The 71,525-nt window shown below is 40.5% G+C and overlaps 4 protein-coding genes and 1 pseudogene across 4 annotated transcripts; 2 read left to right on the plus strand and 3 right to left on the minus strand.

The window, feature by feature from the left end:
• Positions 1-3,410: 3,410 nt before the first annotated feature.
• On the minus strand, positions 3,411-6,314 carry LOC113176359 (T-cell surface glycoprotein CD1e, membrane-associated). Its single transcript, XM_026380825.2, has 6 exons — positions 6,195-6,314; positions 5,585-5,881; positions 4,765-5,043; positions 4,252-4,530; positions 3,772-3,865; positions 3,411-3,666 (listed from the first exon to the last, which is right to left on the minus strand). The coding sequence occupies exons 1-6, from the start codon at positions 6,253-6,255 to the stop codon at positions 3,501-3,503; spliced, it is 1,176 nt and encodes a 391-aa protein (XP_026236610.2). The 5' UTR covers positions 6,256-6,314; the 3' UTR covers positions 3,411-3,500.
• Positions 6,315-17,053: 10,739 nt separating this feature from the next.
• LOC113176349 (T-cell surface glycoprotein CD1b-like) lies at positions 17,054-20,317 on the minus strand. The gene is made up of 6 exons (XM_026380817.2): positions 20,074-20,317; positions 19,550-19,816; positions 18,663-18,935; positions 18,195-18,473; positions 17,869-17,962; positions 17,054-17,075 (listed from the first exon to the last, which is right to left on the minus strand). Exons 1-6 carry the CDS (start codon positions 20,315-20,317, stop codon positions 17,054-17,056), a joined length of 1,179 nt encoding a protein of 392 aa, XP_026236602.2.
• An 11,388-nt stretch (positions 20,318-31,705) lies between these two features.
• LOC113176352 (T-cell surface glycoprotein CD1b-like) lies at positions 31,706-34,697 on the plus strand (annotated as a pseudogene).
• Positions 34,698-40,980: 6,283 nt separating this feature from the next.
• On the minus strand, positions 40,981-43,988 carry LOC113176361 (T-cell surface glycoprotein CD1b-like). Its single transcript, XM_026380827.2, has 6 exons — positions 43,928-43,988; positions 43,365-43,631; positions 42,461-42,733; positions 41,988-42,266; positions 41,664-41,757; positions 40,981-41,016 (listed from the first exon to the last, which is right to left on the minus strand). Exons 1-6 carry the CDS (start codon positions 43,986-43,988, stop codon positions 40,995-40,997), a joined length of 996 nt encoding a protein of 331 aa, XP_026236612.2. The 3' UTR covers positions 40,981-40,994.
• A 13,040-nt stretch (positions 43,989-57,028) lies between these two features.
• On the plus strand, positions 57,029-60,241 carry LOC113176360 (T-cell surface glycoprotein CD1b-like). The gene is made up of 6 exons (XM_026380826.2): positions 57,029-57,112; positions 57,393-57,659; positions 58,294-58,569; positions 58,763-59,041; positions 59,285-59,378; positions 60,019-60,241. Exons 1-6 carry the CDS (start codon positions 57,052-57,054, stop codon positions 60,035-60,037), a joined length of 996 nt encoding a protein of 331 aa, XP_026236611.1. The 5' UTR covers positions 57,029-57,051; the 3' UTR covers positions 60,038-60,241.
• The last annotated feature ends 11,284 nt before the right edge of the window (positions 60,242-71,525 follow it).

The following is a 71,525-nucleotide window of genomic DNA, read 5'->3' on the forward strand; positions in this document are numbered from 1 at the left end:
TATTTGTTGACCGTTCATATTTAAGAAGTGTCTGTTTAGCTCCTTTGCCCATTTATTGATTGTGTTGTTTGGTCTTTTGGCATTAAGCTTTTTGAGTTTTTTTGTATGGTGAAATTACTCAGTTTAAAGGCTTACATGGCAGGGTTAGCATAAAATGTTTCTGACAATATCCTGGATCAATATTGAAAAATTCCCCAAATCACGTTGACCTGGTGTTTCTTATGAAATGATTATATGTCCTCTGACTTTTTAAAAAACCCATCTGTGTCAGTTTTATGAGGATTGGGAATGCACATGAGTAAGTAGCCTTCATCCACCTCCCCAGGAAGCATGTCATGTGCTCCACTCAAACCTATGCCCACATCTCAACTAGAGCACCTTCTCACCAAAAGAACTAGACTGCATTAAGTTAGTGCGTTCAGAGACCTAGAGTTTCCTCGAAATCACAGCACACAACAGTCATCCTTCCCTAGGAGACTCCCTGGGATTTACCAAAGCACAGCAGAAAAAAACCCACAGTAGCATGTTATGGGCAACGAGGCTTTTCACTCTTAAGATAGAGGAGTCAGATTAGATGCTTTGGGATTGCCTTCCTCCTTCCTAAGTCTACATCTGTACATAAGATGCTGTCATATACAGAAAGATTATAACTGAAGGAAAGAGAGAACTTAGAGTGAGCATTTTTTCATCTTTGAACAATATGATTGATCTACCTCTAGCTTTTAGTGACACCAGCACTTTGGAAACTCATTGGTACCTGGAAATATATCACCCATCAGATAAAGATTGGTGTCACTAAAAGCTCTTCTTGAGAGTCAACAGTTGGTATCACTTTTCAATTGAAATATATACTTATTTTAATATACATATTCATTAGCCCAAAATGTCAATCTATAATCTAAGCAAGAGGCTACAATGTGATCAAGACATTTAGGATGTCTTGATGAAATTTAGGATGACATACTTCCTATGCTTTAAATGAAAAAGTCAATAAGTGCATAAAACCATGAGGTAATTACAACTAAATTAAATATTCAAAATAAACAGAATACAATGCAGTATGGAGAATTCTTGGAAATCTGGGAATGAAACCACCAATTGACCCGGCTGTCCCTCTCCTCTGTGTATACCCAAAGGACTTAAAAACAGCATACTACAGGGACACAGCCACATCGATGTTTATAGCAGCACAATTCACAATAGCTAAAATGTGGAACCAACCTAGATGCCCTTCAATAGATGAATGGATAAAAAATGTGGCATATGTACACAGTGAAATATTATTCAGCAATAAAAGATAATAAAATCATGGCATTTGCATGTAAATGGATGGAGTTAGAGAATATAATGCTAAGTGAAGTAAGCCGATTCCAAAAAAACAAATGCTGAATGTTTTCTTTAATATAAGGAGGCTGATTCATAGTGATATAGGGAGAGGGGGGAGCATGGGAGGAATAGACAAACTCTAGATATGGAAGAGGGGTGGAAGGAGAAGGGAGGGGCCATGGGGTAATTAATGATGGTGGAATGGGATGGTCATTATTATCCAAAGTACAAGTATGAATACACAAATTAGTGTGAATATACTGTGTATATCACCAGAGATATGAAAAAATGTGCTCTATATGTGTAGTAAAAATTGTAATGCCTTCTGCTGTCATATATTAAAAAATAAATAAATAAATATATAAAGATATTTGAAATAAACTAAGAAAAAATAAACAATATTTGAGTATGACTGAGGTGGAGTGTGTTACTTAGACTAATCGGCAAATTTCTTTCTATACAAGTGACACTTGAACTGAGAAGAAGCTTGATGTAATTGAGGGACAAAAAGAAATTGAGTGTCACAGAAACACAGGATGTGGTAGAGGAAAGATCAGGCATGGAACCATGAAAGTTAGCCTGTGTCAGATGGTGGCTTCAAAAATGATTGTGACTGGAATAATGGCAAAAATTATTTAAATGAGAAACATAGGAAAGATGTTTCACTAGATACCTTGTCTTAGAAATGAAAGGTCTGTTCTTGACCCTCTTTATTTTCAAAGAGGTCACCCTCACAGATTTAAACCATGGAGAGAACACTTGGATTCCAACATTTGCTGCTTCGAACAACCGCTCAGAATCCTGCCTTCCTCTCTGGCCTCAGCAAAGCCTCTAGATAAGCTAACCGAATGCGTCATACAGAGGGTGATGGACTCTCACCAGTGGAAGGCAGCCTCAGTGCCTCCTTCTTAGGTAAATACTCTGCCCTGAATAAGTGACTGTTGAACTTGAAAATGCTTCACATGCAGTTATAAGCTTACACTAAGAAGCCTCCACACTCTGTTCTATTATCTCATGCAAAGAAAGGAGTTGAATGGACGTCTGCATGAACTCTGTGCTCTAATAGTTTCTCGGATTCCAACAAGCTCATTCCAATGTATCTCAACTCAACTAGATAATTTAATAATTTATATAAAAAGAAGGGAAACAAACTATATGATGATGGTGATGAGGATGATGTTGGGATGATGATGAACCAAAATAAAGTAAGCACACAGCTAAACTGGCATCAAACCCATCTTTCCATCGTTGTCTTTCCTCTGACTCCACCCATTAAAATTGTCCTCCAATCACATGTTGTCTTCCTCATTGCTCAAAATGTACAATTTTCCCCCAGAATATGCGCATCAACAAAGACATAGACATTTTCTTGGAAGTAGGAATGATAATTTGAACCTGTCCTTGCTTGACAGGTGATATCCCACGTGACATGGTTTTATTTAAATATCCTGAAGATGCATTAACATTATTATGCAAATCACAGTAGAGTCTGAGGCATTCACCTGCCTCCTTTATCTCTGGTGAGAGGGAAAGAAGAACTGCTTTAGTGAGCACACAGTGAAATGATGCAGAGATTTCAGAGAAGAAATGGACTAAGACAATATTGGTTTATGTCAAAGTAAATATATTTTGGTCAGCATTGGTTAAAATATATTACATCCAGGCAGAAACAGAAACATCATTTATGAGGCTAGTGCCAAATGAAAATGCAATATTTCTTGGGGTATTTTGAAGCATTAAACCAAGACGGGTCCTTTCAGAGCAGGAAATCATGTGCTTACTAGTACATACACCTAAATCCTACTTTCAAGCATCTGAGAGGAAAGGGTAGAGTAAAAAACCCTAAAGGATGATTGATCAGAGCAGGAAGAGGTTGAGTGTGTTGAGGAAGACCAGTCCAATCTGAGGAGTACAGAAGAGCTTTCAAATGGGCAATCCTGGGAAACAACCATGAGAAGAAGGCATCTGAGTTCCATCTTGAAGGATCAATGGTGATGAACAAAGCAAAAAAAAAAAAAAAAAAAGATATTGCCAGAAGATGAAAAGCAAAGGGTTTCCAAAGGGATCCATATCTCTGCCACAATAAGTTGTTTGAATAATATCATATTTTCTTCAGAGGACAAGAAGCATATGTAAGAAGTAGATAAGGAGTTTACGTGCAAGGCAAACCAATGTCACCAGAGTTGGTTTAGACTTGTTTTCCACTTCAAAATTCTCTTTTTGATCCAGGACTCTGATGTCATGTGAAGCTGATGTGCTGGATTCCTGGGGTCCTGGGTTTTGGCTCCCAGGGGAAAGGCGGACTTGGATCTACCGGGAGACAGGATTTTCCAATTGGAGCTGTGAGAAAAGAAGAGGATCTTAAAGAAGGGGAATCACAGAGAAAGGGGGAAAGGGAAAAAAGATACACAGGATGAACAAATAAAGAATGAAAAAAAATCACACCTCTGCTTTTTACACCACAAGTGCAGTCCAAACAGCAGGACCAAGGTGAGGATGGCAGCCAAACACATCAGAAGCAGCAAGATGGTGTATCCACCTGGTTGGGATAAAACAAGCAGAGGGACCCGTGAAATGCTCCTGATCCCCCACAAGTTAGGCTTCGGTCATGGGGGCAGGGGGTTTCCTGGGGTTCTCACTGTGTTCTAGAGCCTGTATTTCAATCCCCCCCCCCAGTCTATGTCCATCATGTGCCCACCCCAGCCCTCTTCCACCAAATCAATCGTTTCTTTTTTCTTTAGTTACTCTAATTTCTGATTTCCAATTTCTTTAAATTTGCTTGCTATCACTCCTTCCCCTTCTTTATTTGGATTTTCCCACTTTTATCCTTCCCGCACTTAGGATTTCTACCTAGTTCCCCAGTTCCTCACTGAAAATCCCTAGGGCTATTTTCCGTGGTTCCCCGCTGGGTCTCAGTCCTCTCACCCCAGTGAATGATTATATCATGGCTTCCCAGACTGCTGTGCTTCACCCTGCAGGCCAGGCCAGCTGCCTCCCGAGCGGCCACATTCAGAGTCACCCGAAGATACCACGTGCCATCAGCATTAGGCAGGAGGTCACCTCGCTGAGTGCCCCGTTGCTCCTGGTCGCCCCGCATCCACATCACCCACACGGGCTTTGGGTAGAAGCCAGAGACGTGGCACACCAGCAGCAGACGGCCAGGCCCAGGACTGGGGCCACTGGACAGCCAGGCCTCAGGCTTCACTACACAGGGGGAAAGTGGGGAGAAATGGAAGTTTTGTGAGCACTTTGAGCTCGAGTTCAGGTATTGGGTGCCTTAGAAGTTTGAGTTACCACTTCTTTCATATATTCTTGGGAAAACAATCCTGAAGCCAGGCATCTCTCCCTGGGACCTCTTATTGCGTGTTTCAACAAGATGATGAGAAAGGGCGAATCCAAACAAAGGAGTAAGAGCAATAGGAGTAGGAGGGGACTCACCTTGCCTCTCTAGCTCTGACTTCCCTGCTGCAAGGACGCCTGCCAGAAATCGAGGGCAAGTGCCATCGAGGAGGCTCTGCACTATTTCCTTGATATCTTCGTAGAGATTGAGCACCCGGCAGACGTTCTGGGCCCGACTCCCTCCTCTTGGAGATGGCTGCCAGGAACCCCCTTGGAAGCTCAGGAAGTCTGATCCCTGGTATGCTCCATTAAAGAAGCTCTCTGAGGCCTGCCCAGCATGCAGTCTACAACCTGATGAAGTCTGGAGCTCAAGGGGGTCTGAGGATGGACAGAAAAGAGAATCAATATGAACATAAAAAAAAATCCAGAGAGCGATGGAATTCAAAGGAGCAAATTGCTGGGGAATCCTATAGGAAACTAGAATTGAGATGCAAAATGGGAAGCAGATGTGTGGGAAGAAAATTGGAAGCTAATAAATGTATATTGGAATAATCATATTGGAATAATTGATAGGGAAGGCATAGAAGACAGGAGACCGGTCTGGGAAATCTCATGGAGGAGTGGTGAGGTCAAGGTCAGGCCATGTGAACACTCAGTCCAATGACAGAGGGGCAGAACGTGAGGGTGTGTCCAGGGGTGGGAAGAGAGAAGCTCAGGCGGGCCCTGCTGTGCATATGGCAGGATGGGGGTGGTGAAGGGTGAAGCAGAGAAGTGAGTGTGAGCCAAAGGGAGGCAGGGAGCAAGGTCAGGAAGGGTTAAGATGGTAGAATCTGGTCCACCCCACCCCCCACCCCACCCCCGCCACTTTGATGATGGCCAGAGAGCCCAGACAGAAGTCGAGTTGGAACACCAAACTCACATTCAAACTGGAACTGACTAGAAAAGGCTTGCACGACCCTGATGAAACCGTGGAAGTACATCTGTAACAGTGACTGAAGACTCTTCACCTCCTCCTTGCTGCAGTTTCCAAGGGACCAGGGCTTCAGGTCCTTGAGGGAGCCTAAGACCTTGTCCCAGCCCAGAATTTCCAGGTCACCCAGCCAGCCAGAGGCCTGGGTGCTGGCCCAGCTGTGGTTGGCAAAGGAGGAGATGTGGACTAGGCGGAAGGAGAGGGGCTCTTCTGCTGCTGCATGATGTGGTCCTAGAGCCTGGGGAGCTGAAAGGGAGGAGAGTGGTCGGTGGAGAGAAGAGATAATGCAGGAAGAAGAGGAATTCAGGGTGGAAAGAAAGAATGCAGATAGTTACAGTTTTCAAATATCCCAATACCCTCTATTCCCTAATCCAGGCCCCTATTGCTAAAATCAGAGACAGAAACTGAGATGAGAAGCAAGAATTCTCTCCCAGGATGCAGTCTGGAGTGTAGACTCCAAGGGCAGATTGTAAGAGAATTGCCTCCTTCGGGCAGATTCTCCAAGGGCTTTCTCCCCTGTGCCTGACCACAAATATCTTTTCTCCTGAGCTCTTCTTACCAGTTGTGCTTTTCCCATGGCAGAGAAGTCCCTCGAAGAGGAGAAGGAGCAAGAGCAGCATTTGGAGCTTTGATGTCTTGGCCAGGAAGCTCTCTTCAGAAGTCAGATATATGCTGCCCTCCCCACACCTTCTCCTACTCTCCTCTGTCTCTCTGTGGCACAGACTAACCTCTGCCTCTACCCACTTCCCTATCAGAAAATCCTCTCTTGCCTTGCTCAGCCACAGCCTCCCATAAGGTCTCTCATTTCCCTCTCTCTCCCCCACTGTTGGCTTCCAAGTTTCTCCTCTCTTACCTGCATTCTCCTGACCTCTCCTATTGCACCAACTGCACAAATCCCGGAGTCTTGGATTTGGACAAAGTCTGTAGTCTGTCATATGGCTACAAAAGTCAATGGCATTTGGCCTTAGAGAAATCTAGTTCACCAGAGTTGTCATCTGCAAAAGGAAGTGGTGGAAGTCACTCAGATGGTGCACAATAACCTTCCTGCAATCTTCCCTTTGCTTATCTATCTGGGGTCTTCTCCTCATCATCACCTTTTCTCCCTTTTATTGGTTCTCTCTGTCTTTCTCTACCTGAGTATTATTTTTGCCTCTGTATGTTTATTTTTACTCTGTATGATTATAATCCACAAACTTCTTTCTTGGAATGACATGTTTGCTGGGGTAGTATCCTACTCTGAAAATAGGCACTGTGCTTGCAAGAGAAACTAAGATAGATGAACTTCCAAGAGAAACTCCTTTATTCTTTTTTTAAAAAATATTTTTAGTTGTATATGGACACAATGATTTATTTTATTTATTTAGTTTTTTTTTTTTTTTTTTTTATGTGGTGGTGGGGATCCAACCCAGGGCCTCACACATACTGGGCAAGTGCTCTACCATTGAGCTACAACCCCAGCCAGAGAAACTCCTTTATTCTTGCTGAAAGTTGAAAGAGCAAGTGCATCATGTTTCCAAAAGAGTGGGGCTTGTTGTGAATGACAGCTTCTTATTTCCGCAGAAAATTCAGGTTACTGTGACATATTTATTTTAAGTATCATCAGAAAAATTTGAACCATCCTACATATTTTTACTAACGATATCAAAAGGGGTATATGCCATACAACATGATAAAATCTATTAGGAAGCTGATGTTGCAACAGATGTAAATGTAGAGGGAAGTCAGTGCTAGAATTTAGGGAACAAAGAAAGAGTCAGTACAAGAGAAATGAGTAAACCTTGACTATGAAAGATTATTCATGCAACACTGGAGAATTGTGCTTTGTGTTTTTTTTTTTTTCATGAAAGTGAAAGATGCTAAACATAGAGTGATGTGGTAAAATGGCATTTAGGAAAACTGCCTAGATCCCAGTTGGATTAACTGGAGGATGCATCAGAGTGGTAACACGAAGATGGCAGAGGACCATCGTGATCGGAATAAAGGCAACAGAAGTGAGAAGTGAGAGGAGTGAAAATAGCAAAGATAATGCAGACTTAAGAATTGTGACTGGGATGAAATGATATGGGGCCACACAGCTAGAGAACACAGGTGTTATACGGACAAAATTCAGATGCACAGTTCAATGCGTATTGTGTTATTGTGGGTCGTGTTGGAATTCAGGCTGTACTTGGAGGAATTTAGATGATTCACGTTATGTGGGTTGTTGCAAGGGGTGTTATGAATTAGAACCTCCCAAGCCTGAGGTGGCACAGAAAAAAAGACTTTCCCCATCTCTTTCAAATTATATCTTAAACTTACTTTAAGAATGTCATCATCTATGCTTTGGGAAATAATCAAGTATCTTGAAATGTGTTCATTTATACATTCTTTGAATCATTATAAATGTTCATTGAGTGCTTACTATATGCCAGGCATTTTACTTAGAACTAAAAAATATAATGGTAGTTCAAATTAACAGTGGGGAGAATATATAGTCCTTGTGCTGGTACAGTTCAGCATGGAGAGAAGAAACCATAGAGAGGAATATAGGACCATAATTGTGTAAGCACCAAATCTGGAAGCATGCAGTACTTTTACAACAAATGATAAGAGAAATATACAATGGGGCTGTGGATGTGGCTCAAGCGGTAGCACGCTCGCCTAGCACGCATGCGTCCCGGGTTCGATCCTCAGCACCACATACAAAAAAAAGATGTTGTGTCTGCTGAAAACTAAACAATAAATATTTAAAAAATTCTCTCTCTCTCTCTCTCTTAACAAAAAAGAAAAGAAATAGACAAGATCAAGGAACAGTTTCCAGAACACAGTGACAGACCTGGGTCCAAGGGAATATTAAAAGTTAACTTGGAAAGAGAATCCATTACATGAAAAAACTATGCAATTATGGGGAATATCTTCCATCTGAGGAACTGAAAAAGTTGCAATTCACTTGTATTTCACAACAAAACTTCTCAACCATTAAAATGTACTTCTCTGTTTTAATCATGTCTTTTCTTGAGAAAATGGAAAAAAAAAATAAATTCAGACATGATCACCCACTGGATCTCAGAGCATACCCTAGCAACAGTTATATCATGTTCACATTCAAGTGACAAGTTCAGAAGACTGGTCATCTGATCTTGACCCAGTCTGCCCACAGTGGCCTGCCACATCTGCAATTTTCAAAATCAGTAGTAGGCATTTTAGATCTCATTATTCTATCAGTTCATTGCATTGTAAGTTTCCTTTGTGCTTGTCAACCATCATTTTCAGAGAGACAGCTTCTCCAGTAAACTCTGGGTGGTCCGGGTCTTCCTTCTGCCTGCTACATGTTAGGCGGAAGTGAGCTCAAGTAGAACACCTCACTTCTGCTACACCACCACCTGTTAGGCCCCTGAGGTCCCTTTGAACATCCAACGAGCCTCTTCTAAAGTTCTTTGATTCTGCACGACAGTGCATCTTCAGAGAAGTGGGAACATTCACAGTGCATGCTAAGACCATGCAGTTGGAAGAGTTGTTGCTGTAATTTTACTGTAGAAAATTTCCAGAATGATGGAATAAGGAGCTTGGCTGACCATCTCCACCTAAAACAGTGATAAAACTATAAAACTGTGATCACACTATTAAAAAACAATCACTTGAGGATCTGGAAAGGAATCAAAGGTATGCAACTAGTTGAGAAGTGCTGATTCTAGAAAACAATTGAGCCTAGGTAAGCACAGTTGTAAGCCCATCTCTTTCCCATATACAGTACCTTCATTGCTTTGTACCAGGGCAAGGAAAGAAAGAAAGAAAAAGCATCTTTGCTGGATGTGGCTAACTTGATTTAGAGTGCAGTAGGAGGAAAAACAAGAAACCCAACATTATTACCAAAAACAATAACAAACTCCATGGCAAACAAATGGGAAAAGTTTGCTTCCCAGTGGGCTTGAGGGTGTAGTATGAACGAGGTGAGCAGAATACTGTGAAAGAGGTGAGGAGAGTACCTGCAGACCAGCCAGAAAATCTTGAGAGGCATACTGTGAATAAGATTATCAATTGGACCTGAGTAGCCCCCACGTGTTCCTGGCAGTCTGGAAGAATGCCCACAGGTACACAGCTGCAAGCATGCTCAAAGAGATCATAAATGACCATCATTTGCTTTCTGCAGGTCCCTGCAGGAGTGTGAGGCTTGTGTACAGGCTAGAAGGAAACAGAAATAAAGTGGAGCAAAAAGGAAAAGTCAGCACTGACTTGCAAACTTCCAGAGCTTGCAGTAGACTTCCCAGCCTGAGGGAAAAATCCAATGGCAAAGGGCAGAAGCCTTAACAGCTCAAAATGCTTGAACAGAATCTTGGACCAAACACAGAGCCACACTATGCTGTGTTGACATAGAAGTGACCTGTAAGGAATTGGACTTAAGAAGAAAAAAAATAAAACAATTTTTATAACTCAGAAGAAGAAATAACAGCACCTGGTACCATTCTGAACAGGAGATGATACTATTGAAGAATCAGACTAAATACATGATCTGCAGATGCATTATTTTTTCAGCAATAAAAGATGCATGAAAATGAAGAGGCACATAATACTGTACATGGGGGCAGGGAAGAAGTCAACAGAAAAAGCATTTGATGTTGCTTAAATGTTGAGCTTAGCAGAAAGATCCCAAATCTCCTATGAAATATTATCACTGACCAAAGCCCATATTGAAGAATTAAAATAAAGTACAACAACAATGAGAAGAATAATGGAGAATACAATTAAAGAGAGAGAAATAATTTTTTAAAGGTAAATGGAAATTCTGGAGTCTAAAAGTACAATAAATTTCTGTTAGGTACAAGATAAATAAACAAAAAATTATATTTCTATATATATATATATATATATATATATAATAAGTCTTGCAAAAATGAAATGGGAAAGTGATTTTATTCACTAAATGATCAAAAAGAATAAAATATCTAAGAACAAATTTAACCAAGGAAATACAAAGTAGGTACATTGAAAACTATACAATAATGCCAAGAGAAATTAAATATCTAAATAAGTAGTGATATATTATTATATATTACTAATATGCAAAATAAAGATAAGAAATAAAATGAACCACATAATACTTAAATTAATTTTATGTATACATATATTATAAACAACTCATCTTGCATTTATGCAAATAAAGCTGATTTTCTGGGCTTTTTTTTTGCTTGATATCACTTTGAATAGATAAGGTTCAAAGGAAAATTCTATAGTATAATATTGGTGTGTTTATTTAGCATGATTTATCTACATAAACCACTTAATTTTTATTTTTAATTTCTATTCCTTAATATGTTCTAAAAGACAAAATTCATGCCCACACCATCTTTCTTACACCATTCACATTATTTACTCATTGATGATCCAGTAGCACCTGTCTTATTCTTAAATTTGATGTTAAATATTCCAAATTTTTGTAATTAATTTATTTCCAACTTGAATTTTGTTTTCTATACTTTGGCTGTAGTGACACCAAATGATATGATCAGCTCCCTTTTATTCCAGGTTGATAAAGTGTCCCCCCCATCAGTTAATACTTGATTATACTGAGGGCATTATTAACTAATAATGAAAAACCCAATGGTTAATTTTTTTCCTTTTAACCTCATAATATAAACAGTTACATTAATTGACTTTATCTTAAAAAGTAAAATGCCCATCCATGCCCATCCTTATAATTATTATGTAATAATCCTACATATTTATGGGGTATAGTGTGATATTTGAATAAATGTATGCAAAATATAATGATCAAAATCAAGATAATTAATATTTTTAACTCATTTCCGTTTCATTATGTTGTGAGACTTCAAGTTCCTCTCTTTTACTTCTTCATAAAATATGTAACGCCTATTGTGAACTAAAGTCACTCTATTTTCTATAGAACACTAAGACTTTATTCTCCTACCTAAGTTTTGGTGCCCAGTGTATGTCAGACAGGGATATTTTTAATTTCACGGTTGCCCTGCTTGGTTTCAGTCTTGCTCTGAGATGATCCCTACTTCTATTGTCTTATCTTCCCCTTTTAAAATAGAAACATTTGATTGGTGCCTGCCTCACATTGTATCCTGAAAGTGTGTAACTTTTTGAAAAAACAGGGGCTTACATTAAATTTGCCTTGAGTCTCAGAGGAGAGTTTGGACTTGGACTATTGAGCAATGTGAGAACAGTTAACTTAGGGACTCTTAGTGATAGAAAGAATGGATTTTGCTCTATGAGATGTATAAATCTTGGGGATCAGGGGCAAAAATATGATGGCTTTAATATGAATGTTGTCCCCCAAAAGACCATGTGTTAAAGGATCGGTCCCCCGGTTGGCTCAATTAGCTCAATTAGAAGGTGCTCTGAGTCTTCATGAGGTAGGGCTTTATAGGGGGTTCTTTATCAATTGGGGTATACCCCAAGGTTGATCAAGGGATCCATGCCCATCCTCCGTCTCTGCTCTCTTTTTCCCTCCCCACCCTCCTCTCTTTCTGCTTCCTGACCCATGATGTAAAATGTTTGCTATGACATGAACATTGCCTTAAGATACCCTCACAGTCTCACAGAAGCCAAAAAGCAAAGGAGCTGCCCAATTGTTAGCTGGAGCCCCAGAAATATGAACTAAATAACCTCTTTACCATATTTATAACTGTCTTAGGCATTTCACTTTAGTGGTAGAAAATTGAATGATACAGTAATCAAATTAAAAATGTTAAGCAGTTATTATCCATGTTGTTCTGTTTTTCAATAATGGTTATGTGTCCAGTCCACAAACAAACCAGACACCCCCCCTCACGTCTAAATCTTCAAAACAGACACCATTTAGCTCCATCAGGAACCCAACACAACTGCATGATGACTGCAATGTTTCTGCTAAGGACTTTTGGGATGGATTGCTACAACATACGACTCTTCTCCATCCACATTATCTACACTGTGATTTATTATATTCAATGGCTAAAGATTCTTTGCACTATTAGTGAAGTACACAGTAGGATGGTGTGGCCATTGCATAAACCTGGTTTCTCACTACCAGAAGTGTCACTGTTCTGATCAACTCTAGGCAAGGCAGGTGACACAATTCAACAGGTTCAAAAAGCTACCCAATGTAAAATATTTGAGTTACAAAGATAATACTAAATTTCATACTTTAAATTTTCCATCCTAGTCAATTCAACATAATGAATATTGATTTAAAATTTAAAATTTTCATTCTACCACTTCACTCCAGGATTTTTAAATAAGCATAGTTTTTTAGCTTAAATCATAGAGTGTATGCTCTCTTTCATGTGGTACCTACATCCCTTTTCTAACAGTGGGTAAAAAGCCCTAAGTTTCTATTTTCCCAAAATGTTACCCAAAAATAAGAATTGAAACAAGAATAAAATAAGAAGTAAGAAAAGATGAATCCTAACCAATTTTATTGACTTTTAAAATATCACTGGACTTTTACTTATGGGAATGGTGGATTATGTTATTTAGGCTAAGCTATTCTCCAGAGTACAACTACTTATAGGCTGAAAAATTCTACCTGATGACATCTGAGAGCTATTAACACAGTGAGGAATTACAGGGCCCCGAGCCAGGAAAGGAAAGAAGTCTTGCGAGGAGGCAGAGCCCAGGGTCTGGAGCCACATTTCCTTCACTTACAGACACCTACAAATTCTAAAGACACAAGAGGCTGAGCAGAACATTTCACAGGCTTGTGGGGCCAGGGAACAAAAGTTAGGATTCTGTGGGTGCAGAGGAAGAGAATTCCTGGTAAACACCACAGGCTTTGGTTTGAAATTCTAAAGCCTACATCGTCAATCTCTCTACCCCAGGATAAAGTAAATCATAAGTAGGAAAAAAGAAAATGGAGCATCTGTGGTTAAAATCCAGATTTGAATATTGCATTACTGATCTGATTCAGATCAACAAGCATTGCTAGTCCTGAACTCTAACTGTGAAGTGGAGTAATAAAAAGGATAAAAGAATCAAAGTCAAGATTACCACATTGTAGGCAAAATTTATTTTGAAAGTTAAATTTATGTGTGCTGTAAATTCAAATACACAACCATCATAGGACACAGGAAGTGGATAAATGATAATAAAATATTCCAAAGTAACTAAACTAGCAAAGTGGTAAAATATTAACTAATTTTAGGAAGTAAATAACATCGCATCGATGGAAATAATAACGTTGAGATGATGGAAAAAGACAAATAAAAACACTAACCCTGAGGAACCTGATCAGGCCCTACTCAGTCCTGAAAACATGACCTCACTGGCATGGAAACATTAAAATAAGAAACACCAGGAAGATGTAGCATTTGTAAATATTTAGGCAGATGATATGACATTCTCTGAATTATGAATCCAATGATATTATATAAAAAAGATATTAAAAGTGTATAATTTTGGTGAGAATTTTATTCACATACCTATGTGAATGATAGAAAAAGTAAATTGCTGAATATGTATTAGATGTGCACAACACAATTAATAAAAGTGACCTAACTGATGTATTTAGAATTCAATTTTTTAACACCAGAACCAGAATTCTCTTCCAATAAACATGGAAATGATGTTTATACAGAAAACAGTGTGAAAAAATTTCAAAAGAGTGAAAACACACAAAATATTTTTGCTGACACAATGGAATTCAGTCAAGACAATGCTATTCCTGGCAAATCCTCACCCTACCTGGAAATTTAGAAATACAATTGTACATGTCATAATGAATAATTAGAAAATATATTGAACTGACAAAGAATGCAGCATATCAAGCTGACTGACAAGCACTAAAGCCCTGTTTAATGGAATTTTTAGCCTTTAAATAAAGTAAATGTGGGAGAATGAGCTACCTATGAATTTCCACCAAGACATAAGAACAAGGAAAGCAAATTAAACCTGAAATATGTAGAAGAAAAACAATGAAAATAAATTGCACAATTTGGGTGACTTGTACAAAATATTTGAAACTTATCAAACCTAATAAAAAGTAAATTCTGAAAACACAATAAGAAGACCTAGAAAGATTCTTAAAAACTTGCCACAAAACAGTCTAGATGCCCTTTGACACACACACACACACAAACACACACACACAAACACACACATACAGTGAAATATTACTCAGCCTTAAAGAAGAATTAAATTATGGCATTCACAGGTAAATGGATGGAGTTGGAGAATATTATGCTAAGTGAAGTAAGCGAATCCCCCCAAAACAAATGCCAAATGTGTTCTCTGATAAGTGGATGCTGATCTATAATGGGGGAGGGAAGGAAAGAATGGGAAAACTTTAGATTAAGCAGAGGGAGGGAATGTGTTGGGGAGAAGATTGTGGAATGAGGTGGAGATTATTATCCCTATGTATGGATATGATTGCACAGAAGGTGGAACCCTACATCATGTTCAACCAGAGAAATGAAAAGTTTTGCTCCATTTGGGTAAAAAATAAAATTAAATTAATAAAAAGTATAACTGGCCACAAACCCCAGTTCGGGAAGCTGAGGTAGGAGGATCACAAGTTCGAAGCAAGCTTCAGCAATTTAATGAGGCCCTAAGTAATTTAGGGAGACCCAGACCCCAAAAGCAGGGGGAGGGTGCTGGGGATGTGCCTCTTGGTTTCAAACTCTGATAAAAAAAATGGTCACAAAATTTGATACTTTTCTATTAAAGAAACAAACAATCTCCCAACACATGACTGTCAGGAGTCCAGCAGGGATCCAGGGGTCCTGAAGGATGAGTGGCATCTGCAAAAGAAGAGACAGGATGACAGGTTGCAGGTTATGAGCAGCCTCCAGAGATCTGCCACCCCTGGAGGGCCCTTTACTTTTATACCTAAAACTAAAGGTGTTTTTTCAGGTAGTTAATGGATAGCCTCAAAGCCAAAAACTTCTTTGATTTACATGATTTTCAAGAGTTACAATCTTTTCTGACATATAATGATTAACTAAGATGTTGAGTACCTTGTTTAAGATATTTTCCTATAACCTTTGCCAATCATGATTAAGCTTTTACATTTTCACCTCAATCACTATGCAACTAGACTATGTCTCCTGACTTACTATTAATGTTTTAACTTTAAAGCATCCCTATAATTATATGTTAACTTTAAAGCATCCCTATAATTATATGTTAACTTTAAAGCATCCCTATGGTTATTGGAAAGCTTTCTTCTAAACTAAAGTCCCAATCAAACACACTTAAAATAGTGAAAGTTTATTACTTAAAAGGCTACTACTCTTAAGTGCCTCTAAAATATATCTATGTTAATTCTACATTAATTTCCAAGGTAATTTCCTTTTCTTCATTTGACCCATTTAACTCCTTTCTTACAGAGTTTCCTTGATCCTTGGTCAAAGCACACCAATTCTTATGTCTTTGTGATCTTTAACTAAAGGGCAGGCTCCTCACCTCAACCCATTTGCCATCGATATTAACTATGTGTTTCCCATTCTCATCATGAATTCCTGTGTAAGGCAAAGGGGGGTCTGCTGGTGGGGGGAGTGTATGTTGCACAGGTTGTGACTTTAGAATGGGGGGCTTCGTGTAAATTGTTAAGCTTTTCTCAGGAACCTTGATTTGCAATCTTTTCCCCATGAATTTCTTGAGAAATAATAACACTATTGTTTGTATCCTGATATTGAACACACCTTGGGGCATGTCTTAATTGTATCCTTAGTCTTATTCTGGGAATTTTCCTGCAACCAAAGGCAATACATACTTTTATTATTCACTGACGTATGCCCTACTCTCCATAACATGAGTATCATAGACAAAACACTTAACATTCTCCATGGTTCCAGTTCCCTACCTCAGCATCCGCCACCCTGTGACCCTGTCAGACAGTAGGTGCAGGAATGCCTTCACCACGTGTGAATTCACTCCACTACTGAATTCTGCTAAATCTACACAAAAAATGTAAATGAAAATAAGCACAAACAAAATGTCACTCACTCTGGAAAAAAACAAAGAACCATTTTTAATCTCATCTTGTGTAGTCAAAAAAAATCCAAAATCTGAACAGAACACTCTAAGAATTAAGTGAACATAAATGTAAAACCCAAAACAAAACATTTAAAAAACTGAAGCCATGTGCATATATTACATGCAAAACAGGTAAGTTAGGGACACATAATTTTGTTCTGCCATTTGAAGATCATTAAGTGTATGTCACATAAAAATATATAAAACTCTCAACAAATTCAGAATATGTTTCTGATGAATGATGAAATATGGGTGGGTACTACCTTTGATAGCATCTCAAAATAAATTCACAGTTCTTAATTGTTTTTCTGCTTGTATATAAATTATATATATGGGGAAATGCTTTGATCAACATCAATGCTAACTTGATGAAATGTATCAAGGTTGACTTCTGGGATGGCATCCTAAGTTTCTGAACTTCTGGGCACTTATTTCAGATGGGAGAGAAGACATGATGAGAGCTCACTGGATGTCCTGATACGACCTGTCAAGAAAGCCAGAGCAAAAAGCCAGTTGTATCTAAGACATGTGTGTGTGTCTTCACTTATAGGAGAACTATTCACCATAGCCAAAAGTGGAAATGGTCCAACATCCAGTAATGAATAAATGACTGAAAAAATGTGTTGTCTACACATGGAATGGAATGATCTGAAATATTATGCCTCCTAAAGAAAGAAGGAAATTCTGATAGGCTACAACAGAATTGAACACTTATTGCTAAGTGAGATAAACCAGTAACAAAATGACAAATACTGTATGTTTCAGATTGGAAGAGTTACACAGGGTGGTCAAATTCCAAGAGATGGAAAGTAGAAGGGCCACCAGCCAGCCAGCGGGGAGGAAGGGAACAGAGAAGTGGTTTTTCTTTTTTCTCTTTTTACACCTTTATTTTATTTCTTTATTTTTATGTAGTGGTGAGGATCGAACACAGCACCTCACATGGGTTGGTGAGCCCTCTACCACTGAGCCACAACCCCGGCCCAAGAGAAGTGTTTTCATGTGAAAAGTGAGTTTCAACTTTGTAAGATGAAAAAGGTTTGGGAGAAGGATGAAGGTGGTGGATACAAAGAATGGAAATGCATTTAACACACTCAAAAATGGTAAAGATGGTACATTTTGTGTGATCTTTTCCACAATTTTTAAAATTAATTCTAAGCAGGTAACAGGAGTGAAGAGGAAGTTCTGGTGGAAAGAAGGAGGTTTTGTGCTGCACATAGATGGCAGGAGAAAACAGTGGGAGCACCCACAGAGAAGGAAGACTAAGGAAATAAACTCACCTGCGCCTCCAGAACCACAATGCAAGCCCCAGAAAAATGAGCGCACAGGGCACTACGATTGCCAAAATGACCAAGCCAACAGAGAGGGGGTGTCCTGTGAATGGGGAGAGAGCACAGGGGATAATGTCCCTTCAAGTCCCGCACATTCACCCCTTCCCTTCCCTTGCGTATCTCCACAGCCTTCATTCTCTAAAGTCCCTTTGTCCACTCTTCTCTCCTGCTCCCTGTCCCCAGCCCCCACACCAACCATTCTCTTTCCCCCTCAACCTTCCAATCGCTCCCTCTGTGCTTGAGCACCACCTCCCCCATCTGCACCCCTTTCTCACCCCAGTGGAGGACGAGGTCCTGCCCTCCTAGGCTGCTGTGCTTCACTCTGCAGGCCAGGCCAGCTGTGTCCTCAGCTGCCACATCCAGGGTTGCTCTGAGATACCACGTCCCATCTGCATTGGGCAGGATGTCACCTCTCTGGGTGCCCAGCTGCTTCTGGTTACCTTGCATCCACATCACCCATATGTGTTTGGGGTAGAAGCCAGAGACGTGGCACACCAGCAGCAGACGGTCAGGCCCAGGACTGGGACCACTGGACAGCCAGGCCTCAGGCTTCACTGGGACAGGAAAGGGAAGGAAGGAAGGGTGTCACATTATGACACTAACCCAGAGCACAGGGACCCACACACCCATTTCTATCTCATTTGGAAATGAGAAGAGTGACCCATGAAGCCCCTCTTCTTCTCTGGGCACACCCCTACTCCTGGGCTGAAGAGGCAGGGACAGTGACACCCAGCAGGACCTACCTTGCCTCTGCAGGTCTGCCTTCCCTGCTTCCAGGACGCTCAGGAGATATTGGGGGCAGGTTTCTAACAGCAGCTTCTCCACTGTTTCGCAGATACCTTTGTACTTCGTGATGAATGTGCAGAATTTCTGTGCCCTGAGGTCACCTTTTGGGGAGGGCCAAGCTGAATTGAGGCTTATAAAATCCATTCCTTTTAAAGACCCCCTCAGGAAGCTCATGATGTTTTCCCCAGCGTGCAGCTCACAGCCTGCTAAGCCCTGGATCTCAAAAGGGTCTGTGCAGAAGGAAAACAGAAAAGTTACTGAGTAGCAAACATGAAAGAAAGGCATGTGGGGAGAACCCAGGATGTTAATTCCCTGGGAGGATAAAAATCTGGAAGGTGCCATGTGCAGCCTGAATAATTACAGCATGGAGAGACTTTCAGGAAGAAAGCACTGAGGGGAGGTATGGATACTGTGAACAGGGTATGAATCCGTGTATAGAGAGGGTATAGGAGAGGGGAGAGGCAGAAGGTAAGGAAGAGTGTCCTGCAGTCACCAGCACAGCTTTCAAAGGAAACCAGAGCTTCAACATGGAGAGGAGAAAGCTGAATGGATGGATAGGAAGAGGAGGCACACTTTATGTCTCTCAGGACAAAGAGGAAAGGAAGGAGCCAGTTTCACAGGAGACACACCTGGGGCTGGTCACAGAGCAGAGCATACCCATCAGACCAGGTGCACATGCAACAACATCTGGAGGTGTGGTGTCAGAGCCAGAGCGTACTCTAGAGAAGAGTGTGATTGCAGCTTAGTAAATAAGGCAGGAGGGGGAAGGACCTCAGGGAGCAGTGCCCTGGAGCAGGAGAGAATAAGTCAATAACAATCTTTCAGGTCTGAGGGCTGCACTTACATTTCAACTTGAACTCACTGACATGATCCTGCACTTCACTGGTGAATACAGAGAAGTAACTGCGGAAGATCTCCTCCACCATCTGAATGGCCTCATCACTGAAGTTGCCCTTGGCCCAGGGCTTTAGGAAGATGGCAGTGCCTGTGTCACTATCCCAGCCAAAAACCTGCACATCGTCCAACCAGCCTGAGCAGTGGTTCTGTGTCCAGGTGCTGTTGACAAAGGATGAGATTTGGATGACATGGAATGAGGTCGGCCCCTGGGAGGCTGTGAAGAAAGGAAGGAAAGAGAGTGAAGAGAAAGGGAGAGGCAGGAAGGAAAGAGAAATCACGTGTACTGACATGCATCATACCTGACACACCTGAGATCCCAAGACCTCAGGCTGCAGCCCCACCTCCAGCAGGTGGAACAGGGCTGGAGTCAGGAGGGGGCAGGACCTCAGAGTCCAGGTGCACCTGGGCAAGGCACCCTGCCTTCTATCAGAAACTCTGCGCCACTTTATGAGCTGCCCGAGCACTTCTTACCTTCCTGATTGTCACCACCTGGGAAGAAAATTGCTAGCAGTACAAGTAGCAGGACCAGCTTTGCACTGAGAGAGGACTCTTGACTTTCAGCTGATATTTGAACTCTCATTTCAGAAACTCTGTATGTCAGCACTCGGTAGTGACTTCCTCTCTTCCAACTGACAGATCTCTTCCTCATACCAAGTGCATAATGGAGAACTACAGTGCCTCCCACAGCCCTGGGGACTCCTACTCCACCTCCCATTTCCCCTGTACCCCTGACTCTAGATTTAGTCTCACCTCCAAAGTTTCTAGCTGCCCCTTAAGTCCTCAGGATCCTTGAGATGAAATCAGAAAAATCCCTATGTGATTCTGAAAGGTCCCTTCATCTCCCTAAGCCTTTATCTGTAAATTAAGGGAGTAACAATAGGCCATTTCTCAGCTGCCCCTGTGTTAGGAAGGGTCTTCCTGGTTGACCCAACCACTCTCCATTCCATGTGCCTGTATTCTCTGGTATTGTTGTTATTCCTTCCCAGGATTATTAGTGTCTCCTTTTTCTTGTGTCATCTCCCTTGTCTTGTTCCCCTAGTTCACATTCTTACTTCAATCTTGACCTCAACTTTGTCAAACTCTTTGAATTTCCCACTGTAACTGTAAAATCAGACAATCGACTGGAGTCCTGGGAGAAAAATCAATAGATGTAATCTAGATGACTAGAGAAAATGAAGAAAAATCTCACTCTTAGTTTACTTCCCCTATTTTATTTACCAACATAGAATACAAAGAAATGAACACAAAACCACTGATCTTGAAAGATTTCTTTCAGTTGAGTCAAGTAAAAATGTCATTAACGTCTATGATGGAAGTGGAAAGACGACAGGTGATACAGTATATAGAAACCCTGGACCAAAGCAAAACATAAAACACTGTGAGGCGAGGGAGGTTTTCTCTGTTACTCTGTCCTTAATGGTTTGTTGGTATTATTGTTTCCTTTTTGAACACTGGGAACTTCAGTGGTTGCTTTTGTTCTTTCTCTACAAGTGTATGTTACCCTATCCTCAGTCCTGGACCTGTACCTGAAGGCAGACAGACAAACACACTAGGTGTTGGAGGCAGAGCAGTAGCAAGGGAGAGGAGAAGGAAGAGAACATACTGAGAGAGAACTCATGTACCAAGAGGCTAAGTGCATTTGGAAGCCTTTGTTCTCTTGTATGCCACATCCTGTGTGTCGTCTTATGAGAAATGTTTGTTCAGACCATTTTCCCGGCTTTAATTGGATTATTGATGTTCTTGAATTTTCACGTTGGAATTTCATACATATTTTAGATATGAAGTCCCTTTCAGATGAACGGTTGGCAAATGTTTTCTCCTGCAGGATGTCTCTTCAAGTTATTTTCTTTGTTGTGTAGAAACTTCTTATTATGATAGAATCCTCTGTGTCAATTTTGGATTTTGTTGACTGAGCTTTTGGCTTCCCATGCAAAAAAATTATTGCCTGGACTAATGTCTTCATGGTTCCCCCCTCTATATTTGATTCTAGCTGTTTCATACTTTCAGGTATTATATCTAGGCTTTTGATGCATTTTGTGTGTTTCTTTTTATTAAGGTGTGAGATTTGAGTGAAGTTTTAATCTTCTATATATGGACCTCCATTTTCTCCAATACTGATTATCAAAGAGGTTGTCTTTTCTCAAGTGTGTGGTTTTGCTGCCTTTCATGAGACTCAGTTGACTGTAGATACACCTTTGTACTTCTGGGATCTCTATCCAACACATCTTGGTCGTGGCCCATGCAGGTGATGAATCTGGGTTTCCCTGCATGGAGTGGGCTGGCTGAGAAATATGGTGAAAAATCACACCACACAGAAAACTGTTTTAAAGAGCTGGGGCAGGATGGCTCTTCGACCTTAAGGGTTGAGCTTCCAGGCTGGAAAGAGAGAGCAAGAGCTGTGTTTGCTTTACTTTTATGGGGGAACTTCAAAGGTTGTCTACAGAATGTTCTTAGAAAATTAAGGTAGGAGTTGGGCTGTCCAGTTCCCAATGGGTCAGGCCCAGCTCCGGAGCTAGGAGATCAATCTTCCTACCCAGAGAAGACTGAAGTCACCTGCATTGCATAATCCATTCAGTAGGAGGGGTCACAAAATAGCTTGCAATGCCAGACCAAAATCTCCTCAGCTCAAGAGTGGCTTCCCACACCAACATACGGAGTATGTCCTTATTAAGATGACCTCTCTTAGATAAGTTCTCATTCTACTTTCAGTCCATTTGTCTGAAAAAAAATTGAGGGGCTTTAATGCATATGATCAAAGGATCATTTATATAAGAGGTTACATTAGGATTTGTTGTTTTAGATAGAATTCCATATCTGAGGATAATGCTAAATTGCCCAGACTTGGTTTAGAGAGAAATACAACTTGTTGGAAAGAGAAAAGGTTGTTAATGGCATTTTCCCCAGTGATCAACTGATCCACTTCTCTTAACATGTCCTATCATTTCCAAGGAATCTCTTTCACCAGGTCAGAACTCAGGGACAGTTACAAACCACAAACATTTTACTACAACATGAGTTAATTTCTACTTATTATCACTATAAAGAATAATAATAATAAATTCCCCACAATGGTTTGCCAGTCCTCTATTTTGCAACACTTGGGTCTATGTGCTTTACTTTCACAAGCCTGATCACAGATCAGACTGTCATGAGTTGTTCCAGACCCAGGGTTTGATGATCAGTTGTGTCTTTGTTGATTCTGCTGTGAGCCAGCTATGAGATCATTAGAACAAAGTCAGGGAAGAAGAGTGACAAATAAACCTACAGTCAAGATCACAGCAGTTTAAAAAGTTTTTATGTTTCATTCAATATTTTCAGGCACCCCAGTGTTCAGCTTACTCTTTATACTTCAGGTTCACTGTGTGAATAGGTTTTAAGAACCCAGAGTTAAGGTGTTGCACTTGGACGTGAGAGGCATTAGTATGAGTGCCTGCAAGGTCTGTGCACACTCAAGCAGAGTGACAAGCAAGAGGCACCAGGGACAGGCCCAGCGCTTGCCCGTCCAAGACACACTCACACCACTGTTGCTGCCACCATGCACATACCATCTAGGCTTTAAACTTGACTCAGGGAACCAACACATCTGCAAAGATGCGAACATGATATCAGCTAAAGAAACACTCGGCACTTTCTTTTCACGGATTACTACCTTCTGTTCCATGAGGACTCCTCTCTCCATGAATGACCCTTTTGCCAAACATAACCTGAGTAGGAAAAATATTTCAAAATTCACATTCTTAACTATCCTAATCAAGGGTGCCTAGGACACAGGGCCACACCAAACTTTTGCACTAATAAAATATCCTGTGAGAATAGAAATTAATAGGTAAAAATGGAACCCAGTTTTCTGAGTCCCCAATAAATAATATGTTGATAAATATCATAAAATACTGCCCCTAAAGCAAAGGAGATGATCATCTCCATTTATGTAGAAAGATCATTTAACAAAGTCACAAAGTTTATCTTGAAAGCAACTCTCTCAACAGTAAGACATAGAAAGGAATTTCCTCAACATAATAAAAGACAACTATGCAAATCTCACATAATGAATGTGGAAAAATTGAACACGTAACTCCAAGAAATCCACTACAAGACAAGGATGCCCCCACCTACCACTTCTATTGAGCATATCACTAGAAATCCTAGCAAAACCAATCAGGCAAAAAAAAAAAAAAAAAAAAAAAGAAAGAAAAGAAAAGAAATAAAAACACCTATTTGAAGGGAAAGGCTAAAATCATCACTGCTTTAACATGTGATCCTGTAGATAGAGGATCTCAAACATGTATAACAAATAAATGAATTCAGTGAAACTGCAGAATACAAAGCATAGAAAAAAATGAGCATTTCTATATACAAACAACAGTCTACACACAAAAAAAATGAAAAAATAAAATCTCATGTATCATAGTATTAAAACTAAAATATTTAGGAAAAAATTTAAACAGCATGTAAATGATATGTATGCTAAATACCATGAACGTTAACTAAGTAAAGAGGACTCAAGCAAATGGAAAGATATCCCTTGCTCATGGATTTAAAAATATTGTTCAAACTTCAATATTACGCAAAGTGATCTACAGATTCTAATTAATACCTATCAAGCAAATGACCTAGAATAGGCAAAAACAAACAATTGTGCAGAAAAAAATAGAGCCATCACCCCACCTGATTTTAAATGTTTGAGGAGATGGATATGTTTCACCTGATTATACCATGTTTGTATGCATTGAAACGTCACACGGTACTCCATTTTATGTAAAACATTTCTATTTTTAATGTATCAGTGAAAAAATGAATATAATTTAAATGAATAAATAAAGTAATATGGCAAAGCTCCATAATAATTGAAAGTGCAATTAGTATAAAAAAGGCACACACCAGAGGGACAGAATGAGGAGCCCAGAAATGAACTCAAACATATTTGTTAAACTAATTTTCAGCATGAGTGTCAAGACTATGTAATGGGGAAATGATAGTCTCTTTAATAAATGGTACTGAAAAAACTGCATTTTCACAGGCACAATAGTTAACTGGACACATATTTCACCATACACTAAAGTCAATTCTAAATTGATTAAAGATGTAATGCCTACAACCATGAAATTCTTAGAAGAAAAGATAAGGGAATTTGTGAATATCACCCCCAAAACTCAATTTCCAAGAGCAAAGATAAATGAACAAAACTATACAAACTCACAGAACTACAGAAACACCAATATCCAGACTTAAAAATGGACAAAGACATGAATGATATTTTTTTTCAAAGAGGACATAGAAATGGCCAGTAGATGTTTGAAAAGATGACCCCAAATCACTAGTCATCAGGGAAGTGAAAAATTGAAACTACAAGGAGACAGCACCTCATAACTTTTAGAGGGGATATTACCAGAAAGACAAGGGACAGTAAGCATTATTGAAGGTGTGCATAAATGAGAAGCCCTGTGTATGGCTGGCAGGAATATCTCTTGGTGCAGCCATTATGGAATGCAGTATGAGGTTCCTAGATAAATTTAAAAGAGAATTGGCATAGGACCAGCTTCCAACTATATACCTAAAGGAGATGAAATCAGTATCTTATAAAGTTATCTGCAGTCTCATATTCATTGCACAATTATTGACAGTAGCCAAGATACAGAAATAACAAAACAAACATAGAAACAACCAAAGTGTCCATCAACAAACGGCTAAAGAAAAGTGAGTTTGAATATTCTTCAGCTTTAAAAAAAGAAAAAGAAGAAGGAGGAGGAGGAGGATACCTTGCCATTTGCAAGCACATAGATACAAGAAGAGAATTAAAGAGCAATGGCTAGGGAAGTGGGGGAGGGAAGGAAAAGGGGAGATGTAGGTTTGATTAATTCTATATCAAATATGCAGAAAGAATAAGTGCCAAGATCATATATATAATCAGTATAGTTACATTATAATATAACAATAATATTGACTATACTAAATATTATTAATATTGTTGGAGTCAGAATATTTGCTAAAAGAGAAGATTTTTAGATACTCTTGCAACAAATCAATCAATAGTAACTCATTGTGAGATAATTGATTTGTCACTTTGCTATGTACCATATGAATTTTCATATGTATATATACACATCAAAGCAATGTGTTGTACACCTAAACTATACATGATGAAAAGTTTTTAATACAAAATAAATTTAATAATCCATTTTCATTCATTACAAAATCCTTGTTATTTTCTGACCTATGAAAACTTGGTCAGAGTCTGTGATTACTATGTGCAATGCCAATTTGAAACCATGTGGTAAGGAGTGATTATTGATTTTCAATGAATAATTTTATATATGCAAAGAGAGAAGAAGTAATATAAATAACTGACATTTTCCTGCATAGGTTTAAAAACATTCTCAACTCCTTATTGAAGGAAATTTCATATGTCATATACCTTTCATGAAATTTTCAACAGGTATATCTAAAACATAAACATTATTTTTTTAATGTGTCACAAAAATTACCTTATGATACCTAAAAATCAAAGTTTACTCACTATCATTAAATAGCTAATTACCACTCAAAATTCCCCCCCCATGAATTATATTTTTATAATTTATTGAATTAGAATAATAGTAAGGCCATAACTTGAATCTTTTTAACCTATCACTTTCTCCTCTCATTTTAAAATAGGATAATATGGTTTCAAAAACCAATTCCAAGAACTAGATTAGTTTGATTTTCTAGACCCTCTCAAAGAAAAAAGGAAAATACTATGGTTTTTGAAGGGTAAATATCATCCTCAAGTCATAGTTATGCTTTCAACTCATGATCAGAACAACTGGGTTCTACTCATCCATCTCACATCTACTTTTCTCCCACACAGAAAATCCTAGTTCCCACTGAATTTACCTAATAACATACCACTACATACTCACCACATCCCCCAAGTGCCCACGTCAGACTTAAAAACGTAAACACTACCACCAATGTCATTACTGAAAACTACTTATTTATTTATTTATTTTTTTGACCCTAGAGTAGATTTCCCTAGAAGGTAAAGTAAAATAGCCTACTTTAAATCTACTTCAGATAGCCCCTGGCTCTGTGGAATGTCATCAACTTGGGTAATGTTCTTGTTCAATTTATATTTTGCTTCAATTTTTACAAATTGATGCTTTGTTCAGTAATTTTGACAAAATTTACCCTTGGAGCAGTATTTCCAGAATAGCAGGGCAATGAACAGAATATCCTTTCCCCCCAGACTCAGCGATAATACAGGATAAAATTCTCAAAATAGAATACCTCGGCATCCGGAATGAGCGAGGGCGACAACAAATTGAGAAGAGCTCGCTCACAAACAAGGACCCCAGGCTCCTGGGAACAGTGGGGGCTGCACAACTTAACATGGGGAAGCGCCTGCCCTTGCCCTGGCCAGACAGTCAGCTGGGCTGAGGACCAGCAGTCCTGCTGCCATGGAAGGGTAGGCCCCTTTAGAAACTCCATAGACAGACTCCATGCCCAGAGAGCTTGGTGAGACAATAGCCACAGGTGGTTAAAAAGCCAAAGGTCAGCCTCCCAGCTGCGAGAGGCTGCAGAACTGGAGGCAGAGAAGGCCCAGGCAGGGCTGGGAGAGGAGACAGGCAGAGTGGACTCTGAGAGGTGCCCATTTGTTTGCAGGGGTCTGGAAGGCTGCACACAGGCTGAGGAAAGGCCAAAGAGGGCTGTGGGGCGCTACCCCTGAGCTATTTGAGCCTCTTCACTGGCCTTGGAGCCTAGGAGATTTCGAGCTGGGGATGCCAGCGATTTTGTGGCTCCTCCCACTAACTGGATTGTGTAATGCAAGTGACCTCTGTCTTCCCTGGGCCAGGAAGACTGATCTCCTTGCTCCAGAGTTGGGCGTGACCCATTGCTACTGGACAGTCCACCTCCTGTCTTAACTGGCTAAGAATATTCTGTAGAAAGCCTTTGAAGTTCCCCCAGATACATAAAGCAGGCACAGCTCTTGCTCTCTCTTTCCAGCGTGGAAGCTGGGTACTTAAGTTCGACGCGCTGTCCTGCCCCTGCCTTTTCAAAACTATTTTCTGTGTGGTGGGATTTTTCACCATATTTCTCAGTCAGCCCACTCCACATAAGGGGAACCCAGCTTCCCAGGCCTGCAATGGCCACGGCGAGGGAGAGACAGTTATCAGCCTCTCCTGGTTACACACAAGGACTTGAACAAAGAGAAAGCACAACCAGGACAGATTTGCCAACTGCTCAGGTGTTATGTGTGCCCCAACCACCAGCAAAAGGCAGAAGCTTAACTAGCTTAAGGTGCTAGGCACAGTCACCGGCCACTCATTGTCTACCAGGTAGGAAAGGGAGGGAAGGGGAAAGGGACTGAAGAAACAATTGTAAAAACAACAACAATAAAAAACACTGAGCAAAGACATCAGTGACGACAAACTGCATGGCTATAAGAATTTACAAATTTAATCCAGGCAGATAACCAAACAAAAATTTTTCTCATTACATATCTTACACTTAGAGCAGGATAATACAAAATAGAAAACACAAAAAAGCAAAAGAACCCAAACCAAAACAATGACTTGATTTAAAGAGACCTGTACTAGAAACAAACCAAAGTTTTTTTAAATGAGATGATGGATAATAAATATTCAATAAAATTCCATTCAACAATAAAAAGGAGCAGTTTTCCTGATATAATTAGCAGCATAGATCCCTTATATCCTAGTATAAATGGAAAACAAAGGTCCAATATAAAATATGCCTTCAGTGTATTCCCACCTTAAGTAGCTCAGGAAATATAATTCTATCCTTAAGAGGCATAAAGCAGGAGATTCGTTGTAAAAGGCCAGTTTGGGGTGGTTTTAAAGAAAACCAAGTGTTAGGAGTCAGCAGGACACAGTCTCAGCTGTTTTTACCCTCACTACTTCAGCATCTAGGTGTGACTCTCTCCTATTTAGTACTTAGCAAATGTTGTTGGATTAATGAATGAAGTCTAAAGGGACTACAGTCTAGCCATGACACTCTCAAGACATTCTTATTGGGAATTTGTCTTCCATACACATCTTGTTGCCTTAATCTCATCTCAACCCAGAGGACAAATTGTATTGCTCTTTTTTAAAAAAATATTTTGGGACATCTCTGCCCATATGCATTTTACATGTGACTTGTTTCTCTCCTCTCCCCCCCCCCCAACCTCTCTCTCTCTCTCTCTCTCTCTCTCTCTCTCTCTCTCTCCCTCTCTCCCTCTCTCTCTTTCCCTACCAATTGAAACTAGTTGTCTCACAAACATCATTGGAAGGTATATAATGAGAAAAATTTACCAACACAATAGATAATCCAACACAGGGACAGGTGAGGCTTTTGGGTTTTGTTTGGGTTTCCACTGAGCACATATGATATGCAAAAAAGTTTCCATTGTCATGGCCCCTAAACCCAAGACACTTAAAAATAAAAGACAAAACAGACCCCAGTAATACCAGTACAGGCGGGAAGTGAGGCATGCATGCAATAAAGTCCAGTTGAAGTGCTCTCTGGGCATAGATGAGGGAAAACCTGCTTCCCTTCAAGGGTCAAGAAAACTCTCTGGAGGAACTGGCATCAGGGCTTTGAGGGCTGAGTACTACATTAAAAATGGTGAATCTAAGAATACTATTTCCCAGTTACGGAAAATAGATTGCCTTACATGAGCAAATGATTATTAGGTAGAAAGGGGGGAAAATATCTGGAGAGTAGAAGAGAGGAAGGACATTCCTATGCTGTCCTGAGTTCCTAGGCTGTGGGGCTCCCATCACATTGAGGGAAGCATGAGGCATGGAGAGGCATGTCATGCCGTATAGTGTTATGGCCTGGGAAGGAAAAGAAATGGGAGAAACTCTAAATATGTCCGGGAAGGTTGCTGAGGATAAAGTGGAGTGATTAAGACAGAAAAGTTAAGACAGGAGACAATGGAATACAGAACAAGAAATTGGGAAAAGATAAGGAAATGTGAAGAAGCCATGAGTCCCTCTTGAAACAAATTACAAGGATTATCAAAAGTATTAGGGGCACCATTGATGCCAAGGGGATGAAACTCATGGAAAGGGGTTCACTGTGGATACTGGACACACACTTGGATTTCACCTTAACCCCACCGCTGATTCTACTCCCTCCTCTAATTTCCTTACTGAACATGTACATTCTGGGGATGAGCCCCATCAGGCATCCTGTTCCAATCACTCTGTTCCTGCTCCTCCCAAGGAACTTTTCCTTGTCTAACTCCAAATCTCATGGATCTACGTGTCCCTGGTGTCCCACTTCTCTAACCCTCAAATCACCCATGTTGATTTCTTTCTCACAATTCTTTCTGCATCAGGCATCACCGAACTTTCCTCTTAGGACCAAGACCACCTGCTCACATTTCCAACTCCCATTTCCCTGACCCCAGCAGAGGGTCATGCCCTGGCCTGCTGGGCTGCTAGCTTCAGTCCACTAGAAAGGCCAGCTGCCCCATCAGCTAACACACCCAGGACGGCCAAAGACAGTTTTAGTCAGCTTTGCTTTCCCATGACCAAGAGACCAGAGAAGAAAACTTAGAGCAGGGGAAGTTTATTTGGGGCTCACAATTCCAGAGGTTTAGTCCATGCTTGACTGAGTCCACTGTTCTTGGTCAAGGTGAGGCAGCAGCACATCATGGCAGAAGGGCACAGTCGATGAAAGCCACTCAGCTTGTGCTGGAGTCAGAAAGCAAAGACAGGGAAGGGAAACAGGGCACAGGGAAATGCACCCTTCCAGGACATGTGGCCAAACCCACCTCCTCCAGCCATGCTCCACCTGCCTGCAGTTACCACCCAGTCCCATGCATTCAAACCAACATGGATCCATTAGGTTACAGTTCTGGTGATCCAGTCATTTACCTTAGCCTATTCCTACATGAAGAGAGGAGATTCAGCATCATCTCTTGTCCATAACAGAAACCATGTCACATCAGCATCAGGAAGAAGATAAAAAATGCCCCATTAATTAATTAATGCCCCATTACTGCTGCTCACCCCACATGCACATCATCTAAACAAGCTTTGGATAGAAACCAGAGACATTGCAAATGAGCAATAGTCAGTCACCTGAGGACTGGGTGAAAGGAGAGCCAGGAATCTGGACTCACTGCAGAGAGCACAACAGAGATTCATATGTGAGGACTTATGAAGAGCTGTGAAAACATTATTCATTTAATATGCAAAATTATAACTTTTCCTCTCTGGTAAACTTATATCAGGCAAACTTCATTATGTCCTTTTCTTTGTCCTGTTTAAGGAGTGTGATATAAAGGGTCAAGACTTCCATTTAAGGGGATGCATGGGACTTGAAATATCTTCTTGAGGCACCAGGCACAGCTGATACTTGTATTATGATGAACGACACTAAGTAACATGTCAAGTTTCTGCAGAATGTGACCCTATCTTGAGCTAAATAATCAAGTCTACAAAGTCTGGTTCAAGGAATGAGGCTAAATATTGCCTCCACAAGTAGTGTCCCCAGGACTGGGTCAGAGGTAGATTTGATACCTGGATATCTAGCACTTCAAGCAATGGAAAAGGACTTATGGGAAGCAGAAACATGGTTGGAAAACCAATAAGAAAGAGAATTAGGGAGGCCAGAGAAGGTGAGTGATACAGGGAAGAGACACCAAGAACCTAGGCAAGGGCTAATGACAATACAGAGAAAGCAGTGGGAGAGAGGGAGTCTGCATTGGGCAGATAAACCAAAAGGACCATTCCAGATTAAAGAAGTTTGGATCAATTGTTCAGTGTTTCTCCAATAATTGACAAAGATGTAAATAAGGGATTAAGGACATGAAGTGACCTTTCAACATCATATAGGGAGTTGTGTGAGCTCATCTGAAGAAAGCTGAGGACCCGGAGAGAGGCTGGAAACTTTGGAAGTGAGACTAAGTCTGAGAGCTCAGGGCTGCAGGGGAAATGAGAGGTGGAGGGGGAGTTCCAGCATTGGGAAGCACATTTCTTCTAGACATGCACGTTGTATGAGAAAGCAATTTGCCAGTTTAAAGAAGGAAGACACTGCAGAGTGCAGAGAAACAGGGTTTGCTGACATGAGAGATCAAACACCAGCTGAGAGTCAGAAGTCCTCTGTCAGCGAAATGCTGCTCCTGCTACTTGTATTGCTAGCAGTTCTCCTCCCAGGTGTTGACAATCAAGAAGGTAAGCATAGCTCTGGCAGCTCATGAACTGGTGCAGAGGGTCTGGTTGAAAGTAGGCTGCGTTTGCCCAGATGCACCTGCACTTTCAGGTCCTGCCCGCTCCTGACTTCAGCCCTCTTCCACCATGTTGGAGGGGGCCACCTGAGGCCCTGGGGCTCTCAAATGTGTCAGGTGTTATATTTCAGCAGCCCCTGGGATTTTGGTATCTTTCCAGTGTCGATAGTTTTTCTTTCTCTCTAGCTTCTCCCCTTCACTTAAGTCTTTTCTGGTTTTCTTCACAGCCTCCCCAGGGCCGACCCCATTCCATATCATCCAAATCTCAACCTTTGCCAACAGCACCTGGACAAAACATTGTGGCTCAGGCTGGTTGGGTGATCTGCAGATTCATGGCTGGGATAGTGACACAGGCACTGCTATATTCCTGAAGCCCTGGTCTAAGGGCAACCTCAGAGATATGGAAGTCACAGAGATGGACAATATCTTTGATTCTACTACTTTGGATTTACCAGGGAAGTGCAGGAACACATACTTGACCTTCAGTTCAAATGTGAGTTCTCTCCTCAAAACTGTGTTCTTTCTCTGACCCTTGGTTCTCACTCCCTGTGGTCCTTCCCTCTCCTCCTTTCTTTACCCAGAGGCATGCACACACTTCTCTAGAGCAAGCTCCCTCTCTGACTCCTCTCCTCCACAATCTCTGACCTGGGTGGCTCCTCACTCCTCTCTGACAGATAAAGGTGTCTGCTGTATGACTAGCCCCTGGTATGTCTCCTGTGAAACTCTCTTCTTATTTTCCTACTTGTGCCTGAGTTCTGTATAGTGTGGCCCATCATCTTATCCACCCCTTCAAACATTGCCATGAGTTCTTTCTTCCCTGGCGACTTCTGCTTCCTTTGGGATATCCGTGCTGGTGACAGCATGTCCCTGGCCTTCTCCCTCTGCCTCTCCTCTGCCCTGTAACCACCATCCTCTTTACTACAGCACTGTCCCCTTCATGAGAGGCACACGTCTCCCCAACACTCTACCTCCAAAAGTCTCTAAATGCTGTATTAACTTATTGTTTCACGTTCTAGAATTTTTCCTCACCCAGAATCTGTATCCTGGGTCCTCACCACATCCTTTCTTCTTGTTTGATGATTAGTAACTTTTATATCTGTTTTCCTTCTGCACAGACCCCTTAGAGATCCAGAGCATAGGAGGCTGTGAGCTACAGTCTGGGGGAGCCATCGTAAGTTCCTGGAAGGGGGCTGTAGGAGGCCTGGATTTCCTGAGCATCAATACTACCTGTTGGCCTGCCCCAGGACCCAGCAGCAGCAGCAGGGCACAGAAGGTCTGTGAAATCTTTGCATTGTACAAAGGCATCTTTGACACAGTGGAGCACCTGCTCTATGAAACCTGTCCCCGGTTTCTCTTGAGTGTCTTGGAAGCAGGGAAGGTGGACCTCCAGAGACAAGGTGAGTCCTGCCGTTTCCCTTTCAGTTCTCCTTAAATCCAAGAGTAGGAAAGCACCCAGGGAGGAGGAGGGCTTCATCAAGGATCTATTGCATTCCTAAAGGAACACAAGGGCTTAAGGTGCACATCAGTCTGCGTCCATGTGCTCTGGGTCAGCACCAGCAGGTGACACTCTCCCTGCCCCTGTTGCCCTAGTGAAGCCCAAGGCCTGGCTGTCCAGCGGTCCCAGTCCTGAACCTGGCCATGTGCTGCTGGTGTGCCACGTGGCTGGCTTCTACCCCAAACACGTGTGGGTGATGTGGATGCGAGGTGAGCAGGAGCAGCAGGGCACTCAGCGAGGTGACTTCCTGCCCAACTCGGATGGGACATGGTATCTCCAAGCAACCCTGGAGGTGGCAGCTGGGGAGGCGGCTGGCCTGGCCTGCAGGGTGAAGCACAGCAGCCTAGGAGGGCAGGACCTCGTCCTCTACTGGGGTGAGAAAGGACTGGGGCCCAGCTGGAGGTGGAGGGAGGGGGTGCCCCACACAGAGGATGGGCCTGGGAAGGATGGGGAAGAGGAGGAGGAAGGCAGGGGGAGGGGTGGTGGTCAGAGAGGGGAGGGAGGTGAGGAGAACCGACCTCTAGGAAATGAAGCCTGCAGAGCTGGACAAAGGGAGGCCAGGGAATGAATGCATGAGATTCAGAATGATGGTCTGTGTCCTCCCTCCCCATGGCAGGACGCTCCATCCTCATTGGCCTGGTCATTCTGGCAGTTATAGTGCCCGCTCTGATCTTCCTGCTGGGCCTTGCATTATGGTTCTGGAGACGCAGGTGAGTTTCTATTTCCTTACTCTTCCTTTTCTGTCCACCCTCCCACTCTTCCTACCCTGTGTCTATTTACATTATGTCAACCTCCATTTTTCCACCAACCTTTCTTCTTAACTCCCATCTCCTGCATGGAGCTAATATAAAAATGTGGTAAATGACACATACTATGATTTTCTATCTTTACCATTTTAAATGTGTTAAATGCATTCACATTCTGTGCATCCGTTACCATCATCCACATCTCCAATCTTTTTCATCTTGCAAAATGGAAACTCACTTTCCACCTAAAAACTCTTCTCTGTTCCCTTCCTCCCCACTGGTCGGTGGCCAATTCACTTTCCATCTCTACCAATTTGACGACCCTCTTCAAGTCTTATAATTGGAGTCGTTCAGTGCAGTCTTTGTCATTTTGTGACAGGTTTATTGTATTTAGCAGTTTGACCACATGGTTTATCTATGTTTGGAATACATCAGAATTTCTTTTCATCTCAAGGTTGAGTAATATTCCACTGTCTGCACACAACGTGTCTTTCTCCATGTATCTGCTACTAGACTCCTGAGTTCCTCTACCATCGACTATTGTGAACTATGTCACTATGAATGTGGATGTACACACATCTCTTACATTGAGCTATTTTTTTCTTGTTTTCTTGACAGGTCATATCAGGACATTTAGGGAGGACTTATTATGTCACCTCACATCTGTGATAAATATGTACAACTCAGAAACTTCAGATGTCAGACCAATTGGAATCTCATATTTCAGGAGATGATCATTGTTTTTTTTTTTTTTATCAGATCAGGATTCTAATAGTTTACAGGAAAACAATCACTCTCTGTATACCAGCAGAAAATAAGGAACATTGAACATATTTTGAGATAATATCAGCAGTAAAACCACCCAGATTTCGTCATTTATTAGGTACTTATTCTGCCTTGCTGACAGTGTTTTATAACTTTTATTAAGTTAATGTTCTGACATGTAAGGATTTTCAAATGATAAAACAACATTATGTCTCTGTAACTTACTTGTTTCTGTATAAAGTCGGCATGTGTATTGAAAATACATTTTAAATTTTGTTGACGGTTTTACATCTTAGTTCATTTAATTCTTACAATTTTCTTGTCCAACATTGGTATTATGGGTTTTTTGACTATATAAAAGAAGTTATAAAATGTTTCTATTTCTTTTTGTTACTCTCCACGTATGGGGCAGTTTGTATGTGCTCATTTTTTGCTTGTATTTTTCCTTTATATTTTTTTATAAATATTTGACAGAATTTGCCAGGGAAACTTCAGGGAAAATTTTTGACAGAAAAGTTTTAAATTTTGTGTCATTTTTTAAAAAAAAAACCTAACTATATTCAGAACAAGTATTCAATTTTTTCTTTTCGTGTATTTATTAAGCTTCAAATATTTTGTACAAGTCATCCAAATTGCTCAATTAATTATAACACTTGGCTCATCTCTCCCTTTTACTGTATTAAAGTCTGTAGGTTTGCAGTTATGTACCTTTTATCTGATAATGAATGTCTGTTATCTCATCTTGACAAAGATTTATCCATTCATGTAAGTTTCAAAGATCCAACTTTTGACTTTGTTGGTTCTTTATATGATCATATCATTTTCTTTATTTTTTCTTCTTTCTATCTCTTTTAATGTGCCCTTCTATTTTTTAAATTATTTGATGTAGATTCATATAGAACTTATTTTCACAATCATTTTTTCACATTTGCTTTAAAAGCTAAATGTTTTCTGGAAGCAGGGCTTTAGTCCAAGTCAGGATGTGTGAAGTGCTACACGTGGTCCACGTGGCCTTTGTTGTTTCGATTTTTTAATTGTCCATTTCTGTTTCTTTCTTTTCTTTTCCTTTCTTTCTCTTTTCTGTTTCTTATTCTTTTTTTTTAAGTACCAGGGATTGAACCCAGGAGAACTTTAACTCTGATCCACATCCTCAGCTCTACCAGCTTTTTAAAAAAATTTGAGACAGGGTCTTCCTATTTGACTGAGGGACTCAATAACTTGCTAAGGCTGGCTATGAACTTGTGATCCTCCAGTTTGAGACTCCTGGGTGGCTGGGATCATGGGACTGTGCCACCACACCCAGCATTTTGTAATACATTAATTATTTAGAATATGTAATTCTGAATTTCCCGATAAAGGAGCCGTTTCTGTTTACTTTCTTAATCACTTATTCAGCTTTATTCCCCACTGTGCCAGAAACATATTTTGTATGTTTTCAGCCATTTGAAATTTGTACATATTGTTTTACAGACAAACTTCCTTTTCAGTATAAATGTTCCATGTTTACTTCAAAAGAATATACATTTTTCTGTTGTTAAAAAGTTGGATTGTAAATATATCAATTAGGACATTTTTATTAACTGCTATTTATAACAGATGAAGATATCAAGTGCTTTATTTTTTTTTCATTTTAACCTTTTAATGTAGACAGTTATACTAATAGACTTTATTTTATTTTTCCTTGTTGAGAGCCACAGTGAAGTTGGAATGACACCTGGCATTTTGCCAGAGGGAATGGTTGAAAGGCGACCCTGTTCCAGGAATAGGGCGGCTCCTTTTCATTATTCTGACATAAACTTATATATTTATTGGTTATAGTGTGATATTTCAAAAAAATATATGCAATATACACTGAAAAAAATCAAGAAAACTAGCATACCTCTCCTTTCCATTTCATCATGTTGTGAGACTTCAAGTGCCTCTCTTTTAGTTCTTTATAAAATACAGACTGACCCCTTCAGTGGATGAATGAATTAAAAATGTGGCATATATACACAATGAAATTTTACTCATCAATAAAAGAGAATAAAATCATGGCATTTGCAGGTAAATGGATGGCATTGGAGAAGATAATGCTAAGTGAAGTTAGCCAGTTCCCAAAAACCAAATGCTGAATGTTTTCTCTGATATAAGAAGGCTGACTCATAGTGGGATAGGGAGGAAAAGCATGGGAGGAATAAATGAATTCTAGATAGGGAAGAGGGGTGGGAGGGGAAGGAAGGGGTCAGGGGATTAGCAAGGATGGTGGAATATGATGGACATCATTATCCAAAGTACATGTATGAAGACACGAATTGGTGTCAACATACTTTATATACAACCAGAGATATGGAAAATTGTGCTGTATATGTATAGTAGGAATTATAATGCATTTCACTGTCATTTATTTAAAAAAAACAATTTAAAAATGAAAAATTATAGAATGGCTATAGTGAACAAAATTCACCCTACTTTGCTATAAAACACTAGAATTTTATTCTCATATCTAAGATTTTGTGCCCATTGTTCATCTTCTTGCCATTCTCCCTTTTTAAGGTGATAGACTAATTTGAAGTAAATAACCTCTTTACCCTTTATAAATGTCTTGGGCATTTCACTTTAAAGGTAGAACTGAATTATACAGTAATCAAATAAAAAACGTTAACTTTCAAGTATCCATACTGTTCTATTTTCGATAATGCACATGAGTCCAGCAGCCTACAAACCAGCCATACATGCCCCCATATTTGAATTCTCAAGACTGACATGGTTGGGCTCAATCAGGAACCTAACACAAATGCATGATGACTGCAGTGATTCTTTTAAGGGCTCTCTGGGATTTATCACTACAACACACTACTTTTCTCCATCTACACTACGCATATAATGATTTTTATATTCAATGACTAAAGATTATTGTTACCTCAATCCTTGCACTATTAGTGAAGTAAACGGTAGGATGGAGTGGCCCATGAACCTATTTGCTCACTAGCAGAGGTACCACTGTTCTGGTAATTATAGGCAAGACAGGTGACAACTCAACAGGTTCAAGAAGCTATACCATGTGAAATATTTGAGTAACAGAATACTGAATTTCATCCTCTAAATTTTCATTCCTAGTCAATTCAACATGATGAGTATTTATTTAAAATTTAAGATTTTCTTTCTACTACTTCACTTCAGGATTTTAAAATTCTTCATATTTTTTAGTTTAAAATCATAGAGTGTATGCCTAGTTCCTGTGGTACACATGACCCTGTTCTAATACTGACTGAAAAAGTCCTAAGTTTCTCTTTTTTCCAAAATGTTACCAAAAAGTAAGAATTGAAACAAGAACGAAATAAGAAGTGAGAAAAGATGAATCCTAACCAATTTTATTGACTTTTAAAATATCACTGGACTTTTACTTATGGGAATGGTGGATTATGTTATTTAGGCTAAGCTATTCTCCAGAGTACAACTAGTCATAGGCTGAAAAATTCTATCAATGTGATGACATCTGAGAGCTATTAACACAGTGAGGAATTAGAGGGCTACAAGCCAGGAAAGGAAAGAAGTCTTGCGAGGTAGAGCCCAGGGTCTGGAGCCACATTTCCTTCACTTACAGACACCTACAAATTCTAAAGACACAAGGGGCTGAGCAGAACATTGCACAGGCTTGTGGGGCCAGGGAACAAAAATTAGGATTTGGTGGGTGCATAGAAAGAGAAGTCCTGGTAAACACCATGGGCTTTATTTCGCAATTCTAAAGACTACACCGTCAATCTCTCTACCCCAGGATAAAGTAAATCATAAATAGGAAAAAGAAAATGGAACATCCGTGGTTAACATCCAGATTTGAATATTGTATTACTGATCTGATTCAGATCAACAAGCATTGCTAGTCCTGAACTCTAACTGTGAAGTGGAGTAATAAAAAGGATAAATGAACCAAAGTCAATTAGAATAATAAAAATGATAGATGAATCAAAGTCAATTATTGTGTGCAACATTTATTCTGAAAGTTAAATTTATGTGTGCTGTAAATTCAAATATATAACAACCATAGAACACAGGAAGTGGTAAAAGGATAGTAAAATATTCCAAAGTAACTCAATTAGCAAAGTGGTAAATTATTAACTAAGATTAAGTTGTAATATTTAGGATTATGGGTAGGTTTATAGAATAGTCAACAAAGGAAATGTAGAAGATCATCAAACCAACTTCATAATTGGGAAGGTGGTGTAAGTAAAAAGATTTGCTCTAAAAGAGGTAGAAAACAGGAAAGAGAAAGAGGCAGGGAGAATGAAGCAATATGAAGATAGCAGATTGAGCTATAAATACAAATCTAGTAGTAAATTATATTAAAATAAATATCCTGAATATTTAAATGACAAATACTATGAAAGTGAGTAGGAAATGACTTACTATTACCCATATTGTATTCACAAGAGAAGTATAAGAAATGTAACTAAAGAGAAGGCTTAGAGTTAAGAAGATGGAAAAGGACATAAATAAAAACACTAACCCTGAGGAACCCGGTCAGGCCCTACCAAGTCCTGAAAATATCACCTCACTGGCACGGAAACATTAACAGAAGAAACACATCATAAGGAAGATGTAGTATTTGTAAATATTTAGGCACATGATAGGAAATTCTCTAAATTACGAAGCCAATGGATATCATATTAAAAAAGAGATTAAAATGTATAATTTTGGTGGAGAATTTTATTCACATACCTGTGTGAATGATAGAAAAAGCAAATTGCTGAATATGTATTAGAGGGGCAAAACACAATTAATAGACATGACCTAACTGATGTATTTCAACTTTTTAACACCAGAACCAGAATTCTCTTCCAATAAACATGAACACTTCTCTGGAAAATGATGTTTATTCATAAAACAATATGAGCAAATTTCAGAGTGAAAACTCACAAAATATTATTGCTGATACAATAGCAATGATATTTCTGGCAAATCTCCACACTACCTGGAATTTAAGAAATATAATTTCTAAATAACATCTCATAATGAAAAATTAGAAAATATGTTGAACTGACCAAGATGACACAGTACTTCAAGCCTCCTGACATGCACTAAAGCCCTGTTTCAATAGAATTCTTAGACTTTAAATAAAGAAAATATGTGAGAATAAGTTACTTAACAATTTTCACCAAGAAATTAGAACAATGAATGCAAATTAATCCTCAAAGAAGTACAAGGAAAAAAATTTGCATCATTTGGATGAGTTGTACAAAATATTTGAAACTTATCAAAGATGAAGAAAAAGAAAATTCCAAATATACAATAAAGAAGAGCTAGAAACATTCTCAAAGACTGGCCACAAAACCCAGCTTGGGAGGTTGAGGCACAAGAGGATCACAAGTTCAAAGCCAGAGTCATCAACTTAACCAGGCGCTTAGGTAATTGAGGAAGACCCTGTCTCAAAAAATGGGGGTAAGGGTGCAGTGGATGTGACTCAGTGCTTAAAGCATCCCTGAGTTCAATCCATGGTGGGGAAAAAAAAAGAAAAACTGGCCACTAAATTTAATGCTTTTCTATTAAAAAATCAAAACCCCAAAAACCTCCCAACACATGACTGCACTGGTGAATTCCACTAAATCTACACAAATAATTCAAACAAAAGTAGGCACATCCAAATTGTCCCACACACTGGTGGGGGGGAACACAACCATTTCATTTTATTTTATTAAGTCAAAAAATCCTTAATACCAATACCTGATAGGAACACTGTAAAAGTTAAATGAACATAAACAGATGTAAAATCCACAACAAAACATTCTGAAAGTGAATCCATGTGTATATATTACATGCAAAACAAGTGGGTTACAGACACATTACAGACACATCATTTTTTTTGCCATTTCAAGTTCATTAAGTATGAGGCACATATTAACTGAATAAAAAAATCTTAAAATTCCTATTAAATTCATAGTATGTTTTTAATGAATGATGAAGTTCGGGAGGAGTTCTACTTTTGATAGCAACTCAAAATAAATTCACAGTTCTTCATTGTTTTGCTGCTAGTATATAAATTGTGACTATCTTACAAACTATGGGGAAAATGCTTTGATCAGCATCAACAATTACTTGATAAAATGTATCAAGGTTGACTCCTGTGATGACATCCCAAGTTTCTAGATTTCTCAGAACTTATTCCAAATGGGAGAGAAGACTTGATGAGCGTTCACTGGATGTCCTGATACGACCTGTCAAGAAAAAGCCAGAACAAAAACCCAGTTGTATCTAAGACAAATGTGCACATCCTCACTTATAGGAGAACTATTCACCATAGCCCAAAGTAGAAATGGTCCAACATCCAGTAATGAATAAATGGCTAAAAAAATGTGGGGTGTACTCATGGAATGAAATGTTATACCACCTAAAGAAAGAAGGGAATTCTGATAGGCTACAACAGAACTGAACACTTATTGCTAAGTGAGATAAATCAGTCACAAATGACAATTACTACATGCTTCCAATTGTAGGAGTTACACAGGGTCGTCAAATTATCATAGAGATGGAAAGTGGAGGGGCCACCCACAAGTTGCGGGACAGGGAACAGAGAAGCATTTCTGAGTGCACAGTGAGTTTCCACTATGCGGAAGAAAAAGGATTGGGAGAAGGATGAAGGTGGTGGATGCAAAGAATGGAAATGCATTTAACACACTTAAAAATGGTAAGGATGGTACATTTTGTGTGATCTTTTCCACAATTTTTAAAATTGATTCTCAGCAGGTAGCAGGAGTGAAGAGGAAGTTCTGGTGGAAAGAAGGAGGTTTTGTGCTGCACATAGATGGCAGGAGAAAACAGTGGGAGCACCCACAGAGAAGGAAGACTAAGGAAATAAACTCACCTGCGCCTCCAGAACCACAATGCAAGCCCCAGAAAAATGAGCGCACAGGGCACTATGATTGCCAAAATGACCAAGCCAACAGAGAGGGGGTGTCCTGTGAATGGGGAGAGGGCACAGGGGATAATGTCCCTTCAAGTCCCGCACATTCACCCCTTCCCTTCCCTTGCGTATCTCCACAGCCTTCATTCTCTAAAGTCCCTTTGTCCACTCTTCTCTCCTGCTCCCTGTCCCCAGCCCCCACACCAACCATTCTCTTTCCCCTCAACCTTCCAGTCCTCCCTCTGTACTTGAGCACCACCGCCCCCATCTGCACCCCTTTCTCACCCCAGTGGAGGACGAGGTCCTGCCCTCCTAGGCTGCTGTGCTTCACCCTGCAGCCCAGGCCAGCTGTGTCCCCAGATGCCACATCCAGGGTTGCTTGGAGATACCACGTGCCATCTGCATTGGGCAGGATGTCACCTCTCTGGGTGCCCTCCTGCTCCTGCTCACCTCGCATCCACATCACCCACACGTGTTTGGGGTAGAAGCCAGAGACGTGGCACACCAGCAGCACATGGCCAGGTTCAGGACTGGGGCCGCTGGACAGCCAGGCCTCAGGCTTCACTGGGACAGGAAAGGGAAGGAAGGAAGGGTGTCACATTATGACACTAACCCAGAGCACAGGGACCCACACACCCATTTCTATCTCTACTCATTTGGAAATGAGAACAGTGATCCATGAAGCCCCTCTTCTTCTCTGGGTACACCCCTACTCCTGGGCTGAAGAGGCAGGGACAGTGACACCCAGCAGCACCTACCTTGCCTCTGCAGGTCTGCCTTCCCTGCTTCCAGGACGCTCAGGAGATATTGGGGGCAGGTTTCTAACAGCAGCTTCTCCACTGTTTCGCAGATACCTTTGTACTTCGTGATCACTGTGCAGAATTTCTGTGCCCTGAGGTCACCTTCTGTGGAGGGCCAGCCTGTCTTGAAGCTCAGGAAATCCATTCCTTTTAAAGACCCCCTCAGGAAGCCCATGATGATTCCCCCCAAGCGCAGCTCACAGCCTGCTAAGCCCTGGATCTCAAAAGGGTCTGTGCAGAAGGAAAACAGAAAAGTTACTAAGTAGCAAACATGAAAGAAAGGGATGTGGGGAGGACCCAGGATGTTGATTCCCTGGGAGGATAAAAATCTGGAAGGTGCCATGTGCAGCCTGAATAATTACAGCTTTGAGAGACTTTCAGGAGGAAAACACCGAGGACAAGTATGAATATTGTGAACAGGGTAAGCATCTGTGAAAAGTAGACCGTGGGTACAGGAGAGGGGAGAGGCAGAGGGTAAGGAAGAGTGTCCTGCAGTCACCAGCACAGCTTTCAAAGGAAACCAGAGCTTCACATGGAGAGGAGAAGGCTGAATGGATGGATAGGAAGAGGAGGCACACTTTATGTCTCTCAGGACAAAGAGGAAAGGAAGGAGCCAGTTTCACAGGAGACATACCTGGGGCTGGTCACAGAGCAGACCTGTCATATCTAGCAGAGACAGATGCACAGGCAGCAAGATATGAAATATTTTGTGTAGCTGTGGAGTCCGAGAGGGAGACTACTCTAAGAGGTATGTGCATGCAGCTGGGTGAAGAAAGGAGAATGGGGAAGGAGCAGAGGGAGCAGTCCTTTGGATCTGGAGCTAAAGTCCCTAACATCCCCCAGTTCTGAGGATGGAACTTACACTCCAACTGGAACTCACTGACATGATCCTGCACTTCACTGGTGAAAACAGAGAAGTAGACTCGGAAGATCTCCTCCAGCATCAGAATGGCCTCATCGCTGAAGTTGCCCTTGGCCCAGGGCTTTAGGAAGATGGCAGTGCCTGCCTCACTATCCCAGCCATGAATCTGCATATCTTCCAACCAGCCTGAGGCTTGGTTCTGTGACCAGGTGCTGTTGACAAAGGATGAGATTTGGATGGCATGGAATGAGGTCGGCCCCTGGGAGGCTGTGAAGAAAGGAAGGAAAAAGAGTGAAGAGAAAGGGAGAAGCAGGAGGGAAAGAGAAAGCATGTGTACTGACAAGATGCAGGAACGGAGACCCCAGGGTCTGCAGATGCACATCGCCTGACACATTTGAGAGCCCCAGGGCCTCAGGCTGCAGCCCCACCTCCAGCAGGTGGAACAGGGCTGGAGGCAGGAGGGGGCAGGACCTCAGCATCCAGGTGCACCTGGGCAAGTGCAGCCTGGTTTCTACCAGACCCTCTAACACTGGACGATCCGGAGTTGCCAGTGTTAGTCTTACCTTCCTGATTGCCACCACCTGGGAAGAGAACTGCTAGCAACACAAGTAGCAGGAGCAGCATTTCACTGAGAGATGCCCTCTGACTCTCAGCTGGTGTTTGATCTCTCATTTCTGAAACCCTGTCTCTCAGCCCTCGGTAGTGACTTCCTCTCTTCCAACTGACAGATCTCTTCCTTATACCAATTGATTGGAGAAGAAGTGTGCCTCCCACAGCCTTTGGGACTCCTACTCCACCTCTCATTTCCTCCTGTAGCCCTGACTTCTAGCCTTATTCTCACCTCCCTGCTTTTCCGCTTCTCTCCAGGTCCACAGCTTCCTTGAGCTAGGCTCAGAAAAATCCCTACGTGATTGTGAAAGTTTGCTTCATCTCCCTATTTGTAAGTCTGTAAATTGAGGAAGTAATAGTAAGGAATTTCTCAGTTGCCCCTGTGCTGGAAAGAACCCTTCTGGTTTATCCACCCAACTCAGCCTCTCTCCCTTCCATGTCCCTGTCTCTGGGACTGTCATTATTCCTTCCCTGTATTATCAGTGTCTCCTTGTCCCTGTGTCATCCTCCTTGTCTGGTAGCTCTAGTTCACCTTCATATTTTCATATCTTGACTCCAACTTTGTCAACCTCTTTGAATTTCCCACTGTAACTGTAAAATCCCAGAGTCTTGGGAGGAAAAAAAAATCAATAGACATAGAACAATTAGACCAGAACACTGAAAAATGAAGACAAACATCTTTTTTTATCTTCCCTTTTTTTATTCACCAAACAGAATACAAAGAAATGAACATGAAACCACTGAAAACTCTCTCAAGTAAAAATGTCAGTCAAGTAAAAAATGTCATGAAAACCTACAACAGAAACAGCAGAATGATGGGAGTTCCAGCATATAGCACACCTGGCCCAAAGCAAAATATAAAACACTGTGAGGCTGGGGGGTGGCTTTCTCTGTTACAGTGTCCCTTAAGGGTTTCTTATTATCGTTTGTTTTCCAACTGCACACACTCCAGTCCTTGCTTGGGTTCTTTTTTAAAAAAATATTTATTTGTTAGTTGTATTTGGACACAATACCTTTATTTTATTTATTTTTATGTGGTGCTGAGGATCGAACCCAGGGCCCCACATTTGCTAAGCGAGCGCTGTACCACTGAGCCCCAACCCCAGCCCCTGCTTTGGTTCTTTTTCTACAAGTGTATTTTACCCTATCCTCAGTCCTGGACCAGTATGTGAAAGCAGACAGACAATGCTCACTAAGCCTTTGAGGCACAGCATTAGGAACGGAAAGTAGAAGGAAGAGACAATAATGAGACAGAACACAGGTACCAAGAGGCTAAGTGCATTTGGAATCCTTTGTCCTCTTGTATGCTGAACCCTGCATTCCCTGTGTGTGTTCTGATGAGAAATGTCTGTTCAGATCATTTCCTCAGCTTGAATTGGATCATAGGGGTTCTTGAGTTTGGGGAATTTCATACATATTTTAGATATTAGTCTTTTTCAGATGATAGTGGGCAAAGGTTTTCTCCCGTTCTGTAGGATGTCTTTTCACTCTGTTATTCCTTTGCTGTGGAGCAACCTCCTAGTATGATAGAATCCTCTGTATCAAGCTTGGTTTTTGGTTACTAGGCTTTCAGCTTCCCATCCAAAAATCATTACCTATACTAATGTCCCCAAGTGCCCCCCCCCCAGTATCGTCTACTTGCAGTTTCATAGTTTCAGGTATTATATTTAGGCTTTTAATGCACTTTGATTTTTTTTTTAATTAGGGCATGAGATTTGGGTGAGGTTTCCTTCTTCTATGTATGGACGAATCTCCATTTTCCCCAGAACTGATTATCAAAGAGGCTGTCCTTTCTCAATTGTGTGTTCGCTGCCTTTGTTGAGACTCAGTTTACTGAAGATGTAAGTATTCCTGGGATCTCTATTCCTACATATGGAGTATGTCCTATTTTAAGCTGGTCTCTTCCAGACAAGCACTCATTCTACTTTCAGTCCTTTTGTCTGTAAAAAAAAAAAAAAAAAAAAAATTTGAGTGACTTTTATGCATGTGATCAAAGGATCATTTATGAGTGCTTATCTTAGGATTCACTGCTGTTTTAGTTACTGTGTCCTATCTGAGGGTAATGCTAAATTGACCACAGCTGTTCTAGAGAGAAACATAATTTATTGAAAAGAGAGAGGTTGTTAGTGGCATTGTCCCCAACGATCAACTGATGGGGTTCACATAACATGTCCAACATTTCCAATGAAGCTCCTTCACAAGGTGGTGAACAAAATTTCAGAACTCTGAGGGATAGTTGTAAACCTCAAAGGTTTTACAATATTTAGTTTATTTCTAATTATATTTATCACTATAAGGAATAATGATAAATTTCCCACAATGATTCGCCAGTCCTTCATTAGAAAGTTCTGGATTAGTGTCCTTTAGTTTTACAAGACTGAGCAAAGATCAGAGGGTTGTCATGAGCTGTTCCAGACCCAGTGGTTGATGATCAGTTGTGCCATTGTTGACCCTGCAGTGAGCCGGCAATGAGATCATCAGAACAAAGTCAAGGAAGAAGAGTGACAAATAAACCTTCAGTCAAGATCACAGCAGTTTAAAAAGTTTTTATGTTTCATGTAATATTTCCAGGTACCCAGTGTTCAGCCTACTCTGTGTACTTCAGGTTCACTTGTGTGAATAGGTTTTAAGAAAGAAGGGGTAAGGTGTTGTCCTTGACCCTGAGAGGGATTGGAATGAGTGCCTGCAAGGTCTGTGCACACACAAGCACAGACGCTCTGACAAGCAAGAGGTACCAGGGACAGGGACAGCGCTTGCCCATCTAAGGCACACTCATACTACTGTTGCTGCCTCCGTGAACATACCAGCTAGGCTTCAAACTTGGCTCAGGCTACCAACACATTTTCCAGGACACTCTGTTTCATGAGGACTCCTCTCTCCACGAATGACCTTTTTGCCAAAAGAAACTGAGTAGGAAAAAATATTTCAAAATTCTAATTTGTAGCTATCCTAATCCGGATGCCCTGGACACAGGGCCATAACAAACGTCTGCAATAATAAAAATTTCTGTGAGGAGCTGGAGTTGTAGCTCAGTGATAGAGCACTTGCCTTACAAGTGTGAGGCACTGGATTCTATAGTAGAATCACATAAAAACAAATAAAGGATTGAGTCCATATACAACTAAAAAAAAAAAGTTCTGTGAGAATATAAATTAATAGGTGAAAATTGATCCCTGTTTTCCGAGTCACCAATAAACTATATGTCAATAAATATCCTAAAATCCTGCCCCAAAGCAAAGAAGATGATTATATCCTTTATGCAGAAGAGCATTTAACAAAGTCCCAAGTTTTTTTCTTGAAAACAACTCTCTCCACAGTAAGATATAGAAGGGAATTTTCTCAGCATAATAAAAGACATCTATGGAAACCTCACATTTTCATGGGGGAAAGTTGAACATTTAGCTTCCAGAGATCTAGTAGAAGACAAGGATGCTCTCACTTACCACTTCTAGTCAACAAAGCACTAGAAATCCTAGCAAAAGCAATAAGGCAACAAAAAGAAATCAAAACACCTAAATCTGAAGGAAAAAATTCAAATCATCACTGCTTCAGCATAGGATCCTGTCGAAAGAGGATCCCAAACATTTAGAACAAATAAATGAATTCAGTGAAACTGCAGAATACAAAGTATAGAAAAAGGAGCATTTTATACACAAACAAAAAAATACCCACACAAAAAATGAAAAATAAAATCTCATGTATCACTGTATTAAAAATAAAACATTACAAAAAAAAAACAGGATGTGAAAGATGCGTAGGCTGAACACCATGAACATTAACTAAGTAAAGAGGACTCAAGCAAATGGCAAGATATCCCTTGCTCATGGATTAAAAGAATATTGTTAAAAACTTTCATATTACTCAAAGTGATCTATAGATTCTAATCAATACCTATCAAACAAATGATCTAGAAAAGTCAGAATCAAGCCCAGGAAAGAAAAATAAAGTCAGAGCCATCACTCCACCTGATTTTAAATGTTCAGGAGATGGATATGTTGTATCTGATTACACCATGTTTGTATGCATTGAAACATCACAATGGTACTCCATTAATATGTACAACTTTTCTGCTTTTAATGTATCAGTGAAAAAATAAATATAATTTAAATGAATAAATACACTATTGTGCCAAAGCTATATATTAATCAAAACAGTAAGGTACTACCATAAAAAAGGCACACACCATGGTACAGAATGAGGAGCAACATAACACAAACATATTAGTTAAACTAATTTTCCACAAGGGTGCCAAGAGTACATGATTAGGAAAAGATAGTCTCTTTAATAAATGGTCCTGGGAAAACTGAATTTCCATAGACAAAATAGCTAACTGGACTCACATTTTACCATTCAAAATAGATTGAAGGAATTATGCCTGAAACCATAAAATTCCTACAGGAAAAGAAAAGGGAAGAATCCTTGACATTAGCATTGGCAATGAGTTTTTTAATATCACCACAAAACGTCAATCTCCAACAACAAAAAATAAATAAATAAGACTATATCAAACTAAAAACATTCTTCACAATAGAGAAAACAATCAACAAAATACTTATATAACCTATATAACCACAAAATACTTGCAAAGTGTATATCTAATAAGTTTTTAACACCCAAAATATATAAAGAATTCACACAACTCAACTACAGAAAAGCCAATATCCTGTTTTAAAACTGGACAAAGATAGACAAACTCTAGATAGGGCAGAGGGGTTGGAAGAGAAGGGAGGGAGCATGGGGTTATTAATGATGGTGGAATGTAATGATCAGTATTATCCAGAGTACAGGTATGAAGACATGAATTGGTGTGAATATACTTTATATACAACCAAAGATATGAAAAATTGTGCTCTATATGTGTAATAAGAATGGTAATGCATTCAGCTGTCATATATAAATTTAAAAAAAGACTTAAATGACATTTTCTTTTTCAAAGAGCATAGAAATGGCCAGTAGATATATGACAAGATGCTCAAAATCATTAGTCATCAAGGAAGTGAAAATTGAAACTACAAGGAGATATCACCTTGTACCTGTCCGAGGGGAATATCATCGGAAAGACAAGGGATATCAAGCATTACTGAAGATGTGCAAAAATGAGAAGCCCTGTGCATGGTTGGCAGGAACGTCTCTTGGTGCACCCACTAAGGAATATAGCATAGAGATTCCTAGATAAATTTAAAAGGGAATTGCCAGAGAATCAGTTTCCAACTATATACCTAAAGGAGATGAAATCAGTATCTCATAAAGTTATCTGCAGTCTCATATTCATTGCACAATTATTGACAGAAGCCAAGATACAGAAATAACAAAACAAACACAGAAACAACCAAAGTGTCCATCAACATAAAAATGGCGAAAAGAAGCATGTGTTTGAATATTCTTCAACTTTAAAGAAAAGAAAAAGAAGAAGAAAAAGGAGATCATGTCATTTGCCACCATATAGAATACATAAAGAGAATTAAAGAGCAGTGACCAGGGAAGGAGAGAAGGGCAAGAAAAGGGGAGATGTAGGTTTGATTCATTCTGTATCAAATATGAAGAATGAATAAGTGCCAAGATCTTATGTATAATCAATATAGTCACATTATAATATTATAATACTATAATATAATATTGACTATACTCAATATTATTAATATTGTTAGATTTAGAATATTTGCTAAAAGAGCATATTTTAGATACTCTTTCCAAAAATCAATCAATAATAATTCATTGTGGGATGATTGATTTAGTAATTTGCTATGTAATAATTTCACTTTTTATATCTCTATATGTAAGAGAACAATGGAGACAGAAGCAAGGTGCAGAGACAGAATGGCAGAATGGCCTCTTGGCCAAGCTGCTGGTTTTGTTAATATCCATAGGTTACATTAGGTCACTGGCAACAGTGAGACATTATTGCTCATTGTGTCATTTAGGCAAGTTACAGAGTTAGCAACATTATGCAGCTTATTGATCAGTCACTTACTATAGTTGCAATGTGCTGTTAGGAACCTTGTGTAGATCTCAAGAAAGTCCTTTGTTTGGGCTGGGGATGTGGCTCAAGCGGTAGCATGCTCACCTGGCATGCGTGCAGCCAGCACCACATACAAACAAAGATGTTGTGCCCCCCGAAAACTAAAAAATAAATATTAAAAAATTCCCTCTCTCTCTCTCTCTCTCAAAAAAAAAAAAAAAAGAAAGAAAAGAAAAGAAAGAAAGTCCTTTGTTTAAGTTACTGTTATGTGGACAGGTCCAGGCACAGTAGAGCTTGGTGAAACATGTGGTTGTCTAACAAGAGAGTTTCTTTATTCCCAGGAACTGTGTGCCTGAGATCAAGGTCCAGGCAAATAAGACTCTAGCCTAGAGTCTCCTCATGAAGGGCATTGCCACAGCGGCTAGGCATTGCACATGGATTAGTCATCTTATTAGTTCCTGGAGGAAACTACAGAATATTCCAATCATTGGGAAATAGGGTACCTGTTACCCCCAGGAGTTTGCTCACCAGAGGAACACTGTTCTGTACATTTCTACAGCCAGACATATATATGTTAAAGCAATGTGTTGTACACCTTAACTATAAATAATAAAAAGTTTTTAAATAAAAAATAAATTTCATAATTCATCTTCATTCATACAAAATATCTATTATTTTCTGAATTATCAACCCTTGATCAGTTTGTGATTACCAAGTGCAATGCCAATGTGAAGCCACATGGTAAAGAGGGACCATTGATTTTTAATGAATAATTTTATACAGTCTTTTTAAAATATATTTTTTAGATGTATAGACCTTTATTATAGACCTCATTTACTTATATGTGGTGCTGAGAATCGAACCCAGTGCCTCACACATGCTAGGAAAGTGCTCTACCACTGAGCCACAGCCTCAGCCCCTTAATGAATAATTTCATATTTGCAAAGAGAGAGAAAGTAGTATAAAGAACTGACTTCTCCTACATAGGTTTGAAAATATTATCAACTCATAATTGAAGGAAATTTTATATATCATATTTCATTCATGAATTGTTCAACATATGTTTCTAAAATGTAAAGATTATTCTTTTAAATATAACAAAAATTACCTTATGGTACCTGAAAATTAAAGTTCTCACATTATTATTAATCACCACAAAATTTCTCCACTGTCTCATGAGTTATATATTTTTTTACAATTTATTTATTGAGCTAGAATAAAATTAAGACCATGCCTTGATATAAGCTAATACATCTCATGAATCTTTTTAACCTATTATTTTCTCCTTTCACTTTAAAATAGGATAATATGATTTCAAAACCCCATTCCAAGACCTAGGTTAATTTGTTTTTCTAGATCTTCTCAGAGAAAAAAGAAAATACTATGATGTTTTTAGTGTAAATATTATCACCCCCCCTTGTTTTACTCAACCATCTCACATCTACTTTTCTCCCACACAGAAATTCCTAGTTCCCAATGAATTTACCTAGTAACATGTCATAACATACTCACTTCATCCCACAAATGCCCACATGTCAGACTTAAAAAACGTAAACACGACCACCAAAGTGATTACTGAAAACTACTATTATTTCAGTAACTGACAGTTACTGAAAATTATTATTTTTGACCCTAGAGTATATTTCCCTAGAAAGGTACTTCAAATAGCCCCTGGCTCCGTGGAATGGCATCAACTTGGGTAGTGTTCTTGTTCAATTTATATTTTGCTTCAGTTTTTACAAATCGATGTTTTGTTCAGTAATTTTGACAAAATTTACACTTGGAGCAGGATTTCCAGAGTAGCAGGGCAAAGAACAGAATATCCTTTCCCCCTAAATCAGCGATAATATGGGACAAAATTCTCAAAATAAAATACATTGGCATCCAGAAATGAGTGAGGGCGACAACAAATTGAGAAGAGCTCGCTCACAAACAAGGACCCCAGGCTCCCTGAGATCAGTGGGGGCTGCACAACTTAACATGGGGAAGCGCCTGCCCTTGCCCTGGCCAGACAGTCAGCTGGGCTGAGGACCAGCAGTCCTGCTGCCACGGAAGGGTAGGCCCCATTCGGAACTCCATAGACAGACTCCATGCCCAGAGAGCTTGTTGAGACAATAGCCACAGGTGGTTAAAAAGCCAAAGGTCAGCCTCACAGCTGCCAGAGGCTGCAGAACTGGAGGGAGAGAAGGACCAGGCAGGGCTGAGTAAGATACCTGGGAGAGGAGACAGGCAGAGTGGACTCTGAGAGGTGCCCATTTGTTTCAGGGATCTGGAAGGCTGCACACAGGCTGAGGAAGGGCCAAAGAGAGACAGTTATCAAGCTCTCCTGGTTACACCTGAGGAATTGCACAAAGAGAAAGCACAACCAGGACAGATTTGCCAACTGCTCAGATTATGTGTGTGCCCCAACCACCAGCAAAAGGCAGAAGCTTTACTAGCTTAAGGTGGTAGGCACAGTCACTCATTCCCTACCATGAAATTGCACTGACCCAAGTGCTGCTCCTAGGAGACTGGGTAAATAACTACTTATTTTTTCAATAAGTAGGAAAGAGAGGGAAGGAGAAAGGGACTGAAGAAACAATTGTAAACAAACAAACAAAATACTGAGCAGAGACATCAGTAACTACAAATTGCATTGCTATAAGAGTTTACAAAGTTAATTCCGGCAGGTAACTAAGCAAAAACAAATAGAAATCACAAAAAAATCAGAAGAATCCAAACCATAACAATGACTTGATTTAAAGAGACCTGTTCAGAAACAAACCAAAGTTTTGTTTGACAAGATGAATTCATGACACGATGAATAATAAATATTGACACATGAAATTCCATTCAGCAATAGAAAGGAACAGGTTCCAATATAATTAGCAACATAGATCCCTTATATCCTAAGATAAATGGAAAACAAAAAGCCAAATATAAAAAAATACCTACGATGTATTCCTATCTTTGTAGCTAGGGAAATACATACTCACAGAGGCAAAAAGCGGGAGAGTGGTTGCAAAAGGCCCAACTGGTGTGGTTCTGAACAAAACCAAGTAGAAGGAGTTATGGGATCCTGCATCTGATGGTGGTGTTGTTCATGTGAGGAAATCTATTTGTTGAAATGAATGGAACCATACCGTTAAGATGCATGCATTCTACTGAAAATTTTACATCAATAAAGTTGACTTAATAAAATTTTTAAAGTAATAAAATCATAGACACAGTAAGAAGGAGATGGACCTATGGAAAAGAAAACATCCCACTTCAGAGGGAGACGGTCTCAGCGGTTTTCCCCCCACTCGTTCAGCACCTGTGTGTGATGCTCTCCCGTTCAGTGCTTAGCAAATGCTGTTGAATTAATGAATGAAATCTAAAGGGACTACAGTCTAGCCAAGGCACTCTCAGGACATTCTTGTTGGGAAATTGTCTTGCATAAACATTTGGTGGCCTTGATTTCATCTCAATCAAGAGAACAAATTCAACTGCTCCTTTTTCTTTACCATTTTGGGATATCTATGCCCACCCACATCACACATTTCACATGTGACTTTACCATTTTGGGGTATCTATGCCCACCCACATCACACTTCACATGTGACTTTACCATTGGGGTATCTATGCCCACCCACATCACACTTCACATGTGACTTTACTATTTTGGGGTATCTAAGCCCACCCACATCACACTTCACATGTGACTTTACCATTTTGGGGTATCTATGCCCACCCACATCACACTTCACATGTGACTTTACCATTTTGGGGTATCTATGCCCACATCACATTTCACATGTGACTTTACCATTTGGGGGTATCTATGCCCACATCACACTTCACATTTCTCTGTCTCTCTCTGTCTCTGTCTCTGTCTCCCCACCCCCACTCCTTCTTTCTTCCTAACAAACATAAAGCAGTTGCCTCATTATATGTAGTGTGTCAAGAGAGTAAGCTGTGATTTCTCTTAAGGATTTCAGGAGAAGAAGAGGATAGTAAGGGAGGCTGGAACCTCTCAACAAAGTTAACAAGCATCAGACAACTACAGAGACAGCAATGACTCAAAAGCAACCACAAAGTGTAAAAGAAAATGGAAAAAAAATGCCAGCACAATAGTCTAACACAGATATGAGGCATTAGTGTTTTCCACTGAGCAAATATTACCTGTGAGAAAGCGATCTATGCCATGTCCATATACCTAAGGAGCTTAAAAATAAGGGAAGACCCCCGGTAACTGCAGATCACGCAAGAAGTGAGGCATGCATGCATTAGTGTGTCCAGTTGACACTCTATGGGCACCGAGGAGGGAAAGCTGCTTCCCACTCAAGGGTCCAGAAAAATCTCTGAAGGAACTGGCATCAGGGCTTTGTGGGTTGAGTACAGTAAAAGTGGTGAATGGATGCCGGGGTCCGGCTGCAGCAAAATAGCCGGGGGATGACGAATAACTTGCATACGTTGATACAGCAGGAATGGGAGCCATTTATTGTAGGGCAACAGAGCTATTTATACATTTTGCACAGCTTATCTTAATTAGCATAAACTAGATACATCAATCAACCAATAAGGAATCTCCACACTTAATGGCTCACTTTTGTTACTTCTCAAACCACTCCCTCTGACATTTTGCCAGGCACCATCCAGACTTGTTTACGAACTCTAACATTTCTCTGGCAAAATACCAGGTGTTATTTTTGACTTATTTACAGACCTTAACAAATGGAAGAATGCTATTCAGAGTTACAGAAGACAGATGGCCTTATCTGTGCAAGTAATTATTAGGTAGAAGGAGGAAAAAAAATAAATAGGAGAGTAGAACAGAGGAAGGAAATTCCCAGCTCTCTCAAGTTCTGAGACAATGGGGTTCCCATCGCATTGAGGGGGGCATGGTGAGGCATCCCATGGGGTACACTGTCATGAGTTGGTGAGGAACAGAAATGGAAGAAACTCTAATATGTTGGAGAAGGTGACTGAGAATAAAGCAGAGTGATTAAGAGAGAAAAGCCAAGACAGGTGACAATGGAATACAGAACAAGAAATTGGGAAAAGATAAGGGAATGTGAAGAAGCCATGAGTCCCTCTTGAAACAAATTACAAGGATTATCAAAAGTATTAGGGGCACCATTGTTGCCAAGGGGATGAAACTCATGGAAAGGGGTTCACTGTGGATACTGGACACACACTTGGATTTCACCTTAACCCCACTGCTGATTCTACTCCCTCCTCTAATTTCCTTACTGAACATGTACATTCTGGGGATGAGCCAATCAGGCATCCTGTTCCAATCACTCTGTTCCTGCTCCTCCCAAGGAACTTTTCCTTGTCTAACTCCAAATCTCATGGATCTACGTGTCCCTGGTGTCCCACTGGTCTGTTCCTCAAATCACCCATGTTGATTTCTTTCTCACAATTCTTTCTGCATCAGGCATCACCGAACTTTCCTCTTAGGACCAAGACCACCTGCTCACATTTCCAACTCCCATTTCCCTGACCCCAGCAGAGGGTCATGCCCTGGCCTGCTGGGCTGCTAGCTTCAGTCCACTAGAAAGGCCAGCTGCCCCATCAGCTAACACACCCAGGACGGCCAAAGACAGCTTTAGTCAGCTTTGCTTTCCCATGACCAAGAGACCAGAGAAGAAAACTTAGAGCAGGGGAAGTTTATTTGGGGCTCACAATTCCAGAGGTTTAGTCCATGCTTGACTGAGTCCATTGCTCCTGGTCAAGGTGAGGCAGCAGCACATCATGGCAGAAGGGCACAGTCGATGAAAGCCATTCAGCTTGTGCTGGAGTCAGAAAGCGAAGACAGGGAAGGGGAAAGGGCCACAGGGAAATGCACCCTTCCAGGACATGTCGCCAAACCCACCTCCTCCAGCCATGGCCCACCTGCCTGCAGTTACCACCCAGTCCCATGCATTCAAACCAACATGGATCCATTAGGTTACAGTTCTGGTGATCCAGTCATTTACCTTAGACTATTCCTACATGAAGAGAGGAGATTCAGCATCATCTCGTGTCCGTAACAGAAACCATGTCACATCAGCATCAGGAAGAAGATAAAAAATGCCCCATTAATTAATTAATGCCCCATTACTGCTGTTCTCCTCACATGCACATCATCTAAACAAGCTTTGCATAGAAACCAGAGACATTGCAAATGAGCAATAGTCAGTCACCTGAGGATTGAGTGAAAGGAGAGCCAGGAATCTGGACTCACTGCAGAGAGCACAACAGAGATTCATATGTGAGGACTTATGAAGAGCTGGGAAAACATTATTCATTTAATATGCAAAATTATATTTTTTCCTCTCTGGTAAACTCATATCAGGCAAACTTCATTATGTCCTTTTCTTTGTCCTGTTTAACCAGTTTAACCATAAAGGGTCAAGACTTCCATTTAAATATCTTATGGGATAGAGGATGCATGACCTAAAGTATCCTCTTGAGGCACCAGGGACAGCTGATACTTGTATTCTCATGAATGACACTAGTAACTTCAAGTTTGTGCAGAAGGTGACCACTTATCTTGGACAAAATAATCAAGTCTAGAAGGTCTGGTTCAAGCAAGGAGTCCAAAGGTTGCCTCCAGAGACATTGTCCCCAGGATTGGGACAGAGGCTGGCTTTGATGCAACCAGCAATCCAAGTAATAGAAAAGGACCTATGGAGAGCAGAAGTTAGATTGGAAAGGGCTAATGACAATGAGAGAAGGCAGTGGGAGGCTGAGAACCTGAGTTCGTCTGATGAAAGAATCATTCCAGATTAAAGAAGATGGGAAGTTGATCAATTGTCCAGTATTCTCCTCTGATGGACAGGTATGTCAATAAAGGCTGAAGGATATGAAGTGACCTTTCAGAATCATACAGGGATGTTTCTGAGCTCATCTGCAAGAAGCTGAGGCCCTGGAGAGAAGCTGGAACCCTTGGAGGTCAGACTGTGTCTGAGAGCTCAGGGCTGCAGGGGAAATGAGAGGTGGAGGGGGAGTTTCAGGGCCGTGGGAGGCACGTTTCCCTTCTGACATACACTTTGTATGATGAAGAAATTTGCCAGTTGAAAGAGAGGAAGTCACTACTGAGTGCTGAGAAAAAGGGTTGCTGACATGAGAGATCAAACACCAGCTGAGAGTCAGAGGTCCTCTGGCAGAGAAATGCTGCTCCTGCTACTTCTACTGCTAGCAGTCCTCTTCTCAGGTGGTGACAATCAGGAAGGTAAGCAGCAACCTAAAGTGGTACAGAGGGTTTGCTGGAAAGCAGGTTGCACTTGCCCAGGTGCACCTGGACTCTGAGGCCCTGCCCTCTCCCGACTCCAGCCTCCTTCCACCAGCTGGAGGTGGGGCAGCAGCCTGAGGCCCTGGGGCTCTCAAATGTGTCAGGTGTTAAGTTTCTGCAAACCCTGGGATCTTGGTTCCTGCATCTTCCCACTATCCATGTTTTTTCTTTGCCTCTATCTTCTCTCCTTCACTTAAGTCTTTTCTGGTTTTCTTCACAGCCTACCAAGGGCCGACCTCCTTCCATGTCATGCAAATCTCATCCTTTGCCAACAGCACCTGGACGCTGAATCGTGGCTCAGGCTGGTTGGAAGATCTGCAGATTCATGGCTGGGATAGTGACACAGGCACTGCTATATTCCTGAAGCCCTGGTCTAAGGGCAACCTCTCTGATGAGGAGGTCACAGAGCTGGAGGAGATCTTCAGAGTCTACTTCTTTGGAATTACCAAGGAAGTGCAGGAACGGATCAGTGACCTCCAGTTGGAGTGTGAGTCCAGTCCTCAGAACTGAGGGCTTCCTGTGACTTGCTTACCCGCTTGCTTCTCAGCTCCCTGGTCCCTCCCCCTCCTCCCTTCTTTACCCAGCTGCATGCACACACTTCTCTAGAGCGGGCTCCCTGTCCGACTCCTCTCCTCTACAAACTCTGATCTGGCTGCGTCCTCACTCCTCTCTGACACATGAATGGCTTTGCTGCATGACCAGCCCCTGGTGGGTCTCTGGTGAGACTTTCTCCTTATTTTCCTACTTGTGTCTCAGTGATCTAAAGTGTGGTTCCTCCTCTTATTCACCCTTTCAAACACAGGGAGTTCCATTTCCCTGTGGACTCCTGGTTCCCTTGGGAAATCTGTGATGGTGACGGCATAGCACTGTTCCTCCCCCTCTGCCTCTCCTCTGCCCTATAACCACATCCCCTTTACCACATCATTGTGCCATTCAGGAGAGGCGCAGGTGTCCCCCTCCCCCGGGGCTCTACCTCTGAAAGTCTCTAAATGCTGTGATAACTTATTGATTCACATTCCACACTTTTTCCTCACCCAGAATCTGTGTCCTGGGTCCTCCCCACCTTGCTTTCTTCTGGTTTGCTGGTTAGTAACTTTTATTTCTGTTTTCCTTCTGCACAGATCCTTTTGAATTCCAGGGCATAGCAGGCTGTGAGCTACAGTCTGGGGGAGCCATCGGGAGTTTCTTGAACGGGGCTATAAAAGGACTGGATTTCCTGAGCATCAATACTACCTGTTGGCCTGCCCCAAGCGGTGGCAGCAGGGCACAGAAGGTCTGTGAATTAATCGCAAATTACAAAGGCATCTTTGACACAATAGAGCACCTGCTCTATAAAACCTGTCCCCGGTTTCTCTTGAGCGTCCTGGAGGCAGGGAAGTTGTACCTCCAGAGACAAGGTGAGTCCTGCCATTTCCCTTTCAGTTCTCCTTAAATCCAAGAGTGGGAAAGCACCCAGGGAGGAGGAGGGCTTCATCAAGGATCTATTCCATTCCCAAAGGAACACAAGGGCTTAAGGTGCACATCAGTCTGCGTCCATGTGCTCTGGGTCAGCACCAGCAGGTGACACTCTCCCTGTCCCTGTTGCCCTAGTGAAGCCCAAGGCCTGGCTGTCCAGCGGTCCCAGTCCTGAACCTGGCCATGTGCTGCTGGTGTGCCACGTGTCTGGCTTCTACCCCAAACATGTGTGGGTGATGTGGATGCGAGGTGAGCAGGAGCAGCAGGGCACTCAGCGAGGTGACTTCCTGCCCAACGCGGATGGGACCTGGAACCTCCGAACAACCCTGGATGTAGCAGCTGGGGAGGCAGCTGGCCTGGCCTGCAGGGTGAAGCACAGCAGCCTAGGAGGGCAGGACCTCGTCCTCTACTGGGGTGAGAAAGGGCTGGGGCCCAGCTGGAGGTGGAGGGAGGGGGTGCCCCAGCACAGAGGATGGGCCTGGGAAGGATGGGGAAGAGGAGGAGGAAGGCAGGGGGAGAGGTGGTGGTCAGAGAGGGGAGGGAGGTGAGGAGAACAGACCTCTAGGAAATGAAGCCTGCAGAGCTGGACAAAGGGAGGCCCGGGAATGAATGCGTGAGATTCGTAGTGATGGTCTGTGTCCTCCCTCCCCATGGCAGGACGCTCCATCCCCATTGGCCTGGTCATTCTGGCAGTTATAGTGCCCGCTCTGATCTTCCTGCTGGGCCTTGTGTTATGGTTCTGGAGACGCAGGTGAGTTTCTATTTCCTTACTCTTCCTTTGCTGTCCACCCTCCCACTCTTCCTACCCTGTCTCTATTTACATTATGTCAACCTCCACTTTTCACCAGACTTTTCTTGGAGCTGCATGGAGCTAATATAAAAATGTGGTAAATGACACATACTATGATTTTCTATCTTTACCATTTTTAAATGTGTTAAATGCATTCACATTCTGTGCATCCGTCACCATCATCCATCTCCCCAGTCTTTTTCATCTTGCAAAATGGAAATTCATTTTCCACCTAAAAACTCTTCTCTGTTCCCTTCTTCCCTACTGGTTGGTGGCTCTTCCACTTTCCATCTCTACCAATTTGACGACCCTCTTCAAGTCTTATAATTGGAATCGTGCAGTCTTTGTCACTTTGTGACATGTTTATTGTATTTAGCAGTTTGACCACATGGTTTATGTATGTTGTAGCATACATCAGAATTTCCTTTCATCTCAAGGTTGAGAAATATTCCACTGTATGCACACAACGTGCCTTTCCCCATGTATCTACTACCAGACTCCTGAGTTCCTCTACCACCGACTATTGTGAATTATGTCACTATGAATGTGGATGTACACACATCTCTTACATTGAGCTTTTTTTTGCTTGTTTTCTTGACAGGTCATATCAGGACATCTAGGGAAGACGTATGATGTCATCTCCCATCTGTGATAAATACATAAAGCCCAGAAACTTCAGATGTCAGCCCCACCTCAATCTCATTATATTTCATGAGATGATCATTGTTTTCATGACATCTGAGTTCTAATAGTTTGCTAGAAAATATCACTATTTGGATATCTCTGAAAAATAATGAAAACTGTCAATTTACTTTGAGATTGTATCAGAAATAGAAATTATCCATATTTCATCATTTATTAGGTATATATTCTGCCTTGTTGAATTGACAGTTTTGTCAAGTTAATTTTGTGACTTACATGTAGTGATTTTCAAATGGTGAAACAAAATTTTGTTTCTGTAACTTACCTTTTTTTTGTGAAATCTCTGCAAGTGTATTGAATATATTCTGTAAAAATATTTTATTTAGTGTCTTACATCTTTGTTCATTTAATTCTTACATTTCTGTTTTCAAACATTGGTGTTAGGGTTTTTTTTTTGGCTATATGAAGGAAGTTATAAAATGTTTCTTTGTTTTTATTCTCCAGAGTATGGGATGCTTTGTATGTGCTCATTTTTCATTTTTATTTTTTATACAGATTTGCTATAATTTACCAGTGAAATTTCAGAAACATTTTTTGATAGGAAAGTTTTAAATTTTATGTCCATTTTTTAAAAATAAACCTAACTCTATTCAGAATGTGTATTCAGATTTGTGTATTTGGTAAGCTTCAGATATTTTGGTAAGTCATTCAAATTGCCTAATTCATTATAACATCTGGCTCATATCTCCCCTTTATTATTTTAAAATCTATAGTGTTTGTCGTTATGTAACTTTTATCGGATAATGAACATTTATTCTCTCATGTTGACAAAGGTTTATCAATTTGTGTAGGGCTTCAAAGGTCTAACTTGTAACTTTGGTCATTCTTTCTAGGATCATATCATTTTCTTTGTTATTTTCTTGTTTCTGTTTCCTTTGGTTTTCATGGACTTTCCTATTTCTAATTTCTTGATGTAGATTCACACATAACTTATTTTCACAATTTTTTTCTCATATTTATTTCAAGAGCTAAATATTTCCTTGAACCAGGGCTTTAGTCTACCTCAGAATGTTTGATGTGCTCACAGACTTTGCTGTTTTAATTTATTTTCTAATTCTCCATTTCTTTGTGTGTGTGTGTGTTTTTTTTTTTTTTTTTTTTTTTTTTTTTTTTTTTTGGTTTTAGTACTGGGAATTGAACCCAACAATGTTTTACCACTGAGCAACCTCTGTAGCCCCACCCCTCTTTTAAAATTTTGAGACAGGGTTTCCCTAAGTTGCTTAAGGCCTCAGTAAGTTGCTGAGGCTGATTTTGAACTTGAGATCCGCCTGTCTCAGCCTCCTGAGCCATTGAGATTATAGGCATGTGCCACTTTACCCAGCATGTTGTATTATATTTGTTATTTAGTGTATGTGTTTCTGAATTTTCAGACAAGGGAACATTTTCTTTTTATAATTTTAATCACGAATCCAGCTTAATTCCACTGTGTCAGGAAAATATTTTGCATATTTTTGGCTTTTTGAAAGTTGTTCATGTTGTTTTATGGACAAATTTCATTCTCAGTATAAATATTCCATGTTTACTTGAAGAGAATGTACATTTTTCTATTGTTTCTTGTTTTGTGTTTCTGCATTTAGCTGAATAATGATTCCTTATCCATAAGATGATTGTAAGAAGTCAATGTGGCTGTATCAGGTTCCTTTGGGGTTCATGAAGTCATGGTATATTCTTCCCTCAACTCTCTTAAATTTTGAAACCATTAGTTACACCTGCTATTTCTCTCTTTTGAAAAAGAAATATGTATGCGTATGCTGTTTTTTTTATTCACTTGAACAATGTCTGTCTTTTAATCATTTAGGCTACTTATTTCAATATAATTTACTGCTAACCTTAGGTTTAAAGCCATCATCTGCCATCCAGCAACTGTTTATCACTTTTCTTGCCTTTTCTCCCTCCTTGGGTCAAACCTTTCTGTTTATATTATTTATTTTTTCATTTATTCACTTGTTGGCTTCATGGTCTGTTTACTATTCCTTTGTTGATCCTCCTATAAACTTCCACATGATTACAAACAATGCATTCTAAGATTAACTGAATGTTACCACTTTCTGCTAGTTCAGTGACTCTAACACATTTTATGGCCGTTTATCTACTTCCTGACTAGGTGCTCTGGTTATTGGGTATTTAGAAATCTGTATACTGAATCAGGATGATTGAACACAGTCAGTGTGGTAAAGATTTATTTCCCCTTTCAATTGCTCTGCTTCACAGTTAGGTTTGGAAACTAGCAATGCTTCCGAATCCTAATCAGATCAGGAGCTGCAATTATTCAAATCTGGATTTCAATCACTCATGAGGGCTGCTCTTTTCCCCCCATTTATGTTTCACCTGATACTTAGGGCTTAGGGATTGAGAATGCAGAGTTTTATGATAATATCCAAAAGCCTGTTGTGTTCACCACAGCTTCTCTTCCTATGCAGGCCTCAAATTCCAAGTTTGCCTCTTGTTCTCATGATCCTGCTGAATATACTGCTTGGCCTCTTGTGTCTTAGCCATACCTTTGCAATTTGCAGATACTTGTAATTGAACGAATCTGGCTCTGGACACTGAGTGCTGCCTCTCAGGACTGCTTTTCCAGCTCATATACCTCTAATTCTTCACTGTCTTGATAGCTCTCAGATGTCCTCAGATGGATGGCATTTTTCAAAAGCTACAACAAGTTGTATTCATCAGGATAGCTTCCCCTAAATAATATCGCCAGAAGGGAAATGATAGTATTTTAATGTTTTATGTTTTCATTAGTTATATATCATATTGGAATTCATTTGGACATAATTGTACATTCATACAATAGAATTTGCTCTGTTAGTTATCAGTACTTCCTCCATCTCTCCCCTCCTCCTTCTCCCTGTTCCCTTTCCTTTACTTTACTAGTCTTCTATTTATTTATAGATTTTAAAAATTGGTACTGTATACACAAAGTGAAAACCACTGCGCTATACTTCTATATGTAAATAGCATAATTTAGCAATTTTTTTCCACCATTCCTCCCTTTTCCTGTCCCTACTTCAGTGATATTTTAAAAGTCATAAAAATTGGTTAAGATTCATGTTGTCCCAAATGACAGAAGCTGCTTCTTTGTAAAGATTGAGCAGTCTCTTTTGGTGTATATAGACCACACTCTTTAATTCTAAGTGAAATAAGTCATCCACAGTAACACAAATACTGCATGATACCACTTATATGTGGAGACTAAAAATCAAGCTCATTGGAGTAGTGTGCAAGGTCATGGCTACCAGAGACTGAGGAAGGTGGTGGACAGAGCAGAGGGACATGTTGGTCAAAGGGTGCAAAGTTTGGAAGAATCCAGACTTCTGAGTTTGCTGGGTTTCCAAGGATACCCTGCCAAGAAGATAAGCTGGTTCTACTGTGGTCTGTGTGGCCTCATACTTGGAGATATGCACACATGCCCTGGAAAAATGGCTTGCAACTTGTCATTGACTATTGGCAGAGATAGCTTATGCTGTTCCTGAGCTCTCCAAGACTAATAGAATTCAGTACTCTGATGTATAACTGTAGAACATGCTGGCAGAAGAGGGTAGTATTTTTCTTAATGCCAAAATCTGTTGTTTTGTATTTAACAATAATTCAGAAACAAAGCTCAAGAAGATACATGCTCAGACCAGATAGTTTTCAGTTATACACTCTTGGTTCTTTTAAGACTCATTTGTTACCTCTTTAGTTCCCTTGTGCCAAGCATTTGGGTGTCTCTGGATGAGGAGCATCCTCCAGGGAGGACTGACCATCATCCTGAGTCTGGTTCTCTTTGTGACCCAGGTTAACTTCTGTCTCAATGAGGTTTTATGAGCAAATGAAATCCATACAAATTGTTTGGGGGTGTCTTAAGACTCCAGGCCACCTTTAAATTCAAAGGGAAGATGTCCTACTGGATTTAATATACTTCATCTTCTGCTTCAGTGGCTAGAGAAGGGTTGAGGGACGACCATTAGGAAAGAAAGTCTCATACACATGGTATTTACACTGCATCATTTGGGCAATTAATACGCTTTAGCAATATGGAGATTCTTTAAAAGACTAGGAATAGAACCATTATATGACCCTGATAATCCACTCCTTGGTGTTTATTGAACAGAACAAAAAGCAGTGTACTATAGTTATACATGCAACCAATGTTTATAGCAGTGCAATCCACAATGGTCAAGTTATGGATCCAACCTAGGTGCCTGTCAACAGATGAATGGATAAAGAAAAAAATATATACCATATGTAAACAATGACATTTTACTCTGCCATAAATAGGAATGAAATTTTGTTGCTTTCTGTTAAATGGGAGAACTTGAGAACATCATGCTAAATGAAATCAGCCAGACTAAGAAAATCAAGGGCAAAATGTTTTCTCCCATATGCAGAAGCTAGAAAGAAATCAGGAATAAATTAGGGGGATTTTATGAAAATAAAAAAAAGAGAACAGTGAAGTAGAGAAAGAATATGGGCTGTGGGGTAGGGAGGAGGGGTGAAAAAGGGAAGCAACTACACAGTGAAATGAGCCACATTATGCTGCATGCACCACTGGATACAACAGGGTGAACTCCGCTGTTATATATAACTATCATGCACCAATGGAAACATAAATGAAGACCAGCGGAGTACAGGAATCAGGAACAGGAAGAAGGGGGAGTACCAAGAAATAAAAATGAGCAAAGTATGTGGTATGCATTCATGATTTTATCAAAATGAACCCTGATATTTTGTGTACCTATAATGTACTAATAAAAGCATTCTTTAGAAGAATGATCTTTGGACCAGAAACATATCCTTTCTAAGAGATAAAGAGCTTGCTATGGTTTGGGTGTGAAGTATCCCCCAAAAGTTCGCATGTGAGACAATGGAAGAACCGTGAGAGGATAAATGATTGGGTGACGAGAGCCTTAAACCAATCAGTGAATTAGTCCCCTGGCAGGATTAACTGAGTGGTGGGTAGGGTGCGGCTGGAGAAAGTAGGTCCTTGGAGGCACGGCGTTGGGGTACATATTTTGTATCTTGAAAGTGGAGTCTGTCTCTGTGCTGCCTGATGATCAGGTGAGCTTCTTTGTTCTGCCACACTTTTCTGCCATGATGTTCTGCCTCACCTCAAGCCCCGCGGAATGGAGCCAGCTACCTATGAATAGAGACCTCTGAAACCATGAGCCCTCAAACTTTTGCTCCTCTAAAATTGTTCTTCTCAGGCATTTTAGTCAGAGCAGTGAAAAAAAAAAAAAAGCTGATTAGAACAAGTTCATACTGCCTGTGCTTGGCTTTTGGCTTTGTGTAGGTATGTCTTTCCTAATTGAAAACTCAATGTAGGTTTCTTCCTTCTGTTTAAGCCTGGGCATCAGACACCCTCAAGAATACCCACCTTTGGGCTGGAGATGTGGCTCCAGCAGTAGTGCGCTCACCTGGCATGCGTGCGGCCTGGGTTCGATCCTCAGCACCACATACCAACAAAGATGTTGTGTCCGCCGAGAACTAAAAAATAAATAATAAAAATTCTCTCTCTCTCTCTCTCTTAAAATATATATATTAAAAAAAATAATACCCACCTTCAAGTATTTCAGAATACAATGGGGAGAGGCCTGGGGCCCTCTGCTGCAGCACAAGAGGGGTGTGTGCCTTCTGATTGTTCTACCTCAGCTGCCAGAAGGAACCCACTGGCTATGGGGGACTGAGGTATCTGATGAAGTTGATCTCATTCTGTCTCTCCTTTATATCAAAAAAACACTGCCCAATCCAATGTTTTTGTTGCATTTTCTTGGCAACCCTGACACCAAGATGCAGTGGGCAGAAATCTAGGATTTCACTCTTGGATGACCTTTGCCATCCTGCATGTTGAAATCCTCCTGTGGGGTGGTAACCAGTGGGTGGTGTTGTGCTCAATAGAGACTCTCCATGATGATTAACTGTAGGACTCTTTGGGTTCACTTGATTATTATGTAGATAATCATTGCTGCTAACAATATCTAATATCTTTTTTCAATGAATTCTTTATTTGTGACTACTTGGCTTATGACAAGCCACATATTTATTCTTACCTGCTAACAGACATGCATCTAAATTAACCTGAAATAATAGAAAGATGTATGAATATAAAATTTCTATTTACTGAAATTTATAAAAATTAAACATGTACTCCTACATTTTAAAACTGTAGACTTTAATATGAAATGCTTTTGCTTCATATATTGACAATAATTGTTATTATTTATTTGAAGACTTTTGGTAGCCTAATTTTTTATTGACACAAGAAATGGAATCAACTCCCTCTCCTAGAGAAATTTTTCTTTTGCCTTTAAATGAAGAACCTGGGTGCAGGGGCACACCTATGCTATTTAGTGGAAACTAAGGTGTAGCTACTAGTGTTTGGGGAATATTTTTAAGAATAGTAATTGAAAATATTTTAGGTCTATTAAACATGGTTAATTCAAATTTATTTTATGTAAATCTTCACAAGTTGGGCGATTTTATTTATTGATATAAGGGAAGTTGGCCAGCCAACTGAACCTGAAGAAAGAGAGGCAAGGAAATTCTTTATTAAATCTCAAGACAAAAATGAGTATGAAGTGGGTGCTACTGTATTCAAGAGGCTCCAAGAGAGTAAACACAAGCAAAGCTGCTCCTTGAACTGCCATCAAATGAAGCAGAGGACTGAGGAGTAATCCAGACCCTGTGCCTCTCTATGGAGTGTCCCTACATTATAGCACCGAAGAACTGCTCCGGGCATTGAGAGAAGGAGGTGGCAACAATCCCCAGTATAGATGTCACCTTCTCACCATGGAAAACAGCAATTATGGAGCTGCACTGTGGGCAGCAGAGAGTTGGCAAACGAAAGTATGCACTAGAGAGTAAAACACAAAGAAGGTGACGTTTGGAACTCCTGCTAAAAGACTGGGATGTGAGCACAGGTGGAATATTTAGGGCCGCTGAGTGTGTTCTAACGCATATGAGCGGATTGGTGTCACAGTGATTCTGGCATAAATACAATTTTGCCTCATTTTGAAGTCATAGATAATGAGGCCTGGTGATACTGTGTTTAAAGAAATCATCTTTTTTTAATAAAAATTGTATGTTGAGGTACCACTGACTTGAGAAATTCTGTGCACCACTTGTATATAACCCAGTGAGTTTGAGGACTTGTATGCACCTGTGAGATCATAACCACCTTCAAGGCCACACAGGTTTCCATTGCCTCCCAATGTTTCTTCCCTCATCTTTAATTATTATAAGCAGTACTATTGTGTGTCTGTGTCTCTGTTTGTGGTAAGAATAAAAAAGCCCTACCCTCTCACAGATTTTAAGCGTGCATTGAAATCTTGAGTTACAGACACCGTGATATATCCCATATGATCAGAACTTGTTTCTGCATAACTAAAACTCTGTACCCTTCAACTATTGTCTCCCCATTTCCTCCTCCAACTCCAGGAAACCACTATTCTTCTTTCTTCCTCTAAGAACTCTCCTCCTTTGCCACACAGTTATCTGATTCTTTCAATGACTTTCAATCCCTGTGCATTGACCTACAAAGTCTCTAAACGACCTGACTCCAACTCACCAGCCTCATCTCCTACCATGCTCTGCTTCACTTACTCAAATTCAGTTATTGACATTTTCATAGCTTTTAGAAAATTCTCAGTATGATATCACTTCATTCCTAGTTCCCTGGTTTGGAATGTCCTTCCCCTAGGCACTAACAGCTTGCTTCTTGCTCTTGCTTGAGGTCTCTTCTCAAATGATACCTTCTCAGAGTGGCTCGTCTTTTTAATAATTATCCTTTCTTCTCTGGTTCAGTTCTTTATTTTTGCCCATGTTATCACCTTACATATAATATTTTACTTGCAAGTTTTTCTCCTTCCCCTCCACTATCAGTGTAAGCTCTGTGAACATAGTACTCTCTTGAGTCTCTGCTGTATTTCATTACTTATAATAGCATCTGTAACTTGGTGAGTGCTACAATTTGGATGAAGAATGTCCCCCAAAGGCTTATGTATTAAAACCTTGGTCCTCAGCTTGACACTCATGGAAGATGTGGGAAGCTTTAAAAGGCAGAGCCTCGTGGGAGATCCTAGATCACAAGCAACAGGCCCTCAAAGGGGATCATGGGATACTGTTCTCTTCCTTTCTCCCTTGGCTCCCGAGCCACCATACTCTGTGCTCCTGGAAGGACATTCTGCCTTGTCACAGGCCCAAAAGCAACGAAGTCAACCAACCATGGACTGAAATGTCAAAAACTATGTGCCAAACCAAAAACTTTCCTCTTTGTAAATTGGCATTAAGTATTTTCTTCAACTTCTCAAGTATTTTCTTCTACTAATGGAAGCTGACTAATATTATAGGCTTCCAGTAATTATTCTTGACTAAGTAATACACTATTTAAAGCAGCAATTTTGGAACAATGCTAGTTGTATGATTGTCTCCTCATCTATAAAAAGGGGATAAGAGTAAATTATTAGAATTCTTGTCGGGATTAAACCAGTTAAGATATGTCGAATTGTGTTTGGATGTTTTAGTTGGCTCTTTTTTTTCCTGCTGTGAATAAAAGACCAACCAGAGCAATTTTAGAGGAGGAAAAGTTTTATTTGAGGGCTCACAGTTGCAGAGGTCTCAGTCCCTAGGCAGTCAGCTCCATTCCTCAGGATTCCGATGAGGCAGAACATCCTAGCAGAAGAGACAGGTGGAGAAATGTGACTCACATGATGATCAGAAAGCAAAGAGACTCTACTCACCAGATACAAAATATACACCCCAAAGGCATGCTTCCAATGACCCACTCCTGCAGCCAGACCCTACCTGCCTTCGGATACCATTCAGTTAGACCTGTCAGGGGATTAATTGACCAATTGATTGGGTTAAGGCTCTTATATAACACAATTATTTCTCCTCTAAACCTTCTTGCATTGTCTCACACATGATGTTTTGGGGGACACCTCACATCTACACTATAACACTGGGCTACAGAAGTACCCCTCAAATTATTTCTGTTATTTGATCAGTCTTAACCATAAAAGAGGTACTTCTCTTATTTGGTTTAGCAATTGAGCTGATGTTCAATATGTGGTCATCACTATATTACTGATGAAGGGGTGAGTAATTTGAGTTACATTTTGACAGTGGTGTTCACACTTGGAGCAGCATCATAAAGGGAGAATATGGAGGCACTGGTACTTGGCTATTTAGGAAGAATGAAAACACAATCTAAAGAAAGATTTGATCCTAATAAGCTAGAAAATTGACAGGATTGCTTCCAGAAGAAAATAAGAATGGCGGGGCTGGGGATGTGGCTCAAGCGGTAGCGCGCTCGCCTGGCATGCGTGCGGCCCGGGTTCGATCCTCAGCACCACATACAAACAAAGATGTTGTGTCCGCCGAAAACTGAAAAATAAATATTGAACCCTCAAAAAAAAAATGAAACTGTTGAAAAAAAAAAGAAAGAAAATGAGAATGGAAAATGATGAATGAGGAAGGTTGATGAACTCATTATCCAATAAAGGGTAAAGTCTAAATTCTACAAATCTCTAGGTCCACTCCGTGGGAAATCTGAAAAGGCATCCCTGTGCCTTAGCTGTGCTGGTGCCTTTGAACACAGGCTTCAGGGCAGGTGCTGCGTCTGTATCTTGGCTCATCTGCAGGTGGTGCACTGGGAGGCCCAGATCTCAGTTTCAGTTTACGCTGCTCCACTTAATCAGGTCTTCCACATCCTCAGCTTGGCTCATTCATTAGGCAGAGAATATCACACAGGCATCCTCCAGGGCCCTGGTGTCCTGAGTGGATATGGCTACCATGTTCTTCTGAGTTTTGGCCCCAGTCTTCCTGTTCTTCTGCAGCCTCCTCCAACAATCATGCCATTTCAGGAGAAAGTTAACAGCAACAAAGAACCCCGACTCCATTTCTTGTTTCAAAGCCAAATTTTGTGGTTTCTATCATATTTCACAATACAACACAGTAAGAGCTTTATACTGTGGGCAAAACACATTACCATGTTGGTTTTACACCTGATAACAATGGAAACTGGGCTGTGGTTGTGGCTCAGTGGCAGAGCACTTGCCTCGCACATGTGAGGCACTGGGTTTGATCCTCAGCACCACATAAAAACAAAAACAAACAAAAAAAGATATTGTGTCCATGTATAACTAAAAAAAAATTTAAAAGAATGGAAACTATTATTCATAATTATTTAAAACCTCCCTGATTCTCTAGAACATTAATTTCCATGTTCCAGGGTAGAAACCATCATGGTATTTTTAACAATACTAAGCAACACCACCCTTCTGGACTGATTTAGTGATACATTTTGCTCTCCAGTACCAGATCCTCACTCAGGAGTTGTAATAAAATTATTCAGCATAAAGGTCTACAGTATAGGGAGGATGTAGACTTTTCTGACAATATCATGGATCAAAAATAAGTTTCCCAAATTCTGTCAGGCTGATATTTCTTACAACATGATCATATGTCCTCAGGGTATTTTAATCCATTTGTTCAATTTTACAAAGAGGAAGAATGCATGCATGCAGAACACACAGATCCATCTCCTCAGGAGGTATATTTCTGTTTCGCCCAAACCATACCCAATTCTCTCTGCAATATCTTGTCAGAAGGCAAATTAGAATGCATTAAGTTATTGTGTTCAGAAATGCAACACAAAAATCTTGTTTCCCTAGGAGATTTCCTGGAATTCACAAAAGTGGAGAAGTAGAGAACTCCAAAGTATCACCTTTTTGGTAATGAAGCTTGCCACTCTTAGTACTGCAGACTTGGGTAAAGTACTGAAGGAATCTCCCTCCTCCTTTAGTTAATGTATATATCTTTGGGTCTTGCTATACACAGAAAGATAATAACCTCAATAAAAAAGAGAACTTGGAGTGGACATTTTACCACCTTTGAACAATATCAATGTTCTCTATCTTCTACATCTTCCAGTGACAGCATCACTTTGGAGACACAGCAGTACCTGGATTTCTATGGCCCGTTGGATAGAGATCACTGTTACTAAGAACTCTTGTATATCATTCTTTGTGGGTCTGTGTTAGGATCAAACCCAGAGCTTCATACCTGCCAAGGAAATGCTGTACCACTGAGCCACCCCCACCCTGAGCCCACTGAAAGGTCTTTGGCAAGTTAAACTTTAATCAGGAAAGGGCTATCTTCGGATATGATACACAAGCCAAAAAGAAGGCTTAACGTATTTGAGGGACAGAAAGAAATCTGAAGTCGAGAAGCATAATTTGCATTATGGGGAAAATTAGATAGGGGGCTAGAGAAGTTAACTTGAATCACATCAGGGGTTCAAGAATTTCTGTGATCAAAAAAACTGAGTCAAGGGGAAAGTCCACTCAAATGTGAAACATGAGAAATACACCTTCACTAAATACATTGGACCAGAAATTGGAAGGACCATACTTGAATGTCTTCATT

The sequence above is a fragment of the Urocitellus parryii genome, chromosome 11 (genome assembly GCF_045843805.1).
Source record: "Urocitellus parryii isolate mUroPar1 chromosome 11, mUroPar1.hap1, whole genome shotgun sequence".
In the NCBI taxonomy this organism is placed as follows: domain Eukaryota; kingdom Metazoa; phylum Chordata; class Mammalia; order Rodentia; family Sciuridae; genus Urocitellus; species Urocitellus parryii.

What these genes read in the sequence shown, in the direction of transcription:
- LOC113176359 (XM_026380825.2), bottom strand. Translation starts at nt 6,255, where the DNA reads ATGCTGCTCTTGCTCCTTCTCCTCTTCGAGGGACTTCTCTGCCATGGG. An exon ending in TAGTCAGTTCCAGTTTGAAT is followed by an intron (nt 5,044 to 5,584) that starts GTGAGTTTGGTG and finishes GTCCATCCTCAG; the next exon opens with ACCCCCTTGAGCTCCAGACT. An exon ending in TTGTGGTGTAAAAAGCAGAG is followed by an intron (nt 3,667 to 3,771) that starts GTGTGATTTTTT and finishes CTTTTCTCACAG; the next exon opens with CTCCAATTGGAAAATCCTGT.
- LOC113176349 (XM_026380817.2), bottom strand. Translation starts at nt 20,317, where the DNA reads ATGGGAGGTGGAGTAGGAGTCCCCAGGGCTGTGGGAGGCACTGTAGTT. An exon ending in AGGTGGTGACAATCAGGAAG is followed by an intron (nt 19,817 to 20,073) that starts GTAAGAAGTGCT and finishes CTTTCTTCACAG; the next exon opens with CCTCCCAGGGGCCGACCTCA. An exon ending in GGCAGACCTGCAGAGGCAAG is followed by an intron (nt 18,474 to 18,662) that starts GTAGGTCCTGCT and finishes TTCCTGTCCCAG; the next exon opens with TGAAGCCTGAGGCCTGGCTG.
- LOC113176361 (XM_026380827.2), bottom strand. Translation starts at nt 43,988, where the DNA reads ATGCTGCTCCTGCTACTTGTGTTGCTAGCAGTTCTCTTCCCAGGTGGT. An exon ending in GGCAGACCTGCAGAGGCAAG is followed by an intron (nt 42,267 to 42,460) that starts GTAGGTGCTGCT and finishes TTCCTGTCCCAG; the next exon opens with TGAAGCCTGAGGCCTGGCTG. An exon ending in GGACCTCGTCCTCCACTGGG is followed by an intron (nt 41,758 to 41,987) that starts GTGAGAAAGGGG and finishes CCCCATTCACAG; the next exon opens with GACACCCCCTCTCTGTTGGC.
- LOC113176360 (XM_026380826.2), top strand. Translation starts at nt 57,052, where the DNA reads ATGCTGCTCCTGCTACTTCTACTGCTAGCAGTCCTCTTCTCAGGTGGT. An exon ending in CAGTGACCTCCAGTTGGAGT is followed by an intron (nt 57,660 to 58,293) that starts GTGAGTCCAGTC and finishes CCTTCTGCACAG; the next exon opens with ATCCTTTTGAATTCCAGGGC. An exon ending in GTTGTACCTCCAGAGACAAG is followed by an intron (nt 58,570 to 58,762) that starts GTGAGTCCTGCC and finishes CTGTTGCCCTAG; the next exon opens with TGAAGCCCAAGGCCTGGCTG.